The sequence below is a fragment of the Falco peregrinus genome, chromosome W (genome assembly GCF_023634155.1).
Source record: "Falco peregrinus isolate bFalPer1 chromosome W, bFalPer1.pri, whole genome shotgun sequence".
In the NCBI taxonomy this organism is placed as follows: Eukaryota; Metazoa; Chordata; class Aves; order Falconiformes; family Falconidae; genus Falco; species Falco peregrinus.
Genome location: NC_073743.1, coordinates 28,878,485 through 28,949,464, shown reverse-complemented (window position 1 = coordinate 28,949,464; position 70,980 = coordinate 28,878,485). Strand labels below are relative to the sequence as shown.

Sequence of the window (70,980 nt, the reverse complement as noted above, 5' to 3'; positions counted from 1 at the left end):
TGCTCAGAAGGCCCCTGCTGCAGCTGTGACTAAGTCTACCAGTGTCCCTCTCCAGCCCCTACTTGGGCAGGTATTGGAGCATACTGGCTGGAGGGAGGCTGTGGGTGGTTGTTGGGCCGTGGAGCTTGTGCATGCAGCTCACCTGGGCCCTCTGTCCTGCTACAGGAAGTGGAGGAGGATGACCCAGTTCCTGAGATACGCAGGGATCACTTTGAGGAGGCCATGCGCTTTGCTCGACGCTCTGTCAGTGACAATGACATCAGGAAATACGAGATGTTTGCGCAGACTCTACAGCAGAGCCGTGGCTTTGGCAGTTTCAGGTAACTGTGGGGGAGTGGGACAAGGGTGGTGTGGCTCAGCCAGCCCCAGAACAGAGCACTGAGGCAGCTTTCTGCTGGATTCTGGATAAAAAAAATTCCCTCATCCACATTTTTCCATTCTCCCCAGTGTGTACGGTAGCCAGCTGAGTATGTGGCAGGCGTAGGCTGTGCTGCAGCTCAGTTGTAGCTGCTCTGTTTAGTGCTCCTGAAGTCCCATCAACCTTCTTTTCCTTTAACACGAGCAACATCTATCAGCCATATAAGCCTTTTGTGTGACCTGCCGTAAGGCTTCATCCCCTTTCTCCTCCCTGTCGTACTTGGCACCAGGGTATTGGTATGGAGGGAGGAGATCGTGCTGAGCTATGAGGAGTATTTTGAACAGTGTCTCTTCTCTCCCCTTCTGCACCACTGCATGCAGGTTCCCATCAGGTAACCAGGGTGGTGCTGGTCCGAGCCAAGGCACAGGAGGTGGCAGCGGGGGCAACGTGTACAGTGAAGACAATGACGATGATCTCTACGGTTAACTCACTATCCTCTGTGGACCAAAGTCCACATCAGACCGTGTTGTACAGGAAAAAAATCCAGTGTTCAGTGGACTCTGCTTCTTCATTCCTCAATCAGAACAGTGTAGCTGTACGTCAGACTTTTTCTGTGGGGAATCACTTGGGAGGCAGACAGTGAATTAACGAGGAGGGGAACTGACTTAATTTCTGAGAAATCTCTGTTCTAGTTTGTGGCAGAATCAGCAGCTTTAGCAAAGAGTACAATGTTAGCCTGTATTAAAAAAAATATCCCACAGTAATAATAATAATAAAAAAAAATTGCTGTTGTCATTTAACCCCAGCCAGAAACTAAAGTAATGCACGGCTGCTCGCTCACTCCTCCGCTCCTCAGAGGGATGGAGAGGAGAATTGGAAAGGAATGTAAAATTGAGAGTTGAGATAAGAACAATTTAAGAATTGAAATAAAATAAAAAACAGTAACAGTTGTAAAGGAAAAGAGGCAGAAGGGGAGAGGAATGAAAGGCAAAGGGGGAGGGGGGGAAACCATGTGATGCACAATACTGACTGATGCTGAGCCAGTCCCCGAGCAGCGAGTGGCAGGACATGGCTGACTCCCCCAGGTTTATATGCTGAGCAGCCCAACCATGGTGCATGCAGGATGGGGGATAGTAGCAATGAGCCCCCCCCTTCACTGTCCCATCTCCAGCTGTACCACCCCACCATTCACAGACCTTCCTCGGCTGGGCCCCGCTCCTGCTGCCTGTGTCCTGAGAGCCCCATGGGGAGGCAGAGCCCCGATGGAATTCCCCTGGTGCTGGTGAGGGTGAGACCCTTTACTGGTCCTGCTGCCTGCACCCAGGCCAGGGCAAGCACAGCCCCAGCATCTCCCCTTGCAACACACCCCAAGGAGGTATATTCTGCAACCCCAAGTGCTGTTGCAGAAACTTACCCGGCCAGGCAATCCGAGGGCCTTCCCAAAAATACTCCAGTTCACACTTAGAGTCCTCATGATTCCTCTGGTTCGTCAAGATTCCAGAGAGCAAGTCCCATCTGGTTCACAAAATATTGTTACAAGAAACAATAACCAGGAAAACTCTCTGCTGCGGGCATTTCGGGCGAGCGGGAGTCAGATTCAAATACTCACAGAGTTCAAGATCTGATCCGTTTATTGTACAAACCAGGTAGACTTTTATAAGGCATTCTATAAGCGTGCAATAATGTGGTTGGCTATTTTACAAGCGTATAATAATATGATTGGTTAACAATTGTTTACTGGGAAGATTTCTGTTTCTGCTTGTTCTGGCATGTAGGCTCCTTTCTGCGATTTCCCAGCTCCTCTTATCACGTCCCGTTGGCCTTGGTTTTGAGCAAACACCTGCAATTTGCTCCTTTTTCTTCATCCCACTGTTCTGGCCGTAACCTCGTCTTATTTCTTCAGTATTTTTCCACTTGCTTCAGAGTTCAGTATAATCATTCAATACAGCAAGAGCCCCAACACCTCCCCCTTTCTTTTTAAATACAGCATTAATACTGCGTTCCACACAGCTCTGAAAACATTGTAAAAGGCAAGGCACTAAAAGTAACAAAAGAATAACAAACAACAATATAGACAGACCTTGTTTCAATAAATCCCTCAACCACCCTCAATTCTTGTTGAGGTAAATAAATTGATACATTTAAACGGTAAATCAACTGTACATATTTTTAACAAGTGTAGTATTCCACCAGGTACAGTTATCACTAAAGCCAAAATTCGTGTCATTATACTTCTTATCTAACCAACCCCAATATGATTGATTTATAGCCGTATAGTTTACTCCCAAAGGCTCAAAAGCTAGTTCAAAGCAGAAACACATTTCTTGTAGGTGACATCTGAAGCACCTTTTTTTCCTTTTTTTTTTCTTTTTTTTTTTCTTTTTTTTTTCTTTTTTTTCTTTTTTTTTTTTCTTTTTTCTTTTTTTTTCCTTTTTTTTTCTTTCTTTTTTTTTTCTTTCTTTTTTTTTCTTTTTTCTTTTTTTCTTTTTTCTTTTTTTTTCTTTTTTTTCTTTCTTTTTTTTCTTTTTTTTTTTTTACTTTTTTTTTTTCTTTCCTTTTTTTTTTTCTCTCTCTTTTTTTTTTTTTTTTTTTTTTTTTTTTTGGGGGGGGGGGGGGGGGGGGTTTGTAATCAAGTCCGTATTTTTCCTTGAGAAGCTTAAGCTGTTCCTCTAGTTTCAGGAGAGTTTCCAACTCTGATTTGTCGAATAGGTCCGTATTTCCCAAAGATATCATACATTTCCTCCGCTGTGATTTTATACGGCAGGTTCCGAATATAAAGGATCCGATTGACCTCTGGGGGCAACCAGATGTTAGCTCGCTTGGCCGCTTGCATCGCCATGGCGCCGATCGGAGGGGGGGGGGGGTGCCGCCTTGGAGAGAAACCGCGGCCGGGACGGGGCCTGCCGGGCCGCACGCCGCCGCTCGCCGCTTGTTCCTTTTCAGGACACCAGGGTGGTAATTGCGCGACCATACCCCGTACAGCTCGATACGTGCGAGCCAAAGTCTTTACCCCCCTTAGTCCCAACTTGCACAGATTCCCATAAGTCCTCTCCTACTTTCTTCCATGTTTCATTATTATATACATCTTGCGTAGAAGCAAGGTAACCACGGCGGCGACTCCAACATAGCAGATCAACTACTGCCTACCGTGAGACTGGCGTTTCAGTTTTTTCTGCCAGTTTCATCAAACTGTCTACGGTTGCTTTTTCCACCACTGATGCAGTGATTCCCATCCTGCTTAAATTTCCTGACTCACCGGTCAGCCGTGCACGTTCCGCCTTTCTTCGGGCGCCCAGCTCTCTCTCCGCTGGCAGCAGGATCCTCGCCGGCTCCGCAGCTCGTAACACGATCCTTAATGAATCCTCCTGACCTTTTAACCGATCCTGTCGACCCTCATCGGATCACGTCGGGGGTCACCAGATGCTGCGGGCATTTCGGGCGAGCGGGAGTCAGATTCAAATACTCACAGAGTTCAAGATCTGATCCGTTTATTGTACAAACCAGGTAGACTTTTATAAGGCATTCTATAAGCGTGCAATAATGTGGTTGGCTATTTTACAAGCGTATAATAATATGATTGGTTAACAATTGTTTACTGGGAAGATTTCTGTTTCTGCTTGTTCTGGCATGTAGGCTCCTTTCTGCGATTTCCCAGCTCCTCTTATCACGTCCCGTTGGCCTTGGTTTTGAGCAAACACCTGCAATTTGCTCCTTTTTCTTCATCCCACTGTTCTGGCCGTAACCTCGTCTTATTTCTTCAGTATTTTTCCACTTGCTTCAGAGTTCAGTATAATCATTCAATACAGCAAGAGCCCCAACAACTCTCCAAACCCAATGATAGTTTAGAAAGCTGACATTGGTTTATTGCATCACTGGGTGCATGGGGGATTTTTCCTCCTAACATGCACACCAAGTTACTCGAGGGTACACATTATATACAGTAGAGTACCTGCATATTCATAGTACATAATCATTTTCATTCACGCACAGGATTGGTTACAAGTATCTTGCTTCTAATGCAAAGTAGTATGCATCCTCAGATAGTACTACTGAAGTTTTTTTTACCAATTACGCATGCTCCCCAAGCGAGGTTTTACCCCCCTTTCAGGGGGGCTATTTGAGTTAGAGGTCGAGTTCTCCCACTACCACAATTACCTTTGTCCTACTTTCAACTGATTTTCTGAGGATTAAAACACCTTATCAGATTGTCTCCTCTTGAGGCCAGAACTTTGTCACTTGAAGACATCTTTCTGCATAAATTAGATAACGGTGTTCTTATTATTTGTTCTTTGTTTCCGAAGGTTGACTCCCTTGATCAGAAGTCCTTTCATTCATCAGTTTTGACGACTTGAGAGGGTGGGTCATTTAACGACTTGAGAGGGTGAGTCAGCTTGACCTAAACTTTGTGCAGATACTTGTTTAACATATAGTTAAACACTAAATCAGAGGTCAGTAATTTGGGAGTTTAGGCAACAGGTTGACTGTGGCATGTGAAGGCACAGACCCCAAGTCAGTGAATAAGTGAGATTGTTTACTGCATACATGAGTGCTGTTATATACAATCACTTTTCTACCCAAGTTCTGCCCTGGAATGTGCCTACGTGCAGCAGAGCACCTGGGAATTTGTCTATGTGTAGCAAAGCAGTTGCTCATTACAAGCTGCTCACATGCTTGTGGATTCACTGCCAAATTTGGCCGCTTATCTGTACGCTAACAGTTCTGCCAATTCAGCCTTGTTTCTCTACAAGGTCAACTTATTTTCGTCCCTTAGGATTCCCCCTTTTTTGTTTGTTAAATTGGATAAGGTTAAGGCTCTGTGAATTTGAACCGTCATAGCTTGATGGACAGCCCTTTGTATCATGGCTCGCATCAGGTTCATCAAACACGGTAGACATATAACAATGGCCAAAAACCTTAGTAATATAACAAACCCACACATCAATACTTTTTGTATCCAAGGACCTAATCCTAGGGTCCAATCCCAACCTTCAAAAGGATTCCATCTGGAATCTTCCTTCAACTTATATGTCAAGTCATGTAGCTGTTTCAAACTTTGATGAATTGACACTGAATTATCACTCAAATTCATACAGCACATTCCATCAAACTCCTCCCATCCACGCCCATGAGCTTATAACAAAAAATCAATCACAGCTCCATTTTGCAAAGTGGCATGTCGCGCTGATTCTACATCAATCAATAATTTTGCAAGGGCCAAACTAGTCACATTAGTCTGTTTGCATTATTCTGTCTTGTTCTCTGGCTCATCATTGGTAGGAGGTCCGTTATCAGCTGGTCGAAGCTGAGTGGGGATCCACCGAGGCCCTTGATCTGTAGAGCATACAAGCATACCCTTTTCCCCATGTTAATTCTACTGGAATGCTCCATTGGTTAGTTTCTGGGTCTTTGTAGCGGACCCAGGGCAGTTGCCACCAAGCAGGACAAGAGAAATGTTTATGCACAGTGCTATGGTCAGAAGAGCGGTTTAAAAAATTGATCACATATAGAGCTTTCCACAGTTGTTCCTGTGGTGAAGTACCTAGGCTATTCCTCCTTTTTTGTTTCTGCAGCATGTCTTTAAGAGACCGATGAGTTTGTTCAACAATAGCCTGTCCAGTGGGCAAGTGGGGAATGCCCGTCACGTGAGTAATGCCCTAATTTTGCAAAAACAGGCTCATGCGTTGCGCTATATATGCTGGGCCATTGTCGGTTTTAATTTGAGCAGGGACTACCATGGTAGCAAAACAAGCAAGCCAACGATGGCAAGCATCATGGCTTTTCTCCCCGGTGTGACTGGTGGCAAAAACATAGTGTGAAAAAGTGTCAACCAAAGCATGAACATATTTAAGATTCCCAAACAAGGGAATATGTGTGATATCAGTTTGCCAAATTTCTCAGGCTTGGAGGCCACAAGGATTAACACTGGGATAAAGGGGTAAAGGGCTGAAGTTTTGAAAGTTGGGACAGGCCCTCACAATCTCCTGGGCCTGTTCTTGTGTCAGGTGATACAAATGTTGTAGCGCCTCAGCATTTTGGTGAAAAAAGTTGTGTGAAAGCTTAGCCTGTTGATAAGCACTGAGGGTAACAACAGCCTCAGTAAAGAAGTCTGCCACATTATTGCCTTCAACAATGGGACCAGACAATGAGGTGTGTGACCGCACATGCAAAACAAAACAGTCATGACAGCAATGCTCCAATAGGAACAAAAGATGTTTCAACAAAACAACTTTTGGTTAGAAACCATTTTTAAAAATGAACATTCCAATCTATGCACTATCCTTACAACATAAAGAATCTGCAACTAGGTTTAAAGGTTGTTGTCTGAACAATGTGAAGGCACGAACAGCTGCAGCTAACTCCACTATTTGTGTAGAGCCAGTAACAAAGATAACATCTGAGTCCCAGTACCCTTGCTCATTTTTCCATGATACAACAGCCTTTCCCAAAGGTCCCGAGCCATCAATGAAAACAGTCAGGGCATTTGGGATAGGTACATGAGAAATATGCATTTTCAATTGTAAGGACAAATCAGTTAAAGAGTGAAGCAATTTATGTCGAGGAATAGAAAAGGCAATGGTTCCACTAAAGTCGGCCAGAGCAGACTGCAGTGAGAGGCTTTGCTTAACCCAAAAATCAAAGTCCTGTTTGGCCAAAGGTATAAAAATGGTGGCTGGGTCATGGGCCATAAGTTCCTGCAGACGATGTTGACCCTTTTGAATGAGGAGCACCAACATGTCAATAAGAGTTATCAGTGTTTTAGAAAAAGAGTAAGGCAAAAAGATCCACCCCAAAATCCTTAATGAATCCTGGTGTTCAGCTGCCCATTGAAACAAAAGAGCATGAGGCTGAAATTCATTATAAAACAAAACCAACAAACCAGGCAAAGTTAGTGTAATGTGATGACTCTGATCCTCCTGTATGTTATTGGTTATGGTTTGCAAAGTCCTTTTGGCCTTGAAGGTGAGTGTACGCGGCGACAACAAATTAGAGTCTCATTTTAACAGGGTAAACAAAGGTACCAGGTCTTGCGTAGTTATTCCCAGATATGGTCGCACCCAGTTGATGGTACCCAGTAACTTTTGCAGGTCATTGAGGGTCCTGACATTTGTAGCAAGGTGTAAAGGTTGAGGAAGAATATCTGTCTCAATTTTCCATCCAAGATATCTCCATAGCGCTTGAGTTTGGACCTTTTCCTCTGCTATACAGAGGCTGGCGTTGCTTAATGATCGTCTTAGGTCCATCACGGCTTGAGTGACCAATGAGGAGGATGATGCCGATACTAAAATGTCATCCATATAGTGGTAGATGAAAACCTGCGGGTACCTTTTGCGAACAGGACTGATAGCCTGCGCTACAACATTTGACACATGGTGGGGCTGTTTAACATGCCTTGTGGCAACACAGCCCAGTGAAAACGCATGGTGGGTTCCTGATGATTAATTGCTGGTACCCTAAATGCAAACCGAGGTGCATCGTCAGGATGTAATGGTATGGCGAAGAAACTGTCTTTAAGATCAATCACTGTAAGTGACCAGGAGTCTGGCAGCATAGCAGGAGAGGGGATGCTGGGTTGTAAAGCTCCCATAGGCTCAATCACTGCATTGATAGCTTGCAAGTCATGTAGAAGTTGCCACTTGCCACCCTTTTTTTGGTATTACAAAGACAGGAGTATTCCACGGGCTAGTGGAGGGTACAATACAGCCTGCTTTGAGTTGCTCCTGCACCAGTTCATGCAATTTGTGCAGCCTTTCTGTGCGCAAGGGCCACTGTTCCACCCACACTGGTGTATCTGTTTTCCAGGTGAGTTTAATCGTTGGCTGCACCTCAGTGGTCCTTAGGACAAATTTGTCTTCAAGGTAACCCCCCCATTCGCTCAACAAATAACATCCCCACAGGGTGCAGGGGACTTTCATGACATATGGAGTGATATGTCCTCGTTGTCCTTTGGGGCTGAGCACTAAAACTGGTCAGGTGCTTTGTTTAGGCAGCTGTATTCCCCCAACACCTACTGTTGCTGATGTGGGTCTTTCGAAGGCCACTCTTTCGTCCAGTCTGATTGCAAAACTACCAAAACATCAGCGCCAGTGTCCACTAGGCCTGAAAAATGTCTTCCCTCTATATAACATGTTAATAATGGTTGGTCATGAGCAATTTGGTGTGCCCACATAATATGTGGAAGGTTGGTGATGCCAAACCCACCTTGTCTTTTGCCTCTCCCTTTTGGACCCACATTTGAAAATAATACAAGCTGAGCTATTTTTTCTCCCTTTTGAATATGACACGGAGGGGATGGGGTCCAAGCCATAATTTTTATTTCACCAATGTAATTGGCGTCAATCACTCCAGGAAGTATAAACAACCCTGAGCGAGTAACTGAAGAGCATCCCAACAAAAGCGCATTACAGTCATTCCCTAAGGGACCTCAGACTCTGGTTGGGAGCAAATGCACAGCGCTATCAGTGATTAAGATTGACTGAGAGATGGCCAAGTCCAGTCTGGCAGTGGGTTGTGTGGGTCCCAAAATACTGGTAATGCCATTGTCTTTCTGAACCTTCCTTCTGTCTGCAGTGCCTGGCAGCTCTGCTCCCTGGAGCCTGTTTTCTGCCCAGCTCTCTTCCTTTGTTTTTACATTTTGTTTTTACTCGTGAGTGATGCAGGTGACTGTAACCTCTCAAGAACTTCACAGAATCACAGAATGGTCAGGGTTGGAAGGGACCTCTGGAGATCATCTAGTCCAACCCCCCTGTTATCGATTTGTTAATAAGTTAAGATTGATTGACTTTATTTGAAAGATTAATTGATTTTATAAAATCATTTTATAAAATTGAAAAATAGAAGGATAAGAAATATTTTTAATGAAACTTAAGCACAGTAAAAGCTGCTATGAGATCTTCTGTACATCCTGTACCAAGGCTAGAAGAAGGGGCTAGAACCATTGTTAAAACTTAGGTAATAACTTTAGGGTTTGAAAGGTTTCTTTGTATTTGACCAGTCTTCTGTATGTAGAAGTGTATTGAAATGTCAGAATATGAGATTAATGGAAACCGGGGAGAGTCGACTGGAACAGCTTGTAGTTACCTGCCAAGAAATTGTGAACTTTAGTAAAAGGTAATTCCGGCAGGGGGAGATCGCAACCACCGACTCATATACCACCTACCCAAATCGTACCCCAGACCCATTTCTAGACCTTTCTAAGCTCTACTGCGCAGAATCGGATATAGGAGGAGAATATGTTAATGATTTACAGGAAATATCATGGTTATGCATGAATACTTAATGAATATGTATGAATAAGTTCTATATATGGTGTCTGATTTTGAGACCTGGCGTGCGTTGATCGTGAGAGGACTCGCTCACGCACCCAGCCGTCAATAAAGAAGTGTCTGCTTATCTACATCACATTAGTGTTGATAAGTTCTTCATTCCGAGATTTCGGTAACACCCTTGATAAAGCAAGTTCACCTAGATCAGGTTGCACACAGTCATGTCCAGGCAGGCTTTGAATGTTTCCAGAGAAGAACTTGGTCTCACAGAGTTTGAGGTTTGCTTTAAAAAATATTTTCTTTGACTGGGAAGTTTCCTTGCAAATCTTCATCCTCCCTTTTCTCCTCTCTTTTGTAGTCCCACTTGGCCTCGTGAATGTCTAGCTACCATTTAACATGTTTTCCCCCCTGCTTCTGTCAGTGTCCTCAGCTGGTTATGAATCCTGAATGAAGAGCAGCTGAGCTCGCGTGCTCTGCATTTCAGAGAGATTTTTCAGGACTGGACAGTGTTTCATAGTCATACTCTCCTGTGTTGTGGCCTGGACAACTCCCCCAGCTCAGCAGTGTGATGGTAGAACAATACTTGGATTGGAAGCTTCCAAAGGAGTCCTGTGTGCTGCAAAAAGTGCAGTTAGTGGTTCAGCTGGAAGTGCTTTTTAGTAATGAATCCGTGTCCCAGGCCAGGGCTGATGTCAACCCTATGATTCTTGTTGGAAGTGAGCAAAGATGCAAAGTCCTTTATGCAAGAGCTGAGGCGATAATCCAGATCTCCTGGCCTCAGTCCACTTGTGGCAATTGCATTCTTCCTGGGGATTATTTTTAACCTGTCCCTGTTGGATGCATCACTGTCACTTCCTGTGCTGTGGCAGTACTGTTACCGAAATCTCGGAATGAAAAATTTATCAACACCAATGCGATGTAGATAAGCAGACACTTCTTTATTGACGGTGGGGTGCGTGAGTGAGTCCTCTCATGATCAACGTACACCAAGCTTCAAAATCATACAACTCATATAGAAGTTATTCATACATATTCATTAAGTATTCATGCATAAACATAGCATTTCCCGAAAATCATTAACATACTCTCGCTTCATATGTTAATTAGCTTATCAGTCCTTCGCGCTTGTGCAAATTCTTCCAAGAATTGTGGGCAGGGGTCTCCGGGACGTGGGCAGTGGTCTTTGGGAGGAAGGCCGTAGGTCTTCCTCATGGTGTACTTCTCACTCTTTGCCTGGAATGTGATGGTCTTGCAAGTTTGCAGTGTTCTTATCAGTCTGAGCTAATTTATGTCCTTGTCGACCATCTCTTTCTTCTTGTTTCTTTTAGTCGCTCCCTCTAGATAACTTAGAAACAGGCCCCTTGTTAGAGAAAGTTAGAGAAAGAGAAACAGACTCCTCCTTTCATTAGTTATTTCATTAATTATTTCTTTCAAACTACGGTTACATGACCTAATTACTATACCTACATTCTTTGAGTAAATATATTTACACTTAACTTATTGTCCCTATTCCATAAAATTTCTTTGTATCAATTATTAAAGTTCATGATTTCTTGGCAGGTAACTACAAGTTGTTTCATTTGGTTGCTCTCAGTTCTTGGCCTTGGTACAGGGCTGTACAGAGGATTTCATAGCAGCTTTTGTTGTGCAACTACAAGTTTCATTAAAATATATTTCTTATTCCTCTATATTTCTATTAAAATGATTTTATAAAATCAAATAAAGTTAATTAATTCTAACCATTAGCAAATCTGTAACAGTACTTCAGCCATGTCTGAAGCAATTCTTATCACTGCTCAGGCTGAGAGTCTTTTGAGAGCCTCCTCTGAAAGGTAGTGTGGTAGAGCAGGGAATTGGTGGAGGGTTTTAAATATATGTTTATTTACATATATACATGCTACACTTATTGGGGCTTGTTCTGCTTGTAAGTTCTCCAAAAATAGTTCTGGTGACTAGCAGGCACAGCTGGTAGATCTTTCAGGGGGACCTCTCCTGGGATACCAGTGCAGGTTGACCTGCTAGCTGTGTAGGTGCAGGTGACATTAAGCAGAAACATTCTGGATGCCTTCACAGTTGTTTTAAGGACTGGTGTACCAATAAGCTAGTGTGGGGATGCCTCCCCATCATGATGTAAAGGCTGTGCTTCTGGAGGACTGGCCACATGGCTGATCAGTTGCCCACAGCTCGCTCTGTGCTGTTGCTGCAGCTCTGGTCAGAGCTGTCTTGCACTGCTGGTGGTACTGCAGGATGGTAGCCTGTGTGGGAGGGCAAAATGGAGAGTGGGGACTGCCCCTAAGCAGCTTTTGCTGATCATGCCTATGGCTGGGGGAATGTTGGACCTGGTTTTGGGGAGTGATATTGTCCTGGTTTTCAGGACCTGCTGGGCATGAGGACCTAGCCCCCACACAGTGCAATCTCTAGTAGTCTGTAATTACAGCACTAGGAGCCTGGGGAGGAGTCTTAAACAATGTCTTTGTGATGGTTTTGGCAGACCTCCCAGAGATTTCTATTAAGCAGGTGTCATTTTCCTCTTTCACTGTAGCCTGGGAAATGCTACAGATTTGGCTCGGTCTGTTTGGATTGTTCAGAGCAGTGTCTCCTCAGCAGTGGAGTTTGGCCCTTCTTGCCTTGGCTCTGTGTTCCTGTGGGGTGGTTTAGTGGGTGGCCTGTGGAGGCTACAGCCAGAGCCTGTTCTTGCAGCTAAACCATATGCCAGTGCACCCACTCGAGTACTGGTAAAGCCTGTGTGGTGGAGCAATGTATAGCTGCAGTGGGTGGAGAAGAACAAAGCTGAGGGTGCAGAAATTACTTCCCACTGAAATCTAGGGAAGGGGGACAGTGGTAGCAACCATAGCAGCCCTCTCTGGGGAACCAACTGTGTATCCACCTGGAGTCATGTGGGAAACAAGGGTCATAACTGGAACCCTAAGAGGGAGGGTTGTAGTTAGAGGAGTGACCTCAGCACTGGTAAAATACATGGTGGGATCTTTGAGGTTCTGGGGTGCTTGAGGTCCCTCAGTTCTGTCCATATGCCACAAACTTGCTTGGCTTGGATGAGCAATTACTGCCTGCCCAAGGTTTGTAAGGTCATCTTGTGTGGGCATGGTATTTCCTAGCTGAGCTGAACATGTATCTGTGTGCTTGTTTTTCCAGGTGACCCAACATAGCTGAAACAAGCAACCCCAAGACCACGCTGCTTGTGCTGACAGCTGAGAGCTGCATTTCCCATCTGCTTCAGCCTTACACCAAGGTTAGCACCTATTCAATCATTAGTGCTTTCTTGTCCTTCACCAGGGCTGTGTGAAGAAGCTGGGGAACCTCATCCTCTCCTTCCCTTGGCCCATAGGGACAGCTCTGTGGAGTAGGTGTTGCCCAAGCAAGATGTTCCTGCAGGCTCAGACTTGCTGGATGTTCCTGCTTCCCACCTTGCTGGCAATGTGGTGAACGCAGCCTGGGTATGTATGACTGGTGCTGTTAAGACCGTTGAACCCTGCATGCAGTCATCAGGAGCTGCTTGCTGCACTTGTCCTTCTGCGCACTGGCAGTATTGAACAGCATTTCCCAGCTGCTGGTCTCTGCTGCTCGCTGTCCTTCACCTGAACAGAGCTGAGAATTCACCCAGAGCTTGTGGCAGATGCGATCCTGATTTTTATCACAGAATCACAGAATGGTCAGGGTTGGAAGGGACCTCTGGAGATCATCTAGTCCAACCCCCCTGCTAAAGCAGGTTCACCTAGAGCAGGTTGCACAGAATCATGTCCAGGCAGGTTTTGAATGTCTCCAGAGAAGGAGATTTCACAGACTCTCTGGGCAGCCTGTTCCACTGCTCTGTCACCCTCAAAGTAAAGAAGTTCTTTCTCGTATTCAGATGGAATTTCCTGTGTTGCAGTTTGTGCCCATTGCCCCTTATCCTGTTGCTGAGCACCACTGAAAAGAACCTGGCCCTGTCCTCTTGACATTTGCCCTTAAGATATTTGTAGACATTGATAAGATCCCCTCTCAGTCTTCCCCAGGCTAAACAGGCCCAGCTCCCTCAGCCTTACCACATACGGGAGATGCTCCAGTCCCCTCATCATCTTCGTAGCCCTCTGCTGGATCCTCTCCAGTAGTTCCCTGTCTCTCTTGAACTGGGGAGCCCAGAACTGGACACAGATATACTCCAGATGCAGCCTCACCAGGGCAGAGTATCACCTCCCTTGACCTGCTGGCCACACTCCTAATGCACCCCAGGATCCCGTTGGCCTTCTTGGCCACAAGGGCGGACTGGTGGCTCATGGTCAACTTGCTGTCCACCAGAACTCCCAGGTGCTTCTCTGCAGAGCTGCCTTCCAGCAAGTCAGCCCCAGCCTGTACTGGTGTGTGGGGTTGTGATGAGCGAGGGGAAGCACGCGGCCGACTCAATATGAGTGATAGAGCAAGCTTCGATTTATTACGGCGCGATTATGTCTTATATACAGTTCCAGTTAATTATGCCTACTAGTCATCTGCTGATTGGCTAAGCTCTAAAGGGTTACATTTTCATACGTCCTCCTACTTGCGGTTTCTGCGGATAGCTAGCTACATATTTTTTTTTCCTCTCTTGTCTACGCGAATTCCTCAAAGTTATTTACAACATTAGGCACAAGGTCAGTGTTTTTCTCAGCTTCCTTATCAGCATGCCTCAGTATAGCTGCAAGGCCTGCTTCAGCTAACTTACGCTAACTTTGTTTCACAAAGATCTTTAAGGGAGTCATGGCCATGATCACACAGCCATTCTGCAACATTTCCCCCTTTTTCTCTTTGCGCAAGCAAAACTTGTGCAGTTACACGCTCGAGTAATTTCTGAATACAAGAGAGAGCACAGCTTAAACATACGAGTGCAATGATAACAATTATTACTATAAGCAACACACTTTACAACAGCCCTTTTAAACTACCAGGAGACCGCCCTAATAATAGAGCACCATAGCTTTGTCCATTAATTATCAGAGGTCCTCGGACACGAGTTGCGATTTTTTGTGGTCGGTTGTCAATTAATGTTGTATCTACTGCTGTTGTCAGGTCCAGGCCGAGGCTCCTTCGGGTGGCGGGTTGTAACACGGTGTCTGCCGATAAGAGTTGGTCATGTCTTCTGGAGGGGGTGTCGTGAAGGTGACAGGAGTCGCGATTGGGGTCGACGCGCTGCGGCTCCTCGCGCTCGGTTTCTCGTTTCCCATCTGCCGACAGACATTGGTGCTGTGGGTCCCTCGCTGACAATTTTGGCACCACAGTTGACGTTGTCGACATCGGTCACGGGTATGTCCTGGCTTCCCGCATCGATAGCAGGGGAAGTCTCGGCGCGTGGTGGTCGCTGGCTTTGGGGGCGCGGTAGCCCCAGGGGGGCACAGAGGCGCAAGCGCTGCAAAAGCCTGACTTTGGGCTTGCACTAAATCTCTCCCTACTGCTTGGATTGCTTCCACTAGCAAGGCTTGCTGACCTACTGGCACCCAACTCATTCGCTCTAGCATTGTTTCTACAGAAGAATCTTAGGGCAGGGTTACTAAAATGCCTTTGGTGTAACTGTTACTATTCTCCAGAATACACTGGCACAATAACGGCCCTTTCATAAAGTTAGGTATATCTGGTGGGCTCACTGTGGAGGCCTGACTCATTCACTGTACTACGTAACTGACTTAATATTTTCCAATCAAAGCCTCCCAGGTTCCCTGTCTTTGGTTAGCGGCATTCATCTGATACGTTACAGGGAAAGCTTGTGGGGGGTTGACTTGCTCAGCAATATCAAATATTCCCTGAGCAGCTGCTTCTTGTGCTATTTTTTGCCAATTAATGTGCGTAGAACGCACCAGTTTGTTTACTGTATTTTTTTGTTCCTTTTTTTTTTTTTTTTTTTTTTTTTTAGAATTTTGTAATGACTGCCCACTGCTATTTTCTTCCTCAGCAGCACTTTCGTCAGATGTGTCCCCGCCCTCTGGCCCCCCCGAGGCTACTGCACCGGGGGGGGGGGGGGGGGGGGCGAGGCTACTTCACCGGAGGGGGGGGCGGAGGACACGAAGGGTCTGGAGGTGGTGCAGTGGGCTCTATAGGCGGTACAGAGGGCACTGTTTGTGATAAAGGGGGTATTGGAATGTAATTCTCACATGGCATAATTTTTCCTGCATTAGGATCTGCGCTTGCAAGTCGGCTTGTTACTGCTGCAGCAAGGCGCTTTTCTGCTTGATATCTTTTTATACAATTAGTTACTTCATGCCATGATTTCATCAATTTTTTTGCTGCCTTATCATCATCTATTACTAAATCCCATAAACAATCCCCATAATTACGCCATTCTTCTACTTCAAACATATGCTCAGGATCTGCAAAATATCCTTTTGCTTTACCCATAGTAATTAATCCGGCCAGATCTTTTAAAGGGCCTACTCCCCGCTTTTCTAAAAAGCATTGTAAAAGTGCTAGCGCTACCTCTTTTTCCATTGTGCACTCGTTAAAGTCCTCTTTGTTGCAGCCTTTTCCCTTGGGTAGCAGCTCACGGACGGCGAACCCCTTCTTGAATTATCCTGGGCTCAAGCACGGATCGGGTACGATGCCAGCATCAGCCGATCTTCTGCTCTCTGGTCGCTGCTACCAGTGCTTCTCCGTCCTCGCTGTCTGGTGAAGAACAAGGTTAGGGGTCCCTTGTTCGGGCACCACTTACGACGAGCGAGGGAAAGCAAGCAGCCGACTCAATGTGAGTGATAAAGCAAGCTTCGATTTATTACGGCGCGATTATGTCTTATATACAGTTCCAGTTAATTATGCCTACAAGTCATCTGCTGATTGGCTAAGCTCTAAAGGGTTACATTTTCATACGTCCTCCTACTTGCGGTTTCTGCGGATAGCTAGCTACATTTTTTTTTTTTTTCCTCTCTTGTCTACGCGAATTCCTCAAAGTTATTTACAACATTAGGCACAACGTCAGTGTTTTTCTCAGCTTCCTTATCAGCATGCCTCAGCATAGCTGCAAGGCCTGCTTCAGCTAACTTACGCTAACTTTGTTTCACAAAGATCTTTAAGGGAGTCATGGCCATGATCACACAGCCATTCTGCAACAGTTCATTACTAAGCTACAAACACACTGAACTTCTTGCATTTTTCTCTCTCTCTTCCTTCTTATCTCTGTGAGTTTCATGTTCTCAGCCAGCCGCCGACGTGGCATCACGCATCCACTCCAGCCTCGCTTCATATCCCGTTTTTCTTCCGGGTGTTCAGCCAACCTTATCTTACTTACTTTCTTCTTCAGCCTTCAAGGTCCTTCACAGGCATCGTGGCCTCCAGCACTTGCTATAAAGCTGTCTACAGATACTATTTGTCTACGTACTGCTTTAGTAGAAAAAGGTCACTGTGCATCTAAGCTTCGGTTGTGTCAGCAGGAAGTAAAATATTTAGGATTCATATTAAAGGAAGGGCAAGGATTAGTAGACCCAGAATGGGTCTAGGCTATTGTAGAAATACTTTGACCAGTAACAAAGAAAACGATTGAGAGGATTTTTAGGCGCAGTAGAATACTGCAGACACTGGATACTGGGGCTAGGGGAGTTAAGCCAGCCACTGACAAAAGTTACCAAGGCAGAGCAAGTAGAACCTATATGCTGAGGTCCAGAGAGAGAAAAGGCTTTCCAAGCTATAAAAGGAGTTTTAGCTTCTGCTCTGGCATTGGGATTGCCAGATTACTCCAAGTCCTTTGAATTATTTGTGCATGAGAACAAAGGAGTAGCTAGCAGTTCTTACTCAGAAGCTAGGTTCACATTGCTGCCCTGTGGCTTATTACTCAGCTCAACTGGATCCTGTAGTGGCAGGGAATAATTCCTGTGTTAAAGCGATAGCAACAACAGCACCTATCATAGAAAGAAGCAGACCATTAGTTCTGGGTCACCCAACAATCATGAATGTCCCACATGAAGTAGAACTGATTCTTAAGTAACATGCTACACATGCATTGTCCCCACAAAGAGTGCATCGCTATGAATTAACGATTTTAAATGTGGATAACATAACTTTAAAAAGATGTAATGTTTTGAATCCAGCAACTTTATTGCCTGCTCCCTCTGATGGTGAGCTGCATCATGATTGTGCTAAGGAAGTGTTTCATTTCAGCTGCCTACGGGAAGATCTGCAAGACCAACCTCTAGAGAATTCTGATCTAACCCTTTTCACTTCATACTATGTGAATGGAAAACAACACACAGACTATGCAGTGGTGAGAAACTTAAGAGTTACTTGAAGCAGAACTTCTATGACCTTCAGTGAGTGCCCAAGGGGCTGAATTAACTGCATTAGCAAGAGCAGCCTGGTGGGGACATAATCAGCAGGTAACTGTTTATACTGATTCTAAATATGCTTTTGGAGTGTGTCATGCAACAGGTATGATATGGGAAGAACAAGGGTTCCTTACCTTGGCAGGCCAGCAAAATTGAAAGAAATAATGAATTGGCAGATAAAGCAGCTAAAGCTGCTGCCTGCCAACCTATACGAGTATACCACCATAACAACTCCCTCTGCTGATAACTGGCCAGATATCGATAATCCAGACCAAATATATGCAGGGGTTACTCAGGAAGAATGGATTCAATGGGAAAGTTGGGAGGCTATGAAAGATGAAACTGGAATTTGGACTATTGGGGGGAAAACCCATTTTACCAAGAAAAATATTTAATGACTTTGGCTAAGTGGTTTCATGATAAAACACATGGAGGGATAATAGCAGTTGTTAACCAGACTGAGAAAATGCGGGCAGCCCCCAGAATACTTATGGCAAGGATTGTGAGTTCATGCCCCACATGTTGGAAGTTTTCTGATGCAAAACCCAAACAGGAGGTTGGAAAATGATCATGGGCATACTTCCCATTCCAATGACTGCAAATTGATTATGCTGATATGCCTTCTGTGAGTGGACTTAAACACCTGCTGGTAATCATGGATCAACTCTCAGGATGGGTAGAAGCTTTTCCCACCAGGAAAGCTGATGCTGCAGGAGTGGTCAAAACACTCTTGCAGGAAATCATTCCCAGATATGGAATACCTGAAACCATAGAATCTGATAGGGGTTCTCATTTTTCAGTGGGAATGCTAAACAATAACTATAAAAGTTTAGGAATACAATGACAGCTACATGTTCTATATCATCTGCAGTCCTCAGGACAGGTGAAAAGAATTACTAGAACTCTTAAAAATAAAATTGCTTTAATTTGTTGTCAGGCAGGTTTGAAATTACCTGAAGTTTTAGGAATAGTGCTATGGGATATTAGAAATATCCTTCACCAACCTCTACAGTTGTCACCAGCAGAAATAGTGTTTGACAGGTGTGTGAGCCAGCACAGGCAGGACATAGGAACAACCACAAAACCACAGATGAAATGCAAAGACTAAATTTATTTTTAACTCACCAACCAGGGGATCCCTAAAGCAGCACCCAGGCAGAGGCACACAAGTGGGGACACAGGCACTGTGGAGCTCAGTTCTTCCTAAAGGATTGCCAAAGCTGCTGATTCATGCAGGCATAGTTTACCACTGTGCTTTGATCTTCCCTACAGCAGGGCAGGAATCCCAAGTGTGTTTGATAGGGTGCCTCTAAGTCTATCACAGGCCTATGTTATCTAAACACAGATACTCTACTTGTCAAACACACAACAATTAGTATGATATATGTGCTTTTCTACACCTAGCTGCAGGTAACTTGAGTATGTTTACAATCCTCCTCACCAATCTTCCGTTATTTTCCCACAGCAGGCACTTAGCTGTACCTGGGACCTTTGTCCCCACTAGGACCAACCTCTTAGATGGATATGAGTTATCAAATTCGTATTGGGAATTCAAAAACATCTACAAGAAAATAGGGCACAAGCCAGATGTTTTCAACCAATACCAGCTGGAATGAAAGTGCATGATATCTGGTCTGGAGATGCAGTCATGATAAATGTCCACTCTTGCAAAACAAAGTTGGACCCTAAATGGGAGGGTCTGTATACTGTGTTATTAACTTCTTTCTTTGCTGTAAAGGTTGTAGAAAAGGTTAACTGGATTCACCACTCTCATGTTAAACAACTGCCTAAAGAACATCAATTAGATGGACCACCATTGACCCCGCAGGACCCCAACCTTGGAGATTGAAACTGGGACTGTTCAAGCATACAAAGGCTGAAGGAATCCCAGAACCATGTTGGTTTTGTTTTCTTTCTAGAACCACCTGGACCAGAGAGTCACCCGCTGCTTGGCCAAGTGGACCATCAGAGACCATAAATCAAGGACAGTGTCCTATTTGGTGTATTCACCATCCTTATAGAGTGGCAACCACTCCAGGCTCAGTTCCAAGAGGGGAAGGTTTGAGATGGCATCAGCACGGTTGGTTTGGTTATCCTGCAATAATTGTGGCCAATGTCATCCTGGGTGTTGTATTGATAACTGTTATAAAGGTCATTGGGGAAACCATCATTGAGGTTGGGGCTGGGGAAATATAAACAAAAAAAGCGCAACTGGATAGATAAACTGATGCTGTGCATGCAGGTGGCACCAAACACCCAATAAAGAAGTTAGCCATGAGACTCAGTGTTTTATTATTGGGTTATCTTCTATACCTTCTTAAGACAGTAGAGTGGTTTACCCTAGTTTGGTATTAACATTTCTTTGTATAGGTGTTTTGGTTCTTTTTCTTTTATACATTTGATTGAAAACATCAGGCAAACCATCGCCAAAATGGGCTCAATCATATGTCAACAACCCCATTCTGTGAACGTTATTCTCAAAACTGTGTTAGTACAGTACTTTACTGCTTTTTCTAATACCCCCTACTCTTAGTTATAAGGAACACAATTCCTTTGTGTTGGCTCATCATGTAGTCAGCCTAACTACCCACAAAGGAGCCCAAAGTGCATACAACCCCCCCCCAAAAAGCGACTGGTTACAAAACTTGCTCTCTGGGTGGGGATTATCATCATGGTTTAGTAGTTTATTTAGTTCACTGCTAAAAAGTCTTTTACCTGTGGTTATTATGCTTCTGATAGCCTGCTGTGCTTTTACTTGTATTTGGGATTGTTTACAGAATATGCTTATGAAATCTATACAAGGGTATCGAAGAGTCCTCATACAAGGCCAACTACAGATGGGCAGGGATGCCCCAAAAAAATGGAGGTCTGTTACAGAAGGAGTTTGATTAACTGTATTCTCTCTGAATAGTCTCATTTAGCATTAGTAGCTTAGTAACTAAATAGTTGAAGCCTTAGGCTGCAAGAGCTAACTGAGAGTAAACTTTTTGATAAAACTAATGCTGCTAACACAGAACTAGCTGAATCCAGCAGACGTGAGCAGAATGAAGAAGATAAAGTGTGGAGTGGCTGGAAGAAAATGGGCATATTATGAGCAATCCAGACCAAGTAACTTTGTTGTAATAGCAGGCTGAGCAGGCCAAAGCTGTAACAAGCTGCAGCTGTTGTGAAGGACATATGCAAGGCCAAGGAAGACATAGAAACTGTGTACTGGCAGAGAGATAAGAAATTTGGACTATTAAGGAACTGTACGTGGGAAAGAGATGAAGGAGTTGGACTGAAAAATAAGAAAATAGAATGTCGAAACAGAATGTAGGTGAGGAGCATGGATACCACGCTGTGACCAATCATAGAGTGCAGGAGAGTGAATAGACAAGCAGCTTTAGCCTATTAGCAATCTAGAAGCAATGTGTGCGCTTTGTGCTAGTGTATACATTGCTGTGTATCCCTTAATAAAGTGGCACTAACTTGATCACATTGGTCGTATAAGTTGTGTCTGAGCCTTCCGCGTCAACAATAAGGAGCAAGGAAACATTTCCAAGAGAATGAGGTAACTTCAGAAGGCCAGCCCAGCAACAAAGAAAACCAATAAGAAATCAAGAGATCACCGACCAGAATTAAGTGATTGGACTTGGGGATCAAGTGCTGGGTGGTACAGGTATAATTGAGGGGTGTGATCTGGGGTATGGATCCCTCTCCAGAGGCACCCAGCTTGAGCTGTAACCTGAGAACTAATAAAAGAGGAATTGGAAACCTACATTAATCAGTAGGATCCTAGGGTCAGACCCTGTTATGGTGGCTGGTGCACGTAAATCTGTAACAGGAACAGAGAGGATTTCCACAAATTTTTCCTGGGTTACTTTGCTGCCTTCAGCAGAAAGGTCTCATGTTTTAGTCCACGCTTATTTGAATGCCAAGGATTACAGTAGGGCTGCTATCAATGTTACATACTTGAGATGCTCTTCTGGGGCCTGGTCAACCCACTGCTCTGGAGAAGCAGATCAAAACTATTGTGAGAGGGGTATATCAGAATCCTGCCCATAACCCGTGCCTTGAGACAGCTTGGAGGTTTCTCTTCTTCCTGCCCAAACCCAAGCCTGGTATAGCCAGCTTTCTCTTGGAAAGGGTCTGCTTTCCTAGAACAGAGGTGCTAGAGAGATGGAGTCTTGCTTCATCGCAGGAAGCCATGTGTCTGTACCTAGCAGTCCAGAGGCCAAGTATGGAGGCCTGTCAGGGGAGAGGGGAGTGGAGCAGGGAGCTGTCTGTATCCTGAGCACAGCCCAGGCATAGCTAGTGCTGCTCCCAGCGGTGACCCCTGGGCACTTGGGCCAGTCTCCCCTGTTCAGTGCTCCAGCTGTGCTGACACACTGTAGGGGCATGAGCTTCACTAGGAATTGCCAAACCTTCTGGTCCCAGTCCTGACCAAGGATCCCTCCCTTCAGGGGTGCAGACCTGACTGCAAGGAAAACCCCAACCCATGTCCAAACAGAGATGTGGTTGGCTGTGCCACAGAACTGATGCCATCTACCTTAGCTGCCAGCCCCAGAGTTAGAGCCTGTGACACAGCTGGGATGGTCTCCTCCCCATTATGCCACCTCTCCTCATGCTCACCTCCCTCATCTGGCTTCTAAGCTTCTTTTGCAACACTCTGCAATCCACAGCAGCGCTGGGGACCTGCTCTTCCTCTGCTAAGGACTGAATCCCCCTTCGAGTCTTGCAGGTGACCCAGCTGCTGCCTCCTACCTGGTACAGGCCCTGTGGAAACTGAACTGAAAGCTGGAGGCAGCTGCTCACTGGCAGAAGTTCTCCCAGAGCCCTGCTGGGGAGGATGGGCAGCAGGAAGGGCAGGGAAGGTGTGTAGAGGGATGGGTGGGATCTCAGCTGGACACATGAGAGAGCTCCAGCAGCATAGCCCATGTTTCAAACTGTGTGGACAGTTTAGCTCAGCAACTGCTAGACTGCACCCACAGCTCAAATGTGTCTGAGGAGCTTCCCTCCATGTCTGCTCTGAGAGACCACAAGCTGTGGCTATGCAGGACTCCCCCGGGGCTCAAAAGAGCTGACACAGAGCCAAAGCCTGGTTCTGTGATGGCAAATGGGAAGGCAGAAGCTGGGGGCTCTGCGCAGCACATGGAGAGTGAACTTCCTAGTCAGACCATAGCAAGGGAATGCTGCAGTCCTTAATGCTGCAACATTTCCTTCTCCTTCAGGCCCTTCTCTTCGTACCTGGTTTTGTGTCTGAAGCAGGCGACCTTCCCACACAGTGAATCTCTTGCCAGAAGCATACAGAATTACCTTGGGACTACAAGCCTGGACCCCTTGAGCTAACCCAGTCAGTCTCCTCATCCCCACCTGCTGAAGTCTCCCTGCACCAGGCTGGCATGAGGCCTTTAAGGACTCCTCCAAGACTCAAAATTACTCTTGGATAAAGCTGGATTCCCAAAGGACTGAAACAGAATAGTTCTCCTTTTCTAATAGAGCCAAGGCTTTTATTTAGTTTAAGTTTTACTGTGTCCTTTTTCCAGAGTGAACCTTTGCAGTCATGGTCTTGATGCTGCCTGGAGCTGCTGTGAGCTTGTGGGCTGTGCCCTGGGTTTGTGGGAGATCGAGGGCAGAGATATCCTCGTTCCTTTGAAGTTGGCATTGGTTATGCTGCTGTATGCAGTGGGGGCAGCTCTGTGCTCCCTGGAGCACCAGGGAGCTGGTGTCAGAGCCAGATGGTCTCATAAAGCAAAGGGTTTGTCAGATGATCTGTCCTACCTGTGCTTTGTATACTGGCGCTTTACTCGGTCACGGTAGTTTGGAGCCCAGAGAAGTGGTTTTGGCTGAAGCATGCAGCTCTAGGTCTGACTTCTACTGCCCTGCACTAGCCAGGAAAGGTGGCAGTGTTGAGACCCGTGCCTGTGTGTCCCCTGTGTCCCTTGGGGGGGGATGGTGGTGTCTGTGCTAACTGCACTAGGTGTCTCTGGGCTCCTTTGTGTGACACTGAGCAGGGGTGAAGGGGCACCTGCTCCTGCCTGGTGTTTGGTGCAGCTAATTTTGGGTGAGGAAGGTCCCACAAGCACATTAGCCAAGCTTTTGGCAAGCCTTGCCTCCCACAAGAGGGAAGAAATGGTTGGAAACTGCAAGGCAAAGGGTGAGTTGAGGGAGAGGAAACAGGACGTGACAAAGCTCAGAAGCATGAGATAGGAGCTGCTATGGTCTCCTCTGAATGCCAAAGGGGCCTTGGGTGGGCTTTGCCCTGCAGTTCCTTCAGAAAAAATATCTTGGAGAGCAAGGGATGAACAGAGGGGATTGAAAACCCAGATGTTGGGGGACAATGCCTTACTGGAAGAGGTTAAATTCAGCAGAGCCAGACTCCTCTGGGTTGGGAGAGCCCCATGGCTGCTCTTCTTCAGTCCCACCTCACTGCTTGGGCTTTAAAAAAATAGAAGGGCAGGAGAGGAGGCAGGGATCAAGTACTAGTTGACTCCTTGGAACAGAGCACCAGGTAATTAAATTATTAATAGTCACCTATGAGAAAACAAGGGAGTACCTGCCAGCACCAGATGGTTGAGAACAGGCATCTGACACATGATTCCCCCCTGATGTGAGCAGAGCCAGGGCTGCAAGTGCAATGCCACTTGGCTCCAGCAATGTTTCTGGCCCTAAGGAAATATCACTCAGGTGGGGATGTCACCGAAAATTGGGAATAAAACTCCTTAACACCAATGTAGCATTAAGAAGCAGGCATTATTTATTGCAGTGCCAGATGCATGGGGGATTGCTCCACCTAATGTGCATGCCGAACTATTTCACAGGTCCCATTTTATGTCACATAGCTATGCATATTCATTACATTTCCAGGAATTATCTGCATATGTATGAGCCTTCCAGGGACTTTCATTAATATTATAATGTCCTTTTACTCCTTGGCACTTATGCCTCCAGGTGGTCGTCCTGAGGGTCTGGTGGGCATTACTTCCTCTTCATCCCGTTGTTTGCCCCATGACCCCCCAAGTTCTTGCACATATCACTTACTTGGCACTCCTTCACAAACCACAGAACCAGCTCGGCCTGGTTTTTCTGCTGCAGACTCTCTCTCATCACTTCACACATTCCTTGACTAAGATAAACAATTCCTTAGATGGTTAGTGCCTACATACAAGAATTACAAAGCCTAAACAATAGCTGGCCCCAAGGACACAGCTGACCTACAACTAAAAGTGAGGGGGTTTATACACTAGAACAAAGGTTCATGAAGCAACTACAGTATTGTATCAGGGATGTGGGGATGTGAGTGCCCAAACAGACTGGGAAGCAGTGCTTGGCGGGCAGCAGGTCACAGAGGCGTGGCCGGTGGTGGTGAAGAGCTGTGGGGGGGGTATTTCAGGTGGTTCAAGGAGAGCTAGGGCTTCAAACCCCTGATGGGGCAGTGTCTGCGCTGAGATGAGCGGTCGGGAGCATAAGTCCTGCAGCAGGGCCTGGTGGGGTAGTCCAGCCCTTCCAAAAAAAAAAATAAATCAATCAGGGAAAGAAAACTTGCAAAAAAAAAAAAAATCAGAGAAAGGAGGCCCGCAGGTACCTTTGGATGGAGAGGAAGGGCCGGGCCGAACCCCGCCATACACTTTTACCCGGGGGGAAATGAAGCCTCTGGAACGCGTCCTTTCAAAGACTCACCGAGGCTGCCCCAGAGACCGCCCCCAACGGGGCCAATTTGCCCCACTGCTCGTGCGCGGACCCGCCGGCTGAGGCCGGGTATGCTTAGCGCACTCCGGCTGCTCCCCGAGTACCCGCCTCCCATTCCTCCTGATTGACTGCAATCCTCCCCACACGGTTCCCTTTCCTCGGGCGCTAGCCAATCGCGAGGCGAGACTAGCCCGGATGGCCGTCATGGTGAGCGTTTCCGCCTGGATTTTCGCCATTGGCTGCCCGACCCATGTTGCCCTGTATAACAGCCACGGCAGGGGTGGTGCTGTGATTGGCTGATGGGTGTTATGCGAGGAGAAGAAGAGGGGGAAGGAGCAAGAGCGAGCGGAACAAGAGCGCTCGTTCTTTTTTTTCCTCGCTTCCGCCTTCCCGATTGGCTTAGGCGGTGGCTGGGCAGAATTTCCGATTGATCAGCGCATGCTGTTGCTAAGCTGGTGAGGCAACGCGGGGCGGAGCTTTTCCTGCCGATGAGTCGGTTCTGAGGTTCAGTCAGCGCGAAGTGTGTTGACCTGCTGCCATCGTCGCGAGATTGTCTGAGATTCGTTGTCGCACGCCTTGAGGAGTCGTCGCCGGCCGCCTACCCTCGCCCCTTTCCTCCTCAGCGCCATGGCCTCAGGATCCGAGTAAGTGTGGGCCACCCGCTAGCAGGCCGCGGCCTTGGCCCGGCGGTGCTGAGCCCGGCCTACCTCTCCTTACTACTCCTCCGTGCGGTGCGGCACTGCCCTGGCCGGACCCGGCGGCGGGTCCGATCCGGCCCCCGATCCCGCTGTGTCATGCAGGCTCTGAGGAGGTGGAAGTGGAGCTGGGAGGGGGATGGGCCGCTCCTCGCACGCGCCAGACCAGGCGCGTGCCCTCAGGAGGGCCCCGTGCGCCGCCGCTCCTCTTCCCTCCCCGCCCGGATGGGCCTCCCCGGGAAGTGTCGAGTCATAGGGGGCCGAGGCCTGACCAAGCTAGGCTTCCCGCTGGGCCTTGGCCGTGCCCCCGCCCGGGGCCGTCCCGCCTGGGCTAGGCCACAGCCGGGAAGGGCTTTGTCTTCCAGGTCCCGCGAGCGTCGGGGAAAGCGGTGGAGCGGCTGGCGGGGCAGTGAGGGAGGAGAGGCATGTCCCGGCCTCCTCCCCCGCAGGTCCGCAGCGGCCCTCGGATCAAGGCTAGAAGTGACTTGGCATTAGAAGAGGCAGATATGTTGTGCCGGGCTGGCCTCTGTGGCAGCTAAGGCAATCGGCTATATTTTTGTCTCTGGTGTCTTGCCTCAATCTGTTTTCAGTGCCAGGCTGAGGGGCATCTTTTACGCCTCTCAAAAATTAGTTGAGTAATACTGGTCTCCCGGCCCACGTGTGCAAGCCACTTCATTGCCCCTTGAGAGGACTAAAGATAGAACCTAAAGATAATTTCCCAAATCCAAGAATACTTTAAGTGACTTGTTGCCCTTGTCAGAGGCACTTTTTAGTCCCTTTAGCGTCCGTGGTTTATCTTCTCTTTTTCTTTTGCAACTCCTGCAATTTAGACCTATTTACTCCTACTTAGTTCCGGCAAGGTGTGTCAAGAATTTAGTGTCCGTGGTAGAAGTTTGTGATGGAAGTGATGGTCTCAAAGGTATATTTTGAGTCTGAGTGAGGTGAACAGTGTCTTTAAAAAAAGAAATTTCTACTCTTGCAAAGTTCTCGCCACACAGGAATCAATAAAAGTTACTTTGCAACTGGAAAACAGTTACTTTTTAGCTGCAATTTTTGGGTCAATATTGTTAGCAGCCATCTTGCTGAATTGAGCTTTAACACCAAGAGTAGCATTGCAAGAGCTAATAGTGTGGTTTCTGAAGAGAGTCTCATTTCCGTGTCCATATCTGTCTGAATCGGTTTTTGAGAACTTGGCATCTTGAGTGTGGGTATGAACTCACTGCTGTGTCATGTGCTGTTCCAGTGTCGCGACGGAGGGAAGACACAGTCACTCAATATGAGTGATCAGCAGACTTCGTTTATTGTCTCTTACAGTCACCTTTTATGCCTTGTTATAATTAGCTCATACATATTACAAAAGTTAAGCTCATTATTGGTTAGTTGCCTAAATACCAAGCCCACCCCTAGTTTCTCTTCTGTAGTTATCTGTTCCCACCTGCAACATTCTTTTCCCACCAAAATCTTCCTGTTATTGTGTAACAAGGACAGCCAAAGACAGTGTATTTTTGCTTCACTTCAGATAAGCTGAGAGCGATGTGCATTTTTGTTCAGCCAGCTGGACTATGTCTATGAGACCCTTTTCAGCTAGCCAGTTATCCACAATTCCCCCGTTTTTATTTTGGGCGACATAGGCTTGGTTGACCATTTTCAATAACAGCGTTTTAACACAGGAAAATACACAGCCAACTTATAAAATCTCAGTTCAGAAGTATAATTCCAGAAATACTTGAAAAATAAAGTTAGCTTGAAGCTTTAATTTAGATGCTCTTTCTGTTCCAGTGATATAAAAAGTTTAAAAAATTCAAAGGTAATTTTAAAGTTCTGAACATGGACTAATGCAAGCTCAAAACCCAAAAAGAAACCAAACTGATGTTTGACTAGGAATATTTGCAAATATTTTAGTGGAAAATCCCTGACCATTAACAATTTTCTGTCCAAATAACAACTGCCCTTATGCAACCAACCAGTCCATACATTTTCTAAAGAATACCTCATTGATATCAAAGAATTAACAAAGGGGAAAAATTAGTTCCAAGCTATATACATTCATAAGTGGATTTTTCAATAGTTACATACAGATTTACACACTAAGCCATAATGGCTTGTAGGTGATACACACAAGAAGAGTACGTTGCTTATCTGTCTGAATGTCTATGCTAAATTTGACAACTATGCCACAAGCCAAGCCTACATGGGTGCTGTGTGTTATGCACGTTCCTTAACAAACAGAAGTATAATAGACATATTCCCAAGATCTAGTCCCCGACCTAATTATATTATTTTGTAGCCAATTAAGGAAAATAACACAAATGTGCATATCTACATGTGCACACACCTTTTAGTTCAGAACCGATCTGTGATAAAAGGCCTTAGCCTTATGGCATCATCGAATCTTAACGAGTACAGTAATTAAAAATGCAGTCTTACTGTAAGTGCGATTTATGCTGTCATTCCCTCAAATGCTACACGTGGGTATTTCTCACTCAACTGCCTCAAGTTAAAATAGTAGTATTTGTTAATATGTATTAAAAAATCATTAATTCTCTACAATAGCAGTTGACTTCCATAACACCATGTAAGCAAAAGAGGCTTAAGATGGGTTTTCTGAATACTAACAATTTATTTTAGACTGTCTAAACTCAGGTCTTGAAAGATTTCACTCTGCCAGACATAGAAACACTGTTGCACTCCAGTTGTGATATCCCTTTTCCCAAGTTGTCACATGCACATCTCGCTCAAGCAACATTATTGTCAAAGTTTCTCTCTGCTACGTAAAAGCATATTGCACTTGTAGACATAAAAGACAGCACCCTTACTTAGATTATTACCTTATTACCTCATAACTCTTAGTATACCTTGTATCTCTGATTTCATCACTTCAAAAATTCACCAGAAGCAGATAAAACCACAGCCTCAGACTAAACTACACCTTAAGTGCTGATTCAAATAAAGGCATTCTCTTCAGATATGCCTAATGCTTACAAATAATTTTGGCTGGTTTTGATCAAAAAACTATTATTACAATAATGATCAAAAATAATAATCCCGTTTGCAAAATGCCTTTAAGCCAGCCTCCTAGTCCCAACCAATTTCCACATTCAGAATACAGCATAAATACAGAATACAGAATAAATTATCTCCATCAAGGCAAAAAGGCTTCTCTTTAAGCACAGAGATGTTTGCTAGTTCAAGGCAGAAACCCATTTCTTGTAGGGGACATCTGAAGCACCTTTTTTTTTTTTTGGTGGGTTTGTAATCAATTCCGTATTTTTCCTTGAGAAGCTTTAGCTGTTCCTCTTGTTTCAGGAGTGTTTCCAACTCTGATTTGTCGAATAGGTCCGTATTTCCCAAACATATCATACATTTCCTCCGCTGTGATTTTATAGGGCAGGTTCCGAATATAAAGGACCCGATTGACCTCTGGGGGCAGCCGGATGTTAGCTCGCTTGGCCGCTTGCATCGCCATGGCGCCGATCGGAGGGGGGTGGGTTCCGCCTTGGAGAGAAACCGCGGCCGGGACGGGGCCTGCCGGGCTGCGCGCCGCCGCTCGCCGCTGCCGCGGGGGTCCCGGATGCTATCCCATACGCTAATAACCCGGGTAATGCCTTGTTACAATCTATGTCCCGAACGCTCCGCTTTTCTAAAAAGCATTTGAGCGAATCGTACGTCGCTTGTCTCTCCATACCTTCGTCAGCGCTGTTGCAGCCTTTGCGAGACTTCGGCGACGCGTGGCCGGCGGGACCCTCTGTAGGTGCTCCCGGGCGCGGGGACTGTGCCCTTCCGCCTCCTGCGCTGCTTTCAGGACCGGTACCCGAATCTCCGTCGAACCGTGGCTCGCAGGTTCAGCCCTCTCTAGGGTCCCTGTTCGGGCGCCATTTGTCGCGACGGAGGGAAGACACAGTCACTCAATATGAGTGATCAGCAGACTTCGTTTATTGTCCCTTACAGTCACCTTTTATGCCTTGTTATAATTAGCTCATACATATTACAAAAGTTAAGCTCATTATTGGTTAGTTGCCTAAATACCAAGCCCGCCCCTAGTTTCTCTTCTGTAGTTATCTGTTCCCACCTGCAACATTCTTTTCCCACCGAAATCTTCCTGTTATTGTGTAACAAGAACAGCCAAAGACAGTGTATTTTTGCTTTACTTCAGATAAGCTGAGAGCGATGTGCATTTTTGTCCAGCCAGCTGGACTATGTCTATGAGACCTTTTTCAGCTAGCCAGTTATCCACAAGTAAGTGGCTGCAATCATCAGATATTTTGCTCATTAGCTTCAATGGATAAAATGTTGTATGGATTTTTTTTGATGCTTAGCTGGGGAAAGTAGTTCAGTCTGTAACATGGATGCTGAGGTCCAGGGTTGGTAAGAAAGCACTGACAGGTTTTATCTAGGAAGCAAGTTCATGAGGGTATTGATAAAAAAGTACACCACCATACAAAAAGCATGACTGTGTTCGCTTGTTAACGAAGCTGAAATCATTTTGAGTTGGTGACTTTTCATTGTATATTTAGCACAGACTTGCAGGAACAGTTTAGTTCCCTACTTTATGTGGAGCTTCGGAGATTGGTAGTTGTTTTCAGAAGAATTAGTAATTACTTTCTGCGCTCATTCTTCATACTGTCCACTGCGGCGAATGAAGAGACGGGACGCAGCTTGATGCAAGCAAATGTCAATTTATTGTACAGAAGCACGAGTTTTTATACACTTTCAGAAGCTGCGCGTTTTAAACAGATTGGTTCTTGAAGCTAAGCATTGCATACTAGGCAATCCCTGATTGGTGGTTAACTACCAGCAATTAACCACAAGGTGTTACCTTTCCTTGGCGCCATCCGTCTCCCACTCCCCCGTGCTCTGCAAACATGCCTCATCATGTTAATTGTTGTCTAGACAAGCTCGAGCACATTCCCCTCAGCTAACTGATTGCCATGCATGGTCCTAGTTTCCAGCCTACTCCTGCTGTCCACCACAATGCATAGCCTCTAGGCATTATCACCATGCTGAACTAGGGAAGCTCTGACAGAGAAAAATGAAGTGATAAAAGTTGTAAAATGTCCCTCCCAACCTCTTCCCTCTGTCAAATGGAGCTATCGGACTTCTTTACTGAGAGAGAAAAGGGGGCTAAGGATGGAAACTGGGAACCCATTATTGTTGGTCTTTAGGGCATGTTTACTTCAATTTTGCTGATGTTGCGCTTTATATGCAAGTTTGGCCATTAGCTGTGCCATTATGTCCTCGATTCTGGCCTCTGTCTAAGGGCAGGCTTTTGATGCAGGCTTTGTATTTCCTTTTAATTCCAAAACTGCTCTAAAGCTACATTTTTTGTTCAGTTTATCTCTTTGTTGAGGAGTGAGAGGGAAAGTGGGTGAGGGAGCTGATGAAAGGGATGAGTAAGGGAGATGACCTAGAGGATTTGCACCAAGTCCTCCCTGATAGGAAACTCATTGAGGAGCTTTAAAAATTACCTATGTTAGCTCTCTGTCCTGCCCTTCACTGAATTTTGCCAGCACACATAGGAAAGTTGGCAGGAGAGAACCCCAACCTGTGCCTTAGGCTTTCCTGCTTAGTATTTTCAGTTCAGGCTTTCCTTTCCTGATGCATAGATGGCAGGGATTGTTTGAGTGTGGTTGAGGTGCACAGACATATTTTGCTCTGTTATCTTAGTTTCAGCATGAGGAACCCCCAGGAGAGATGCAATGAGGGCAAACAGTGGTCATAATAATCTGAATTGCTACTGGAAAATGGGTAGTGCTTGTCTGTCAAAGTCCTTACCCTTGTCTGTAGGAGAAATAACATCACTCTTCTGTGTAGCTGTCACGTAATTTCTTAACACCTTTGTTTGTTTGCAGAACCCCATGCATTTAGATGTATGCATGCTGTTTCTTGGAGACCTTTATTCCATTTTTAATGCCTCTAAGCTTTTCAATCACTTTAAGTACGATAGTGTACTGACAACATTGATCCAGCTCTTGCTTCTTGGGGAACTGCAGATTCAGTTCTTGAGTACTAAAACTTTTTTTTTCTCACATTCAGCAGAACTAAGTGGACTACTTGCTGTGCTGTTCAGCATTGCTGTGTGTTGGAAGGTATTTGAACTTTCTTTCCAGATTTATACAGCTTTTGGTTTATTGAAAGTTTTGGTCCAAAAGCTTCCACTTGCTGCCCAGTTCCTTTTCCATTTATTTTTATCTCATATCCCAGACTTTTTTTTTAGGCTGCACAGCAATCTCTGCATCCTGAGGGACAGCCACTCAGTTTCAGTAACAGGTTATGTAGCCAAAGTCTGGCAGCAGTTTCTTATCAAAACGCCTTTGGATCCACATCTCGTGTAGAGGAGTATGATTTACATTTACACTTTGAACAGGCTAAATTGTTTCTTTCTGGTGTCCCTTAGCTTAAGTTTTAAAATCTACCTGCTAAATTAATTTCCAGTGTCCAGGAATGACGAGCGAGGGGAAGCAAGCAGCCGACTCAATATGAGTGATAGAGCAAGCTTCGATTTATTACGGCGCGATTATGTCTTATATACAGTTCCAGTTAATTATGCCTACTAGTCATCTGCTGATTGGCTAAGCTCTAAAGGGTTACATTTTCATACGTCCTCCTACTTGCGGTTTCTGCGGATAGCTAGCTACATTTTTTTTTTCCTCTCTTGTCTACGCGAATTCCTCAAAGTTATTTACAACATTAGGCACAAGGTCAGTGTTTTTCTCAGCTTCCTTATCAGCATGCCTCAGTATAGCTGCAAGGCCTGCTTCAGCTAACTTACGCTAACTTTGTTTCACAAAGATCTTTAAGGGAGTCATGGCCGTGATCACACAGCCATTCTGCAACATTTCCCCCTTTTTCTCTTTGTGCAAGCAAAACTTGTGCAGTTACACGCTTGAGTAATTTTTGAATACAAGAGAGAGCACAGCTTAAACATACGAGTGCAATGATAACAATTATTACTATAAGCAACACACTTTACAACAGCCCTTTTAAACTACCAGGAGACCGCCCTAATAATAGAGCACCATAACTTTGTCCATTAATTATCAGAGGTCCTCGGACACGAGTTGCGATGTTTTGTGGTCAGTTGTCAATTAATGTTGTATCTACTGCTGTTGCCAGGTCCAGGCCGAGGCTCCTTCGGGTGGCGGGTTGTAACACGGTGTCTGCCGATAAGAGTTGGTCATGTCTCCTGGAGGGGGTGTCGTGAAGGTGACAGGAGTCGCGATTGGGGTCGACGCGCTGCGGCTCCTCGCGCTCGGTTTCCCGTTTCCCATCTGCCGACAGACATTGGTGCTGTGTGGTCCCTTTTGGCACCACAGTTGACGTTGTCGACATCGGTCACGGGTATGTCCTGGCTTCCCGCATCGATAGCAGGGGAAGTCTCGATAGCAGGGGAAGTCTCGGCGCGTGGTGGTCGCTGGCTTTGGGGGCGCGGTAGCCCCAGGGGGGCGCAGAGGCGCAAGCACTGCAAAAGCCTGACTTTGGGCTTGCACTAAATCTCTCCCTACTGCTTGGATTGCTTCCACTAGCAAGGCTTGCTGACCTACTGGCACCCAACTCATTCGCTCTAGCATTGTTTCTACAGAAGAATCTTAGGGCAGGGTTACTAAAATGCCTTTGGTGTAACTGTTACTATTCTCCAGAATACACTGGCACAATAACGGCCCTTTCATAAAGTTAGGTATATCTGGTGGGCTCACTGTGGAGGCCTGACTCATTCACTGTACTACGTAACTGACAATATTTTCCAATCAAAGCCTCCCAGGTTCCCTGTCTTTGGTTAGCGGCATTCATCTGATACGTTACAGGGAAAGCTTGTGGGGGGTTGACTTGCTCAGCAATATCAAATATTCCCTGAGCAGCTGCTTCTTGTGCTATTTTTTGCCAATTAATGTGCGTAGAACGCACCAGTTTGTTTACTGTATTTTTTTGTTCCTTTTTTTTTTTTTTTTTTTTTTTTTTTTAGAATTTTGTAATGACTGCCCACTGCTATTTTCTTCCTCAGCAGCACTTTAGTCAGATGTGTCCCCGCCCTCTGGCCCCCCCGAGGCTACTGCACTGGGGGGGGGGGGGGGGGGGGGGGGGGCGAGGCTACTTCACCGGAGGGGGGGGCGGAGGACACGAAGGGTCTGGAGGTGGTGCAGTGGGCTCTATAGGCGGTACAGAGGGCACTGTTTGTGATAAAGGGGGTATTGGAATGTAATTCTCACATGGCATAATTTTTCCTGCATTAGGATCTGCGCTTGCAAGTCGGCTTGTTACTGCTGCAGCAAGGCGCTTTTCTGCTTGATATCTTTTTATACAATTAGTTACTTCGTGCCATGATTTCATCAATTTTTTTGCTGCCTTATCATCATCTATTACTAAATCCCATAAACAATCCCCATAATTACGCCATTCTTCTACTTCAAACATATGCTCAGGATCTGCAAAATATCCTTTTGCTTTACCTAATGCAATTAACCGGGCCAGATCTTTTAAAGGGCCTACTCCCCCGCTTTTCTAAAAAGCATTGTAAAAGTGCTAGCGCTACCTCTTTTTCCATTGTGCACTTGTTAAAGTCCTCTTTGTTGCAGCCTTTTCCCTTGGGTAGCAGCTCACGGACGGCGAACCCCTTCTTGAATTATCCTGGGCTCAAGCACGGATCGGGTACGATGCCAGCATCAGCCGATCTTCTGCTCTCTGGTCGCTGCTACCAGTGCTTCTCCATCCTCGCTGTCCGGTGAAGAACAAGGTTAGGGGTCCCTGTTCGGGCGCCACTTTGACGAGCGAGGGGAAGCATGCGGCCGACTCAATATGAGTGATAGAGCAAGCTTCGATTTATTACGGCGCGATTATGTCTTATATACAGTTCCAGTTAATTATGCCTACTAGTCATCTGCTGATTGGCTAAGCTCTAAAGGGTTACATTTTCATACGTCCTCCTACTTGCGGTTTCTGCGGATAGCTAGCTACATTTTTTTTTTCCTCTCTTGTCTACGCGAATTCCTCAAAGTTATTTACAACATTAGGCACAAGGTCAGTGTTTTTCTCAGCTTCCTTATCAGCATGCCTCAGCATAGCTGCAAGGCCTGCTTCAGCTAACTTACGCTAACTTTGTTTCACAAAGATCTTTAAGGGAGTCATGGCCATGATCACACAGCCATTCTGCAATACAGGAACTAATGATGAGGCCAAGTCCTTACAAGTAGGTGGTTGTTTTTATCCACTGTTTTAATCACAAGATCCTGTCTGGTCTGACAATGTATTGCGTTCTCAGTTTTCCTGGAAATACCAGACCTTTTAGGACTTTACCAAGACCACACTTTAGGTTGAAGATGGAATTAATGAGGCTGCTGGATACATCCAAGTAGGAGCTTTCTTGTGTCTTTTTAGGTTTAGAGAATGGATCTGTAACATCTCACATAGTCATTGAAAGGGATTGATGTCAATTTCTTACCTCTTGCACTCTTTAATGAAGTGAGGAAAAAGGTGACTTTCCCAATGCTGGCAGTTCTGGAAAGATATGTTTTTACCACTCCTCCTTTTGTTCACTTAAAATAATATTGCCTTTCATACGAAGCTTAAGAACCTTTTGGAAACAAGCTAGCTGTCCTCATAGGCTTGCTTGGAAGTGTTCCCCCTTTTATGTGTCAGAGAAAGGAGCCAATACTGCATAGTCTGTCTTGGGAAAAATCTTTATCTTGAGGGTTGGGGGCATCTCAGGTAACATCACACTTTAGGTATGTCACCTCTGATGTATTTTTAAAAGTGCATTGAGCATGCCAAGTGACACACTGCTGCCAGTTTGTGTTTGTACTGTGTAGCTGCTTGCTCTGCCGCTTCCACTCAAGGTTTGATTTCTTCTGGTTATTTTGTCCCTAAAATAGTGAAACGGAGCCAAAGTGTATGGCCAACGCTGTTGTCCACAAAGCTTCCTACTCTTTGCTGGTGCTTGCTGCTTGCTCAGGACAAAAGAAGACTTTTTTCTTTTTGGTGTGAATCAAACCAAACTCTGCAGAGTTTTCTGTTCTGACCTTAGTCACTGGCACATCTGGGCTGCTTTGAGAGAGTAGTCGGATGCGCCCACCAAGGGAAGTTAAAACAGTCTACTGCTGTTGTGGCTGGCGAATGTACAACTTCTAAGAGCTCCTTGGGAACTGGTTGGTTCAAGTTCATATTTCTTTCATAATGCGAATTATTTGCTGTATTTGATTTTGAAGGAAATCACTTAATGCTACTTTCTCCCATTTCCTTGCTGTTTGTTGTGCTCAGTTTTGTCAAGGCAAACAAATTATCTGTCATATTTCTTGTGGTGTAGTAGGCTAGAGCTGCAGTGACTCCTGTGTAGGTATTATGGAAAGGTGCTTATATTAAAAAAAACAAACAAAAAAAACCCCCCAAAAACCCAAACCCAACAAAAAACCACCCATCTTTCATGAGCACTTGAATATTTCTACTGGCTTGTTAGGTTTAACTAATGAGCCTTGAAAGGCTAACCCAGGGGTCCTCGAACTACAGCCCGCGGGCCAGATACGGACCCCCCCAGGGTCCTCAATCCGGCCCCCGGTATTTACAGAACCCCCCCACCGGGGGTTGGTGGGGGGAACCAAGCAGCCGCAGATGACTGCCTGCCCCTTCATCAGCGCTGGCCCCCTGGTTAAAAAGTTTGAGGACCCCTGGAACTCTTACAATTCTTCCTGTCAGGGGAGCTGCAGCATTGTCCTTTAATTCCCCTATTTATCTGGGATTTGATGCCAAATAGACTTGAACTTTTGTTTTGGTGGCAGTGGTTACATGTGATTTCAGATGAGTCTGACTAATTCTTTTAGGCAAAACATCTTGCAATTAGCAACATCTCACTGGTCACTTTTTCATATATAGTTCCATAGCTATTTCCATTTGAGGCTAGTAAAGTAATTATATATAGTGACAGAACACATTCTGCATTGAACTCCTGAAACTGGTGCCTCAGAATAATATTCTCCTTTGTCTTAAACAAGTATAGTGTTTAAAAGACAAGACAACAATGAAACTCATAGAAAATGGAGAACAAAACAGAGGTGGCTGGAAAGGTGATAGCAATATCACTTGGACTCATTGACTTATGTTTTTTTTGCCAGTTCCAAAGTAGATGACTTATCAACTGCTATTCTGAAGCAGAAGAACAGGCCCAATCGGTTAATTGTTGATGAAGCCATCAATGAAGACAACAGTGTTGTGTCACTCTCCCAGGTGCGTAATCTATAAAAGCAAAGCATTTAATCTGGTAATACACAAGCGGTTGCTATTAACTTGAAATGTAGCTTTGCAACACGAACCTAAGTATTTTTATCAGAAGCTGCAGCAGTTACAAGTGAGGGAGTGTTGTGGCTTAATCCCAGCCAGCAACTAAGCACCACACAGCCACTTGCTCATTCCCCTCCCCCCAGCGGGATGGGGGAGAGAATCGGAAGGGTAAAAGTGAGAAAATTCATGGGTTGATATAAAGACTGTTTAATAGGGAAAGCAAAAGCTGTGCACATAAGCAAAGCAAAACAAGGAATTCATTCACCGTTTCTCATTGGCAAGCAGGTGTTCAGCCATCTCCAGGAGAGCAGGGCTCCATCAAACATAATGGTTACTTGGGAAGACAAATGCCATCACTCTGAATGCCCTCCCCCCCCTTCCTTCTTCTTCCCCCTTCTTCCCCCAGTTTATATACTCAGCATGATGTTCTATGGTATGGCGTATCCCTTTGGCTGGTTCAGGTCAGCTGTCCTGGCTGTGTCCCCTCCCAATTTCCAGTGCCCCTCCAGCCTTCTTGCTGGCAAGGCCCAAGAAACTGAAAAGTCCTTGACAAAGTATAAACATTACCCAGCAACAACTAAAAACATCAGTGTCCTATCAACATTGTTCTCACACCAAAGCCAAACCACAGCACTGCACCAGCTACTAAGAAGAAAATTAACTCCATCCCAGCTGAAACCAAGATGGGGGAGGTAGGTTGTCTTGTTTTCTAACGCTCTTCCATGATAAAATATATTTTGATTCTCAACTTTTATGATTCAGTTGAGCTTGTGTCCTTAGTCTGGCTTCAGGGTTAGCTCTTGACTGGGTGTTGTGGGAACTTCTGTCTTTGCAGATCTAGTATATTGCTTCCAAGATGTAATTCTTCAAATTCAATAACTCTCCTTCAATTTTTGTTTTGTCGAAAGCTTGTCCTAATGCTGTTATTGTTTACAGGCAAAAATGGATGAATTGCAACTGTTCAGAGGAGACACTGTTCTGCTAAAAGGAAAGAAAAGGAGAGAAGCAGTCTGCATTGTTCTGTCAGACGATACCTGCTCAGATGAGAAGATTCGCATGAATAGAGTTGTTCGCAACAACCTGAGAGTGCGCCTGGGTGATGTGATCAGGTGAGGACTACTTTGCTAACTGTTGTATATCCCTGGGTTGCCTAAATTTGTGTGCTGGCTCTGAATTGATTCAGTCTGTAGCAGAGGCAGGGGGTCTTCAGGAAGTATTCTTATATCTTCCAGAGGAGATCACAAATATTTTCAAGTGTGTGTCATATTAGGGATCTCTGTTTACTTTTGTATGTGTTTCTGGCTGTATGCATATTTGGATTAATACTAAAAAAATTATGCTAAAGATTACTGAAATCGCTTCAGGACTTTCACTAGCCCAGATCCTGTCATTAAGTAGTTCAATTATCCCGCTGTTGTCACAGTCATCTTCCCAAATTCACATTGTCAGACGAATTCACAAGTTTTTCTTGTCTAAATTTTTAATGTCTACAAAGTAAACTGTGGAAAGCAGTAAGCAACATTGTAATTGATCTCATAGTATGGTTAGCTCAAGCACTGAGCTGCCCTATGACAAACAGAAGTTAAAACTTGCTAGAAATGAGTGACAAATGTGAAGCAGTTAAATAGCAAGATTAAAAATCCTTGAAAGTTGTTACATTCCAATTTTTGTTACAAAATAGTTAAAAATTAGGAATGCTTTAACAGTGTTGCAAGAGTTTTGTGCAATGCTTGTAGAAGGTAGTGGGGAAAGTATTGAAGTATACATCTTCACTTACAGGAGGCAGGTTCCATTCTGTGATGGGAGTGGGGAGAAAAAACACGTGAGCATTTCTTAAACATAAAAATGCTGATTTGCAGGCTTAAATATATGAGGGCTGACAGCTCTTCTTCCTGAGCATCTTCCTAATCTGCAATATCATGCATGTTCTGTGAAAATTGGAGCCTGATTTCTGACACTAGACTTCCAGGGGTGATATCTGGAATAATCTTTAAATGCAAAATGTTTCATGTGAACTTTGTAGAGAGGAACAAGTCTGTTCACATCTTTCTACCACTAGAAAATGCAAGTTTTAAATACAACTGTAGTTGGAACAGAACAGTGCTTTGAGCCGGTCTATGGATGTAAAATAAAGGTGAATCCTTACGTTAACTTGATGTGAGGTTACTGTTGGAGTAATTTTTAGTTTGACAGTTCAGATACAGTCCCAGCAGAGATGGGGAGAGCACAGCTGTAGTGGTTCTCAGCCTTTCAGATGTTACCAATTGCCTTACCTTTGTTGCAAGGGTCAGAGACTTTTCACACTTCTTGCCCTCAAAATTTTTCTTGCTGATCTTTAAGTACTTATTGTGTTACTTTCTGTGGCCTGGTTTCTGCCGAAATCCAGATTCATGAGCTAATTGCTTCCTGCTTGTAGTCTGTCAACTGTTTTCCTTCTGGTGTGGTCTGTCTTTTCCTTTACCCTTCTGCTATATCCTCTCTGTAAAGCCTGTGGTAAAAGAATCTATTAAGACTCTTGAACAAAGTAGTGTATTAAGTTGCATGCTCAGCTGCAGTTCCATATAGGCTTTTCTTAGCTGGCAAAGCCAGTTTGAGTTTTCTGCCTCTCTGCTACAGCTTGATGCTCTGAGGTGTCACTACAATAGGCTGTTGGCCTACACTGTAAAATAATAGCCAAAATGTTTATTTAAAAAGGGGAAAGGGGCCTTCAGACATTAACCTAAATGTCAGTCTCCGCAAAGGGGGATTGACAGACACATGGTTACCCTTGGTTGGTACTGTGAGAGCCTTTGCTCAGAATCAGGGTTATCAGCAACAGGAGCTCTATTCTATGTAGTAAGTTATGAGAGAGAGAGGGGAAGGAACAGTGCTCCCCCTAGCTCCCTTTCCCTTACAGTTGGTTCAGCAGTAGCTCCTTGTTGAAACAAAAGTTAGCTCATGACTCTTGCAGGTCTTTAGGCTATATTAGTAACTTTTGAATGTACCTTGGGCATGGCAAGGGGGGGCTACAGAAGAGCAGGGGGTAAGAAGAAAGTATGAAACTCCCCAGCAGTTTTGGATTGGGCTGAGAGGAGTGAAGGAAAGCATGCGTTGTGAAAACTAGTTCTATGATGGGCATTATTTTTGCCTTGTCAGCATTCTTATGCTGGTGGGAAGTCTCGCCAGGGCTTTGGAGGGTCCTTTCTGGCATTTGTACTGGCCTGGGAAGGGACATCACTGCCTTTTCCAGACTTGGGTGTAAGTCTGGGATGATATGACTAACTGGAGTTTTCTTCTGTTGCAGCATTCAGCCTTGCCCAGATGTGAAATATGGCAAACGTATTCATGTGTTGCCAATTGATGACACAGTAGAAGGGATCACAGGGAATCTGTTTGAGGTCTATCTCAAGCCGTACTTCCTGGAAGCATACAGACCCATCAGGAAAGGTAATAGCACCTGTTATTGAAGTCCTGATGGCAGACAGTGTGAGCTACTCCTGAGACTGAATAAAGAGAAGTTCTAGAAACTTGCACAGATCTCCATGAAGCATTAGACCAGGGGTCCTCAAACTACAGCCTGCGGGCCAGATACGGCCCCCCAGGGTCCTCAATCCGGCCCCCGGCATTTACAGAATCCCGCCGCCGGGGGTTGGGGGGGGAAAACCAAGCAGCCGCAGATGACTGCCTGCCTCTTCATCAGCGCTGGTGCTGGTTAAAAAGTTTGAGGACCCCTGCATTAGACTGACATCTGTAGAGTAAGATTTTGCTGGCGATGATTTAATTTCCTAATCTTCAGAAGAAAAGGTGATATCTGTTGCTGGCTGGCAGACCAGCTTGATAATTGTCCTGGGTTTTTTGTTTGGTTGGTTTTTTGTTTTTTTTTTTTTTTTTCTCCCCTCTACATGGGATGGGAGAGCATCAGAAAAGGCTCTCGGGTAAAACTCAGTTTAATGAGATTTCCCCCCCCCCCCAAGTTGCTACCACTTGATGGGATTGGGGAGTTGCCTGCATATTAATGAATTGGTTGGATATACTAACTGGCACCCTGACTATTTCAAAGTAATTTAATTAATAACTGGGAGAGTGCATAAAAAACAAATATACTTTTAGAGTTGTGCTAGTAGCACTTCTGCTGGAACAAATAGGTCCTAATGTAGTATAAACACAAGTTGAAGTTATTCTGCTTCTGGAGACAACTAGTTATAATAACTTTAAAATGAATTGTTCTTAAGTTGGGGCTTCTTGCCTGTTTTAGAAATGTTGAATTGAAACTGAATGGAGAAGAAATGTGATTCCTTGCCTTTGTGTTTTCTATTTAGGCAGAGTATTCTTTTCTGTTGTTTGCTGCGTCTATTGGATGAAATTTGAGTACTTCAACTGCTACAGATCTAAATGGTGCTCGGGTAGTCGCAATACATACAGCTCTTGAGTTTGAAATACAGAGCAGTGTTAAAAATGCCAGCAGTGTATGCCTATGTAACCCACTTTCTTGTCATCTGGGGCTGCTGGTGTAAAAAGGCTGATATTTTGCAGACACCTGTTGCAGCAGACTACTGTAATATGGGGTTTTACAGGTGACATCTTCCTGGTGCGTGGAGGGATGCGTGCAGTGGAGTTCAAAGTGGTGGAGACAGATCCAAGTCCTTACTGCATAGTGGCTCCAGACACAGTGATCCATTGTGAAGGAGAGCCCATCAAACGAGAGGTGAGCAGAATCCTGCCATGTGGTTCTACTGAATCCCCTCTGTCTGAAATCTGTTTCGGTGACAATCCTTGAGAGCAGCAGTGTTTGCAGTTCCTGTTTTTGGCATTTTGTGTATTGGATGTAATGATTAAAATCTCTAATTTCAGGAGATGAGCTGCTGCTGAAGGTAGAGAAATAGGCTTCCAGTATCCTCCTTCAGATGCTGAGATAGCACCAATGCTTAGGTTTGCTGATGAGATGCCATACTTTGGCAGCATCTGGGTTTGCATCTGCTCCCAGATATCTCATGCTGGGCTTAGATGCATCTTTCAATTCCAAAGTTCCCTTGATCCATAGCAGGGAGGGCTTACAATGTTGCTAAATTTCATGCCATGTGAAAATAAAGCAATTGGTGTCTAGCCTTGAGTGTCCCAAGCTTGAGGCAGCCCGAGTGGATTGTCTGTCAGGTCTTGGCCACCTTACTGTTACAGAGTAGGAAATCTCAAGAGAAATGAGCTAAGGTGGTTGTATACTTCACAAAATAAGTGCCTTTTTACTACCTGCAAATCAGGGTGAGTGCTGGTTTGTAGTTAGCTGCCTTCTGAAAAATTCACCTCCTATTTGACATTTGTGAGACTATGTCTGGGCACTGGATGAGTCCAGTTTGGGCTCTTTGGTACACAGCAGAGACAGGTAGGAGCAAGTTCAGCCAAGGCCACCAAAATGATGAAGAACTGGAGGTCGGAATGAATGAGGAGCAGCTGGGAGAGTGGGTTGATGCAGCATGGAGAAGGGAAGGCAAAGAGGCAGGCTTACTGGCAACTGCCTGATGGGAAGGGGTGGATAACCAGGCTCTAAGAGCTGTGTCCAGGGATAGGACTAGAGACAATGGCACAAGCTGGATCAAGGGAAATTCCCAGTAGATAATTAGGAAAAAGGTTTCCCCAAACCCTGGAGCAAGGCCTGGAGATGGCAGGAATCTCCAGAACTGAAGACCTTCACTACTTGATGGGGCCAGACCCTGAGCAATCTGCTTGAAGTAGTAGCTCCTGTTTGTGGGGCTTGGACTGAGCCCCTCTGAGATTCCAGGCTGTGTTATTTTATTATTTTAGTGTGGCCTAATGTTACAGATAACTAAGGCCAGTAGATTTGGACAGCCAAATGAATGGATGCTGTAGAACTATACTGAAAGAGTTGGTTACAGTTGGTCTTATCTGCATATCTGGATCTTAACATTCTCTGTTAGAGTCAATCCCAAGAGAAAACGCTATGTCAGAGAACTGTATGGTAAAGGTATGTCATCCTTAAAAATATCACTTAAGGAATAAGTATATTTTATACTGGGCTTCGTTGTCTGTTATCTTTGTTAGCCACATCAGAGGGTCACACAACTTGTTTTGCACTAGAGTCTGTAGGGGTCCTGGCAGCAGAGACTGTCACTCAGGAGAGTGGGCTTCAGTGAGGTCTAGGTACATGCAGGCATTTCCCTTTGCATGTCTGGGAAGAGACAACTAAGAAACAATTGTAGAAGACAACAGGAAGACTTGAAAGTGAGAATCTCAAGACAGCAAAGAAATGGCAATGAGCAAAAACCTGGATTCCTGGGTTCTGTAGACTCGGGGAGATTGTTGAACTATTGTTTTCACTCAAATGTTTTAATGTATTTCCTTCTATATAGGATGAAGAAGAGTCACTGAATGAAGTGGGCTATGATGACATTGGTGGCTGCCGGAAGCAGCTGGCTCAAATCAAAGAGATGGTGGAACTTCCCCTCCGACACCCCGCGCTCTTCAAGGCCATAGGGGTGAAGGTAAGTCCCCATGTGTACCAGGTGGATGAGTGGGCTTGCCCTTGTGGATGACTTTTAATGTTGGAGGCTTATGAGGTATTGGGAGGGGAATAAGTAATTTGGTTTGTGGTTTTTGTTTTGAATTTTTTTTTAAAGTTGGTGTTAGGAAAGTATTTCCTTACGTGTTTCGGACACAGATTAAAGTACTGGTAACTTGCAAAGCAGAGGAATGCTTTGAATCAGTACTGTCAGTTACTGGCAAGGTTTTTGTTTGTGTGTCATGCAAAGTAGTAAGTGTGTTGATAATGCTGGGATGGCAGCTGTTGCATGATTTGAAGAATCAGTCAGCAATATGCAGGCGAGCGGAGGTTATCTTTATTCGGCAGCGCTGGGTGCATGGGGGATTGCTCCACCAAAGTCATGCACACCGAGGGGAAATAGTTGTGATAGATTATTTGACACTTTTAGGTGTTTGAAGTAATTTGGAAGCTTTTTAGAGAGAAATCCCTTACCTTAAGTGAATGCTATGAGTTCAGTGCAAATACTGTATTATTGTGTCAGATATACATGTGGATGATTGATGGTTCCTTTTGGTCTTGCAAACTGACTTTATGCAGTTGTGATTTTATATAGCTGTCAACTGTTCTACAAGACAAAAATGGAAGGCCAAAGTATGACTGGATGTAAAACTGAAACCTATACTTTTTTCCTAGTCACATATTCTTTTAAACAGCAAGGAATTAGAGATGGGTAGAAATCCTTTTTTTTTTTTTTTTTTATTTACATTGTGTCAATCCTGTTGCCAGCTAAACAGGGATTTGGATAGAGTCTGTTGACAGTGTGGTCCATGCCAGTCTCCTACATATGTCAGTGAAATAGTGTATACAGTGTCTTCTGTATTTTCTAAATCACTCCATGTAAGTTAAGGCTTGGGTCTAGGTAACGTATTCCAAAAAGATTTTGGTTCTGAACAGAATACAAGTCAGGAGGACTGTTTCAAGGCAACTATGTGATTGTCTGCAGCTGTTATGGTGCAGCACTTACATAGACTGAAACAAGTCAGCCTAATATAGCTTTAGAAATCTTGGAAATGTTTATGCCTTTTTAAGGATGTATGTGCTATCAAGAATGTTTATAGGACTCTACCATACAGATAACAGAACTTACTTTTCTGATGATTAATAAATAAAGTTCTGTAGTTGTAGTCTCATGAACTGTAGAAGTAGGCATGAGGTAGTGCTTCTCCAGATACTCCTAATGTAAAAGATTGGCTTGTTAAGATAGAACTGGAATAGTCTTTGGACTTAAAATAAACACTCCTTTTGGGAAAGTGATGTATACAGTATTTTAAATGTGGAATATACCAAGAATAATAGCATGGTTCATTCTGCATAATGAAATTTCATGGTATGTAAATACCCATTTTATCAATCTAAATGAAGGACAGCATTCTTTTTTCTCTACGCTATTCAAATTTCTCTCAGACAGATCTAGTTTATACCTGTCTACACTTCCATATTAGTGTCATATATCATGCATTTTGTTTCCGTTTTGAACAGTTTATTTCATTTCCAGCCCCTATATTTTATTTTAAAAGATATTTTCTGAATTCTTGCTTATAAAATTTGTGAAGAAAAATCCTTCTCAGCTTAAGCCCTTCCTTTCAGTGTCTGCTGAATCCACCAAGATTTTACCTTGCATCACTTTTCTTTGTTGTATTGTATCTGCAGTCCACTACAGAGATGTTGCACCAATCTAGCTAAAAACATTCCTCCTCTGAATGACTTCACTAATACAATTTTTATATAGGCATTTCTATAATGTGTACACTGTGCAGTGTAACATCAGGTTTAAGGAAACTGAACACCTAAGCTAGGTCTGAATGAGCTGGTATCTGTATATGACACTCTCCATAATACACAGAGATATCAGTTCAATTCACCTGCATTTGTTTGGGCTGCCACTTCCAATTAGGGCAGTTGAATTTGTCTTAGATGAAATGTACCAGCCTGTATCACAACCATGTGGCAGTGTGCTCGACCCCCCCACACCCTCCATCCTGCCGTTTTGGGTATAACAATCATGAAATGATAGAGTTTTCGATCCTTGGAGAAGTAAGGAGGGGGGATCAGCAGAACCTCTATTTTGGTCTTCTGGAGGGCAGACTGGCCTGTTTAAGAGCCTGGTCGACAGAGTCCCTTGGGAGGCAGTCCTGAAGGGCCAAGGGCTCCAGGAAGGCTGAACGTTCTTCAGAAAGGTAGTCTTAAAGGCAAAGAAACAGTCAGTCCCCATGTGCTGAAAGACAAGCCGGTGGGGAAGAAGACCAGCCTGGCTGAACAGAGAGCTTTGGCGGGAACTCAGGGGAAAAAAAAGAAAATTTACCACCTTTGGCAGAAGGGGCAGGTAACTCTGGAGGACTCCAAGGATGCCATTATTAGGTTATACAGGGAGAAAATTAGAAAAGCAAAAGTCCAGCGAGAATTTAAGCTGGCCACTGCTGTAAAAGATAACAAAACCTGTTTTTACAAATACATTAGAAGCAAAAGGAGGGTCAAGGATAATCTGCATCCTTTACTGGATGCAGTGGGGAACATTGCCACAAAGGATGAGGAAAAGGCTGAGGGACTTAATGCTTCCTTTGCCTCAGTCTTTAATAGCAAGACCAGTTACCCTCTGGGTACTCAGCCCCCCGAGCTGGAAGACAGTCATGCACACCGAGGGGATTTTTCAGTCCCCTCTTTATACAAGCAACTCATACCTATTCATTAGTTTTCCAAGAAATTGTTTACATATTCATTACAACTCTGAGAATTGATTTAAATATCTCGTGCCTGCGCAATGTCCTTGAGGAGTTGTCTCTACGCAGACTCTATTCCTCAGCGGCCATGTTTAAAGTCTCCATCTTCGCCACGTTGCATGTACAACAGGAATCTAAGACCAAATGTCCCTTTTTAAAGATAACCAACCCAAGGACTTAGCAGTCTGTGCATCCGTCATGTGGCAATAAGGGTCCTTGGACATTTCCCGACTTCTAACTAAACATAGGTGCGTCATCCTTTACATAAGTGGTACAGCATTCACTATTCAGCATGAGTTTGCATCACAATTTCAGACCAGTTTTATCAAATGCTTACAACTTCAGTGTGAAGTTACTTAAGCATTCAGATACTAGCTCACCACTTAAATCCCTTGCATTTGTCCTCAGCCTCCACGTGGGATTCTGCTGTATGGTCCTCCTGGCACTGGTAAAACACTGATTGCCCGAGCAGTGGCCAATGAAACAGGGGCTTTCTTCTTCCTGATCAATGGTAAGTTTTGTGGCTGCTTTGGCCCCAGATCTGCTGTGTGTTCATTGTCCATCTCATGATAATGAATGGTATTAATAGGGCTTATAGAGCCATGTTGTCTCCCTGACATCCTTCCTTACCTCTTTGAAGTGTGCCTCTGGGGACACTTCGAGGCCATTTGTGTGGAAACGTCTGTAATGGCACTTCCCTTAAGCTTGGCTGTTTTGTAGCAGGCTGATTGGAAAGACAGCTTTGTGATGCAGGGACTTGGAGTCTGTCTGGCTGAGTGTTCATTTGTTGGTGAGGGCAGAGCTGGAAGTGAGGTGGTGAGATTATTTTATGTATATGGGTGCAGGACACTTGTTTTTGTTGCTGCCAGTATGTTCCATTCAGAAAATAAGCTGGTCTGCTGTGGATTCCTTTTTTTTTCCCCTCAAGTAAAGCACAAGACCTATTCTGTTTCACATAACATTAATTGGGAAGAACTGTTCTGAAAGCTATAATGAGTACCTTGTCACTTGTAGCTAAGTCCCACAACCTCCTATTGATTACTCTTTACCTGTAGCAGCTGAGATAGATACTGGTTTATGTCCAGTAAGGAGCAGATTCTGAATTTTCCTCACTGTTTTTCTGTCCCATTTTACAGTCGGTGCTGGAATAACTGAACATTTGTACTTAAGGAGTGCTGCTTTTCTGATTTGAATTACTTAGACCCATGAAGGTGAAAGCAAAGGAGTGCATAGCAGTGAGCAGCTGTAGGGAAGTGATTTGCGTTGTATCTCAAGACATCAGATGTAAAAGGACTGTTTAACCACGTCACCCTTGTCATATACTTCCTAAGTGTATGGAAGATGTCACTGTATGCTAATGAGCCAGATATTTCTTTAGACACTTGTACTTTTATTGCATAATAAAAATAACATTGTCAGAATTGGCGATGCATTCTGTCTGCGAGTCCCAAACATGGAGTTACAGGCAGTGTTGTAGATAGACCTGGTATTAATTGGTGAGTTACTTGTAATGAAACACTTAGTACCTGCCTGCACCAGTGGCTCTGCAGCTGATGCACTTCAGTCAGCTAGCAGCTTTGCACTCCTGAGGCTCAGGTTTCTTTTTCTTGGATCTCTTAGAAGCACATTTTTCATTACCACTCCCATCAGCATGATGGAAAAAATCTGTAAAAACAGAATAAATCTGTGAACTGCATTAGCGTTCAGCAATTGTAGGAGATCTCAGGGGAATGCTGTCCTTCCGTCTGGGATTGATGTGCTTAAAGAGGTTTTTTTTCTTTCTTTCTTTCTTTCCTCACTTATTTATTCTTTGAGAGGAAATGGGTTTGGGGTTTTTGGGGTGGTTTTGGTGTTGTTTTTTTGGTGGTGGGTTGTTTTGTGTGTTTGTTTTTTTTTAAACTCATTTATAGGATCTTACAGAGGTAATACCTGTGTAATGCAAGCTGTTCAGTGAGCCAAGTAGGGGAGATGCCATGCTGGATCTCCTGGTTACAAACAGGGAAGGACTGGTGGGTAATGTGGTGGTCAGAGGATATCTTGGGCATAGTGATTGTGAGATGACAGAGTTTTCAATTCTAAGAGAAGGAGAGGGGGTCAGCAGAACTGTTACCTTGGACTTCTGGAGGGCAGAATTTGGCCTGTTTAAGAGCCTGGTTGACAGAATCCCTTAGGAGACAGTCCTGAAGGGCCAAGGGGTCCATGAAGGCTGGACCTTCTTCAAGAAGGTACTCAAATGCACAGGAGCAGTCTGTCCCCATGTGCCAAAAGACAAGCTGGTGGGGGAGAAGACTGGCTTGGCTGAACAGAGAGGGTTTGCTGAAACTCAGGGGAAAAAAGGAGAGTTTACCACCTTTGGAAGAAGGGGCAGGCAACACTGGAGGACTCTAAGGATGTTGCGAGTTTATGCAGGGTGAAGATTAGAGAGGTGAAAGCCCAGCTAGAACTCGGGCTGGCCATTACCATAAAAGATAGCAAAAAATGTTTTTACTAATACATTAGAAACAAAAGGAGGGCCAAGGATCCTTTATTGGATGCAGTGGGGAACATTGCCACAAAGGATGAGGAAAAGGCTGAGGGACTTAATGCTTCCTTTGCCTCAGTCTTTAATAGCAAGACCAGTTACCCTCTGGGTACTCAGCCCCCCGAGCTGGAAGACAGGGAGGAGGAGGAGCAGAATGAAGTCTCCACGGTCCAGGAGGAAACAGTTACTGACCTGCTGCTCCACTTCGACATGCACAAGTCTATGGGGCTGGATGGGATCCACCTGAGGGTACTGAGGGAGCTGGCAGAGGAGCTCACCAAGCCGTTCTCCATCATTTATCGACAGTTCTGGCTAACTGGGGAGGTACCAGCAGACTGGAGGTTAGCCAATGTGACGCCCATCTACAAGAAGGGCCAGAAAGAGGATCTGGGGAACTACAGGCCCATCAGCCTGACCTCAGTGCTGGGGAAGGTTATGGAGCAGATCATCCTGAGTGCCATCACGTGGCACGTGCAGGACAACCGGGGGATCAGGCCCAGTCAGCATGGGTTTATGAAAGGCAGGTCCTGCTTGACAAACCTGATCTCCTTCCACCACAAGATGACCTGCCTAGTGGATGAGGGAAAGGCTGTGGATGTTGTCTACCTGGACCTTAGTAAAGCCTTTGATGCTGTCTTCCATAGCATTCTGCTGGAGAAACTGGCTGCTCATGGCTTGGACAGCTGTACTCTACGCTGGGTTAAAAGCTGGCTGGCTGGCCGAGCCCAAAGAGTGGTAGTAAATGGAGTTACATCCAGCTGGCGTCTGGTCACAAGTGGTGTTCCCCAGGGCTCAGTATTGGGCCAGTTCTGTTTAACATCTTTATCACCGATCTGGACAAGGGGATTGAGTGCACCCTCAGGAAGTTTGCAGACGATACCAAGTTGGGGGGAGAGTGTTGATCTGCTTGAGTGTAGGAAGGCTCTGCAGAGGGATCTGGACTCGCTGGATCAATGCACCAAGGCCAATTGTATGAGGTTTAACAAGGAGAAGTGCTGGGTCCTGCACTGGGGTCACAACAACCCCACGCAATGCTACAGGCTTGGGGAAGGGTGGCTGGAAAGCTGCCTTGTGGAAAAGGACCTGGGGGTGCTGATTGACACCTGGCTGAACATGAGCCAGCAGTGTGCCCAGGTGGACAAGGAGGCCAGTACACACCAGCATGCTATCAGAAACAGTGTGGCCATCAGGACAAGGGAAGTGATTGTCCGCCTGTTCTGGGCACTGGTGAGGCCCCACCTTGAATACTGTGTTCAGTTTTGGGCCCCTCACTTCAAGAGGGATGTAGAGGTGCTGGAGTGTGCCCAGAGAAGGGCAACGAAGCTGGTGAAGGGTCTAGAGAACAAGTCTCATGAGGAGCAGCTGAGGGAACTGGGGTTGTTTAGCCTGGAGAGGAGGAGGCTCAGGGGGGACCTTAATTGTTCTCTACAGCTACCTGAAAGGAGGTTGTAGGCAGGTGGGGGTCAGTCTCTTCTCACAGATAACAAGTGGCAGGACAAGAGGTAACGGCCTCAAGTTATGCCAGGGGAGGTTTAGATTGGGTATTAGGAAAAATGTCTTCACTGAAAGGGTGGTCAAGCATTGGAACAGGCTGCCCGGGGAGGTGGTGGAATCACCGTCCCTGGAGGTGTTTAAAAAACACTTAGGTGTGGTACTTAGGGACATGGTTTAGTGGTGGTCTTGGCAGCCCTGGGTTAACGGTTGGACTTGATCTCTAAAGGTCTTTTCCAACCTAAATGATTCTATGAAAGACAGCTTTGATATCTTACAGCTTTTTCTTTTCCTACCCTGATAATTCATCACCATATAATTTGATTGCTTCTCTTGCAAGCTAGTACTGATATTAACTGTGTGGTGGTACATTACAGAGTAACTTACCATGTGTGAAATAGGGTAAGGAAAGAGGTAGCTAAAGGTAGCTCATTGACTAGCGCTGCATTCTGTTACAGTAAACTGGAAATAAAAAAAAAAGAAAAAAACAGAATAATGATAGAAAGTCATTCTGCATGCTGTTCTTGCCTGAAAATTTAGTGAACTTGGTTGACACTATTTGCTTTGGTTTGAAATATAGATACTCCCATGTGAATGTTGTACTAAAGAAATTCAGCTGCATGCCTTGGGGCTAGCTACCTCTCTTCTGAGTGCTGCAGTGCTGTTACTTTTTTCAGGTCCTGAGATCATGAGCAAGCTGGCTGGCGAGTCTGAGAGCAACCTGAGGAAAGCCTTTGAAGAAGCAGAGAAGAATGCTCCTGCTATCATCTTCATTGATGAACTGGATGCCATTGCTCCCAAGAGAGAGAAGGTAAAGAAAGCCTGTAGAAGGTAAAGAGTACATCTGTTTTGGTAGCAGCTGGTGTGAATCTCTGCATTTGACTACAGGGTAAAGCAGTGGTTAACTTAACACTTGAATGTAATTGGATGTCAGATACGGATATTGGAAGAATCTGATATCGTTAATGATGTTTCTTAACAGCTTGTCTGTTGTATCTGTCTGCTTTGGTGCAGCACTAGCTCCTCTGCTGTATATTAGACCTTTTGGTCTAATCATTACTTTCTCTCTCTCCATAGACACATGGAGAGGTGGAACGTCGCATAGTATCTCAGCTGTTGACTCTTATGGACGGACTGAAACAGAGAGCACATGTGATAGTTATGGCAGCTACCAACAGACCTAACAGCATTGACCCAGCACTCAGGCGATTTGGTAACCATAATTGCCATCTTTTTTGTGTGTGTGTATCAGATACTTTGTTATGGAAAGACTGAGCAGAAATTTAATATTAACACCTGTGTGTTACAAAAGTATTGATTTGTCTCCAGCTACTTGTTTGAAATTAATTTTTAGGCTTCCAACCTTTGGTATCGTTTTCTGTGCTTTATTAGGTTAGAATTTGTAGAAATAATGAAATACTTGAGGGTAGCACGCTTTTTCAGTTCATCAATTAGGTGTGGCTATTTCAGAACTAAACACTTAAGGGGTTGTTCATACTTCAGTTTGCAGAAGGCTCTGAATTGTCCAATTTCTTTTATTGATGAGAAGCCTGGTAGTTTTTGAGACTTAGGTTTTTGAAACTTTGCAGTGTGAATGAATGTCTGTTGTATGACCAGTTGGTAAAGTTAAGTTTGCAGCCTCTTAAATGTGGAGTGAGGCATATGAATGCGCAGCTATGGCTAGAGGAAAATGATAAGTATATGTACCTTTGTTAATATTGCAGAAATACATAGGTTTCCTGCCCCCCTCCCCCAGATATTGGGGCACTTCATGTTTTTCACCACTTGGGTACTGCTATGAAAGTTCTGAAAAATTAAATCTCTCAGTATTTGTAGACTCCTGTGCTGAGGACACAAAGATAGGAATAAATAAAAACATCTCATGATGTGTTGGTTAGGGGAAGGATGTTTTCCTATAAATGAGGATCAGAAAAAACAGAAAACCTCTGTGTTTAGTCTTGAACTCTAGTTAATATAGTAGTCTCACTTGCCCTAAATGGCTAAAGCTTTTCTTCCTCCTCTGATCTGACTCTGCTACTGCGCTGGTAGATGCTGCAGAGAAACCCAAAGCTCTGGCATTTTCTGAAATCATATGTGTTTGTGGCTCGTCATCATATTCCTCTGTCAGAGGAAGGCAGCGACTGCAGCTCCTTTAGTTTGCAGAATCAGCAGCTCAATATATGTTTTGTACTTCCCAGGTCGTTTTGACAGAGAGGTAGATATTGGTATCCCAGATGCCACCGGACGCCTGGAGATCCTGCAGATCCACACAAAAAATATGAAACTGGCGGATGATGTGGATCTGGAACAGGTGAGTAGCATGCTATTAGGAAAGCTTGTCTCTGCTTGTTTAGGACAGTGTGAAACTGGGTGAATGTGTGATCTCTGAGCTTCCTTCTAACCAGTTTACCAGTGACCAAAAATCCTCACTTGCTAGTGAAGCATGGTATAGCTAAGTAAAGCAAATGTGTATCATCAGTCCAGTCTGAAATTGCCTTGTCACTGTCGTCCTGGGTTTGCTTGCTGTGGCATTCTCTCTAAAAATAAAACAAGCCTGAAACAGTACTCACAGAGCTGGGTGAACATTGTGGTGATACTGGATGGTTACTGTAATCTCTGTCCTGAATGAAGAACTGTAGTCCTTGGGGTTATCTTTCTGTACATAATCTGAATTCCAGTTGCAGCTTTGATCTCAAGTAGGAGGTGGAACAGCAGTGTCTTTGCCTATTAAATATATGATAGCACTTGTCTTGAATTTGCAGCAGAGCAGTGATGTTCCTGTCCTCCAGAGTCTTGTTGTACCTCTGAGTGACCAGAGCATGCATTGCCCTTGCAGAGTGCTTGCTTGTATCACTGTGAGTCATACTCAGTACTCTGCTTTCAGGTGGCAAATGAGACCCATGGCCATGTTGGTGCTGACTTGGCTGCTCTTTGCTCAGAAGCTGCTCTTCAGGCTATCAGAAAGAAGATGGATCTCATAGACCTAGAAGATGAAACCATCGATGCTGAAGTGATGAACTCACTGGCTGTGACCATGGATGACTTCAGGGTAATGCAGGAGTGCCCCTCTTTCTTCTGGGTGCAATGTCTAATTGCTTATCTGAAGCATGAAAGCATAACATGTTCGGATTTGCATAATGCTGTTTCTTCTAACAATAGTGGGCTCTGAGCCAGAGCAACCCGTCTGCTCTTCGGGAGACTGTAGTGGAGGTGCCACAAGTTACCTGGGAAGATATTGGTGGTCTAGAAGATGTAAAGAGAGAACTCCAGGAACTTGTACAGGTAAGAGTTTCCAATGGATTTTTGCCTAGTCAGCTTGAAAAATAATTGTAATAAAATCCAGAACCTCTTCACATGCCTGTTTAGGCTGTGAACAGTGTAAATGCAGAGTTTTTGTGGTATTTTATTGTAATGGACTGAAAATACCATGCTGTTCCATCTTGGTAAACTTAGGGAGAGGAAGGTTCTGGGAAGCAGCATCAGGCTTTCCTTAGCTGAGTCTACAGTGACATCTTAGGTGGGTGTTGGGCTACATGTGGAAACAGCAGCAGTTCTGCTTCTCTTAAGTGGAGACCAGCAGTGTGGACCACTTCTGAGAATCCTGTTACGTGGAAAGCCTCTGAAGGGCTTTTCATCAGTGTTAGTACAGGGACAGGTGAGAAGTAGTTGTGAAGCCTTCAATGAAGGGAGAGGCTGGAACAAAGTCATGAATGGTCTGTGGAAACTTCTGGTGCCTGCCTGCATTGGGGTGGTTTGGGTTTGATATGTCCTTGTTTTCAGTTGGCACTGTAGAAACACCCCGTCTGTTTTAATGCCAAAAAAATTAAGATTGAAAAGTAGATTCATTCACAATCACTGACCTTGTTGTGGAGGATAAATACATCAGACATCTTGCCTGTCTCTGGAGGGTGGGGCAAACAGGTTAGATAATGAGCAGTTCCCTTTTGCTTCTGCAGGGCAGAGTGAAGCTGGGGTTAAGTGTGCTGGAAAACTATCTGAACTGGTACTTAGTTCATAAGTGGAAATAGTCTGTTTAAGGCATCTTTACAACTTAGCTGTGGTGCTTTTCAAACCAGTGCCCATTTAAAAACTCCAGTGGCACTGAGCAGGCAGAACCTTGTGTTTAACCCACCAGAAATAGAGGTAGTGTTTCTGGTAGGAGCAGAAACAAAACTGATCTAGTGAAAGATGTCCCTGCCTATAGCAGGGAGGTTGGCCTAGATGATATTTGAAGGTCCCTTCCAACCCAAACCATTCTGTGATTCTAAGGTACAGACCTGTTCTGGCTCATCACGAGAAATTTTTGTTTGTTTGCTTTATTCTTCTTCAGTATCCTGTGGAGCACCCAGACAAGTTCCTAAAATTTGGCATGACCCCATCAAAAGGGGTTCTGTTCTATGGGCCACCCGGTTGTGGTAAGACACTGCTTGCCAAAGCCATTGCCAACGAATGCCAGGCAAACTTCATTTCCATCAAGGGGCCAGAATTGCTCACCATGTGGTTTGGTGAGTCTGAAGCCAATGTGCGTGAGATCTTTGATAAGGTAAGCGTATCTTCTATTCCTCATGCTATGTTTGTGCTGAGATAGCCCTAAAACATTCTCTACTGCACCTGTCTTACTGGCCTGGTTCTTGTTTGTTTTGTGTTTTCCGCACTTGCACTGAATGCAGAGGCTGCTTTCCTGATATTGAGGAATTAATTCTCTTTGGCAGCATAGCTATTTAAATGGCTTTCTGTTATAGCATGATAAATGCCCCAGTGTCTTAGTGAGGCTAGTATTAGCATGGCATAGATATTCTTTGCATCCCTGAAAGCTAATGAGGTGTCAAAGTAAGTTGTCACCTACAGATTTTCAAAACATGCTATGGGTGGTTCTTTTTCTGCAGTTGGACTAGATGATCATTGTAGGTCCTTTCCAACTGAAATACTCTATTCTATTTTTGTCCTGTGATACATATGGCTTAGAAAGAAACTCACTCCTCCTGCCCAGTTGCCCCATAGATAGTGTGACCTCTTGTCCCAGGAGGTATCTGCATGGATCATCTTAGGAATCATCACCCCTGTGGTCAGGGAAGGTGCTGAAAGGGCAAAGTTGGAAGGAGAGAGAGAGAGAAAAATTTAGGTTGAGAGGGAACCTCAGACCATCTGGTCTGACCATTTGTCCAGAGCAGGGAGATAACTTGGAAATTCAATCAGGTTGCTCAGGGCCTCATGTTTTGAACATATGCTAAGGATGGAGAATCCCTGACCTCTCTGGGCCTTGTGCTAGTGCTTGAGCACTCTCATTGTGAAGAAAATTTATTCTTTTTCTAACTGGAATTTTCTTTGCAGCCATTTGTGCTTGTGGTCTCTTATCCTTTCGCTCTGCATCTTGAAGAAGGATCTGGCTCCCTTTTCCTTATAATTACCCTTTAGGTAGCTGAACCATTTGATGTATCTCGCCTACTGATAATTGAGTGCCTAAACCAATTGACATCCCCAGATCTTGCAGGGAGAATTCTGGTCCAGGAAAATTGACTCCAGCTTTCCCTCTAGGCATTGGAGTTACCACCCTTCTGCTTGGTTCACAATGCTCCTAGCTTTGGGGAAATATAGCTTGTTGTTCAGGAGAATTTAATTGAGGGTTTGCGTGGCAAGAGTCTGTTCTGGAGCAGCTCCTCCAAGGTTTTTGTTGTGGCAGCAGTGCTCTGGCACTCCTCTAAGCTGCTTTAATTGTAGGGTAGGCTTAGTGTGAAATCGGTGTGCTTCTCATGATATCAAAAATTGGAGTTTCTGAGCCCCCTTGCTTTCTAACACTCCTTGCTGAGGCAGGAGGCTAGGTGAGGCTGGGCCAGGATTCCAAGATAAAACTCAATAATGACAGAGTCGTTAAGCAGGTATTTCTTTATTTGCGGTGCCGGGTGCATAGGGGATCGCTCCTCCTAGTATGTACCCCCAGCTCCAGTTCTCACTATTTTTATGCTACAATCTAATATGCATATATATATATGCATTAACATTTCCTGGAAAACTAATACATATTCAAACTGTTTCCCCGAAATGTTTTACATATTTTTCCACCTCCTCATGCACACGTACTGCCACCTTGAGGGTCTTCTCAGAGGGCCTTCTGATGAAGGCTCAAAGTCTTTGTCCACATAAACTTTCAACCTGGGGTCTCTTGTACATGCGCAGTTCATTTCTACTGATTTTAAAACTTCTTATCCTAGTGTTCTGGAACACACCATCCTGTTCTCTAGCTAAAGGAAACTTTTATCTTCCTTTGCAGTGCTTGTTTACCATTGTCCAAGGTTATTTATGACTACCCTTATGGTTTTACATCCCCTAGTCTAAACTTCCAGACCACAATTATGTAGCAACTAGGTATTACCCTACCTTTTACATATGTTAGCACATTGTACAAAGGTTAGTGAACCCCTGTCAGCTCACAAAGTTGACCAGTCTTTTATTCTTTTAACCCTTACATATCGCTCACCTGGTGGTATTAACATGGAGTAATTGTTCCCATTTACTTTTTGCAGGCCCGCCAAGCAGCCCCTTGTGTGCTCTTTTTTGATGAGCTAGACTCCATTGCAAAGGCTCGAGGTGGGAATATCGGAGATGGTGGTGGTGCTGCAGATCGTGTCATCAACCAGATCCTGACAGAGATGGATGGCATGTCCACCAAGAAAAACGTCTTCATCATTGGTGCCACCAACAGGCCAGACATCATTGACCCAGCCATCTTGCGCCCTGGCCGCCTGGATCAACTCATCTACATCCCCCTGCCTGATGAGAAGTCCCGGGTTGCTATTCTTAAGGCCAACCTGAGGAAATCACCAGTTGCCAAGGTAGGATCCGCACCCTGACTGTGTCTGACTTGGGTTTGCTGTGTGCTGCACATGTTCCTCGCAAGCTGGTAATAGAGCAGAGGGCTGGTAACTGCTCCACACAGTACAGAGCTGGGAAGCCTTCAGTTCCTGAAGGATGGAAATGAAGAGGTAGGGGGAGGCTTGAGCTCTGAGACTAGGTATCAAGAAAGCTAGGTGTTGGTGTGTAAGCACAGCAGGTCTTTATCGCATAGTAGAGTTCTGCCCACAGTGTGGGAATAGGAAGGCATGTTATGGCAAGGTGGAAAAAATTCTTGTACTCTGAAAGAAAAGTAAATGTAGAAAACAGGGGTGGGAAATGGAAATTGAAGAGGAACTATTGCAGTTAATTGTTGCTGAACTCTCATAGGCAAGAGCGATGTCCCTTGCCTGAGGAGCAGGCAATAATGCAACTGATAGCTAATCAGAGAAAAGCAGATGTGAAGTGAGAGCTCAAGCTATTTTATGCCAAGCTTACCTTTTTAGGTGCTGTTGGGAAGGAAAGCTTCAAAGGAGGTTGCAGTACTACTCCCTCAGTTGAGGGGGAGGAGGAGGTTGGTTGTCTTGGTCTGCCTGTGCCCCATCTCCATTTCCAGTCTGACTGTTTCATTTGACTCCTCATGTTGAGACCTGAACAAATCATATCCTAAATCCACAAGTCAACCTTCCTCTTCTTGAGGGTGAACAGTGCAGAGGTACTCTCCCCCTCTACTCTGCTCTTGTGAGACCCCACCTGGAGTACTGTGTTCAGCTCTGGGGCCCCCAAAGTAAGAAGGATATGGACCTGTTGGAGCAAGTCCAGAGGAGGGCCGTGAAGATGATCAGAGGGCTGGAGCACCTCCCACATGAGGACAGGCTGAGAGAGCTGGGGTTATTTAGCCTGGAGAAGAGAAGGTTCCAAGGAGGACTTGAAGTACTGGAAGGCCACTATAAGGGGGCCTACAGGAAAGATGGGGAGAGACTCCTTACAAGGGCATGTAGTGATAGGACCAAGGGGTAATGGCTTTAAACTGAAAGAGGGTAGATTTAGATGAGATATTAGGAAGAAATTCTTTACTGTGAGGGTGGTGAGACACTGGCACAGGTTGCCCAGAGAAGTTGTGGATGCCCCCTCCCTGGACTTGAACACACAAGGCCAGGTTGGATGTGGCTTTGAGCAATCTGGTCTAATGGAAGATGTTGCTGCCCATGGCAGGGGGGTTGGAACTAGATGAGCTTTAAGGTCCCTTCCAACCCAAACTATTCTGTGATTAACAGCTGCTTCGCAGGGTCTTGCTGGTTGTGTGGGGAGTGTGGCCTGCCTTTATATGTGGTTAACTTTTCCCAAAAACGAGAACCTTAAAGGCTCATCTCTTCAAAAATTGGCCCAAGTTTTAAGGCAGTACCTTGATACCATGGGATCTAAAGACACCTCTTTGTCACCTGAGGGTGTAAAGGACAGGCCTCTCTTGGTTGGTTGGTTTGTTTGTTTTCACTAGGATGTCGACCTGGATTTCCTAGCTAAGATGACCAATGGCTTTTCGGGGGCTGACCTGACAGAAATTTGCCAGCGTGCCTGCAAACTGGCCATCCGTGAGTCTATTGAGAGTGAGATCAGGCGAGAACGAGAGAGGCAGACCAATCCTTCCGCCATGGTGAGTAGGGCACTCCTGAGCTTTCCCCACTCGTGAGACAGGCAGCCCACCTCATCCCGTGGGTGAGGCAGGATGCATTCCTCTCCATAATCCTTGGATGGGGATGATTGGGCTCTCATCACAGAGTATGGAGCTTGGAGCAATTTGTTCTCATTTTGTGGGAGAACAAGGCCCTCCTGGGGTGCCTTATTGTCAGCATTGCTCAGAAGGCCCCTGCTGCAGCTGTGACTAAGTCTACCAGTGTCCCTCTCCAGCCCCTACTTGGGCAGGTATTGGAGCATACTGGCTGGAGGGAGGCTGTGGGTGGTTGTTGGGCCGTGGAGCTTGTGCATGCAGCTCACCTGGGCCCTCTGTCCTGCTACAGGAAGTGGAGGAGGATGACCCAGTTCCTGAGATACGCAGGGATCACTTTGAGGAGGCCATGCGCTTTGCTCGACGCTCTGTCAGTGACAATGACATCAGGAAATACGAGATGTTTGCGCAGACTCTACAGCAGAGCCGTGGCTTTGGCAGTTTCAGGTAACTGTGGGGGAGTGGGACAAGGGTGGTGTGGCTCAGCCAGCCCCAGAACAGAGCACTGAGGCAGCTTTCTGCTGGATTCTGGATAAAAAAAATTCCCTCATCCACATTTTTCCATTCTCCCCAGTGTGTACGGTAGCCAGCTGAGTATGTGGCAGGCGTAGGCTGTGCTGCAGCTCAGTTGTAGCTGCTCTGTTTAGTGCTCCTGAAGTCCCATCAACCTTCTTTTCCTTTAACACGAGCAACATCTATCAGCCATATAAGCCTTTTGTGTGACCTGCCGTAAGGCTTCATCCCCTTTCTCCTCCCTGTCGTACTTGGCACCAGGGTATTGGTATGGAGGGAGGAGATCGTGCTGAGCTATGAGGAGTATTTTGAACAGTGTCTCTTCTCTCCCCTTCTGCACCACTGCATGCAGGTTCCCATCAGGTAACCAGGGTGGTGCTGGTCCGAGCCAAGGCACAGGAGGTGGCAGCGGGGGCAACGTGTACAGTGAAGACAATGACGATGATCTCTACGGTTAACTCACTATCCTCTGTGGACCAAAGTCCACATCAGACCGTGTTGTACAGGAAAAAAATCCAGTGTTCAGTGGACTCTGCTTCTTCATTCCTCAATCAGAACAGTGTAGCTGTACGTCAGACTTTTTCTGTGGGGAATCACTTGGGAGGCAGACAGTGAATTAACGAGGAGGGGAACTGACTTAATTTCTGAGAAATCTCTGTTCTAGTTTGTGGCAGAATCAGCAGCTTTAGCAAAGAGTACAATGTTAGCCTGTATTAAAAAAAATATCCCACAGTAATAATAATAATAAAAAAAAATTGCTGTTGTCATTTAACCCCAGCCAGAAACTAAAGTAATGCACGGCTGCTCGCTCACTCCTCCGCTCCTCAGAGGGATGGAGAGGAGAATTGGAAAGGAATGTAAAATTGAGAGTTGAGATAAGAACAATTTAAGAATTGAAATAAAATAAAAAACAGTAACAGTTGTAAAGGAAAAGAGGCAGAAGGGGAGAGGAATGAAAGGCAAAGGGGGAGGGGGGGAAACCATGTGATGCACAATACTGACTGATGCTGAGCCAGTCCCCGAGCAGCGAGTGGCAGGACATGGCTGACTCCCCCAGGTTTATATGCTGAGCAGCCCAACCATGGTGCATGCAGGATGGGGGATAGTAGCAATGAGCCCCCCCTTCACTGTCCCATCTCCAGCTGTACCACCCCACCATTCACAGACCTTCCTCGGCTGGGCCCCGCTCCTGCTGCCTGTGTCCTGAGAGCCCCATGGGGAGGCAGAGCCCCGATGGAATTCCCCTGGTGCTGGTGAGGGTGAGACCCTTTACTGGTCCTGCTGCCTGCACCCAGGCCAGGGCAAGCACAGCCCCAGCATCTCCCCTTGCAACACACCCCAAGGAGGTATATTTTTAAAAATTATTTATTTTTTCTCTTAATACTGACATAAAAAAGATACAAAAAAACCACTATAAAGCATTCAGGCCTCACTGAAACTGAGAAAAACAGCCGCTTGCATCTGCATGCTGACCTGTCCTCTCACTCCAGCAGTGTCCGCCAGGTTTCTCTATATTGAACACCACAGGGACCAGCAAAGGGAATCGGTGACATACCTGTCAAACTGGGCAATAAATTAAGCAGTGCCTAACAGGTCTCCTCCCCTGGTGTCAGAGCCATGGCACTGGCTGGCCTCTCCACCACGTATGATACAATCTACAGCTGTACACCTAGCCCCAATGGATGCCCCATATTTGCCCCCTCACTCTAAAGGACCCCCTGTTTCAAGTCAGTGATTCCTCTTTAAAAAAAAAAGGGTTTTGGAGAGGGGGTGGTGGGTGGTATTTTGACAGAGGTTTTTCTCAGCAGGGCTGTAGTGGAAGAGAAGCTGTACAAGTTAAATATGCCTCCCATGCCGTAGGAGCCCTTGCTGGGAAAAAAAATTGGCATGAGGCAGAGTGGACAATGAAAGGCAAGAAGTATAAAAATCCTCCTGATGGAAATCCAAAGGTTTTAAAAAAATACAGCATTTAAAAACAAACCCAGATTGTCTCATGCACCTCCCAGTTTCATCCTAACGCCCAGAAATACCTCCTGAATGAATTGTCCATGCAGAAAAATATATACATGTGCATTTCTCTTCCTAGTAAAATCCTGAAACTTGAACACAAATGCTAGTGAGAAAACAGCTCTGCTCATGCTTGGCTCTGCTTTTGCATTCAGGCTTGTGGTACATAAACATACGGTGCACCACTCCAGGAACTTCAAAACAGAGAAAAACCCTTATGGAGTTTATCTAATGAGCTCTCTCTATATATATATGAAAATAATAATAGAAAAAAGCAGCAATGCAAACTCAAAACATCTGAACAAGAAAGCTCCACCCTGGGCTTTCCCCCCTCCTGCTGGCTGGGGCTGTGCAGGTGCCAGCAGGTGCTGCCCAGCTGCCCGTGGGCACCAGCCCTGGGCAGGGGCAGGACTGCCCAAGTGCTTTGCACTCCATCATTTGGCACAGCTGAGGCTTGGCTGTAGGCTTGGCACAGGAGAGTGGACTGTGGTTGGACTCAGGTTAGAAACAGTCTGGTTCCAGGGGTGGGGCCACTGTGGCCAGGAGCAATCCCTCTGCCCTATGTACATGGGACAGTCTCCTCAGCACTGCAGTACAGCTGGGATCCCAAACAGCAGCAAGTATCGGAGAGGGGAAGAGAAAACTAACAGTGGGGATGCGAGATCCTGCAGAGTCCTATTTACATTGCGCTGAACCCTGACAAGTCCAGCTTCTCATGGGAAAAGTGGCCTGAAAAGCAGGTTGCATAAAAAGCCTTAATGTGCTACACCCCCTCAGGCAAAGGGCCCATGCTGCTTGTGCAAGGCAGAAAAGCTGGACCTCTGGGGAAAACCAAAAATTTTGGCAGCCAGGAAAGCCGTGGTGGGCAGGGCAGGAGCCTCCCTACTGCCAGAGTAGTAAATGGGCCAAGAGGCATGGGGGTGGGGGGTGGGGAGGGTATTGGATGGGAATTTTGGGAAAGTGTGTGTGGGTTGTTTGCATTTGAAAGTGCTCTAGCACCTCTGCTCCATGCAGGCTAGATGCTGTGGTATGTGCATTTGGAGTATTGCTGCTTAGAGGAGAGTTCCCGGGTTCTAGGAGCATGGGAGGTGCTGCTTGAGGATCTGTCTCATCTGGGGAGCTATTCTGTCTGGGAAGCGGATTTTGAACTCCACGATCAAGTCTCCTCGTTGTCTGGGGGCTTGGGGAAGGGCAGCCCCTCCCCGCCCAGTCTCTTCACTGTCCCCGGCTTGATGATGTCATTGCAGGGCAATGGGATCACCTGCCCCTCGATGGTGGGAATGTTCACGGTGCGGTCACATAAGGCCTGTGGGGAGAAGAGAGAGGACACTGTCAGATGGGGCTGCCACCCAAAAGCATCCCTGCCAGCCACACGCCACTGCACCCTGTCCCCCCAACGGCTGCTTCCCAGGTTAAACTGCCTGGCTCTGTTTGGATGATGCCCATGAACAGCGTGATTGATACCAGTGCAAGCCCAGGTCTGTACCGGTGCTGGCCAAATTGGGCTGCAGGAGCCGTGCAGGAGAGGGGTGCTCCAGTCTCATGGGGGGAAGGACTCCCCTCCCCATCTCCTGGGCGCCCCAGGAGGCACCATCAGCAAGCGTCCGGCCACTCGCAGCAATGGGACAGGCTAAATTTAGCCCCATCCCTTCTCCAGCCTCCAGCCTCACTGTCCAACCTCGGGAAGCCGAAAATCCAGGTGAGAGCATCGGCTGCCAGTGCATCAACTGTCGCCCTCCAGAGCCTGGCAGCTCTATCCAGTCCTGGGGGTTCTCTATAGCACAGCTGGTGCCCCGCGCCCCCCCCAACAGCCCCCAAAAAGTGACGTGTCACAGCACCGAGCTTTCCTGGAAGCCGAGGTCCCGGTGGGGCTGGTCCCCATCGCCGGTCCCCATTGCAAAGCCAAGAGCCAGTTTCATGGGTGTCACCCCATTGTACCCCAGCCCCTGGCAGCAGCCAGGATGGTGGGTGCCACAGCAGCCCCAAGCCGGCCTTCATTAGCGAGCTACATGACATTGGGAATGCAGCGAGAAAATCCTTGTGTCCTTAAATAACTCAGACAGCTGTGGTATACATGTGTGCAGGATCGCCTCCAGGCTTTCGGCAAGGGAGAAAACTGCTGAGCAATGCTTCGGGGGAGGGAGGGGTTGTCAGGGGTATAGCCTCGAGCTTCCCAGTCGGGGGGGGGCTGGCACAGGCTTGTCCCTACCCAGCATGCAAAGAGCTCGCAAGCCGGGTCCTGGAGGGTCCCAGCCCTCCCGTTCTCCCCCTCCCCCCAAACACCCTGCAAAGGAAGGGGAAGAGGATGCGATTTGCTGTTTTGGGGGTAGATGGGAGGATGTTCCATCCCCCTCCCCAGAAAAGCCTCTGGTGGCAGAGCAGTAGCAGGCACCAGGAGAAGCATCTCTTCTCATGCTGGCCACTGGCTCAGGGCTGATGGCTGCAGCTTCTGTGGCTGAGCCAGGGCTTTGCACCTGAGCAATCGCAGCAGGACCCATGCCAGAGCCAGCTCTTGGGCCCTGGTAAATGAACAGGAGAGCTGGGAACATCTCCTTGCACAGCTCCTCTGCATGGGGTCTCCTTCCAGGAGGAGCTTTTTTGGCTGCAGGAGGATGCCCATTGCCAGCTCTGTGTGAGTAGCAAGTGCTTGGCTTGATCTCTAACAGGTTGAGGGGGAAGTGAAGGACAATCTTCCCACGTCAATGCATTTCTGCCCAACACTCACCCAAGGATGCTGGAGCTCTCCTGCTTGTTGGTGCCTACCATTATGCACCACAGAGGACTGCATAGGTCCACATGTGTCAGGGAAAGGACATCTCCAGCCATAAAATGGGAAGGAGAGTGGGAACTCCCTATGGGAGCACACGGACAGGGCAAGCAGAGGGATGTGAACAAGAGCAGATGGTAACAGTGAAGGCAGACAGGATCTTAATGATTCCTTCCTAAAGCCAAGATGCAATAACCAGAGGCAATTGCTCCTCTGCCATATGTTCCTGATTTTCATTATTCTTGCCCAACTTCATTGGCATTTGGGAAACTGGTTGCTGAAGTAACACCAGTAACCACAGGAGCTGCCCTTCATCCTAGAAAAAGGCTCAGTTTATCCCTAGATATTAAATCACCATGGGTTTGATAGCTGAGCTCTGAACTGTGTTGTGAAAGCTGAGCTTTATCTAGGTCAGCGGTGGGTCCTCTTCATTTCACAGCAAAGCTCTGTGTGTGTGTGTGGGGGGGTGTCACCACCAGTCACATCTCAGCCGGGTGCTGACATGTGGATGCTTCAAGGAAGGTGATGCCAGGTAAATGATGCAAAGCGGGCAGCTGCCAAGGGCAGGAGTTAGGTAGGCAGCTGGGCAGGCACAAGCCCCTGCTGGCAGGGCCTGAAGATTTGCCTCCCAGGAGAGGCAGCTGCTGGTAGAGCAGTATCACTCCTCTCTCTCTCAACCTCCCACTGAGACCTGTAATTTTAAGAAGGGACACTTCCCCACAGCCCACGAGTCTCTGGGGAAGCCCTCTTACACCTCTGACTTCTACAGCAGCACCTACTGGGCAGTAACCATCCTGTGCTGCCCCAGCTGGGGGGACATGGCACCCAGCAGGGCCTGGATGCAAGCACTGGGAGGATATTACGTGTTCGGGTTGCTCTGCAGAGGGGTCTGTAGGATGGAGGAGGAATAGGAGGAATAGGAGGATGCAGATGCTCTCCTGACCGCCCTCAGCCTGAGTACTGGGTGTGTTGCTCCCTGTGACAGCAGGGTGCTGGCAAGGGGTCTCCAGCATGGTCACAAGTCAGGTCACAGCAACCACCACCTGCCAGCTCTGCCTGCTGACACCATGCTGTGCTGCTCTTGTGGCAGTGAAAAAGACCAAAGCTCAGGCTAAAAAAGGCAGGCTTGCAAGGAAGAAGGGTGCAAGGAGAGTGCCCAAGGATACAGCCATAGGCTCAGGTGATGAAGAGGCTGTACTGTGAAGTGCTCTGTCATGTACTGTGATGGTGGCATATGGAGTTGGGGAGCTCCCGGCATCTGCTTGCGCTCCAGAGCACTTAAGTTACTTCTCATGGAAGATAAAAGCAGCAAAGTATCACCCTGCCCTGGCAAGCAGCAGGCTGGTGATGGCAGCCAGGCCAGCAGCTCCCTGAGGACACCTAGCATGTTGGGTTTGCAGTGAGGGAGGACAGAGACCAGACAGTCCTGCTTAAAAAGTCGAGGAATTTGCCCAGATTAGCAATTTCCACCAGTCTCTCTTTGTGACTGCATCATGCAAACCAAATGCTAGCATGCACGCCTTGCACATGGTCAGCTGGATAGAGATCACAGGTGCCCTGTGGGTGTGAGGCAGCTGGGGAACTGCTCAGCATGGCAGATCCAGTGCTCCTCCAGGCCCAGCACCAGCACTTCTGGTGTAATAGTGCATGGTTTCTCTGCTTGCTGCTCAAAGGGCAACTCTGGGCAAGAGTCAGTCACTCCAGCCTGAGCAGTGCATGAACCTGGGCTAAAGTGGTCTGGACATCAGGACAGCCAGCTTGGGGTTAATTTTACAGATGGGAGAATGCACAGAAGGAAATATCTGAAATATGGTATGCATGACTCCATAAATAAGGCAGCTTCTCCCGAGTATTTCTGGAGTGGCCAGGGGATCTAGCCACCACAGGAATAAGCCTCTGCACTTTGCATTGTGAAGGAGATCTGAGTCTGCAGGTTGAGATGTGTTTGCTCCAGGAGCACCCAGATCTGCCTTACCCGTGTGGCTGCCCCTTGCCTGCAGTATACATGGTCACAGCCCCAGCTGGGATGCAGAGCCATCACAAAGCTCTCCCAACTCGCTGGCACGCTAACGAGCTCATGTTTCCCTACCCCAGGTTTGGCCCATTGAGCTTATTTCTATTAAATGCATTTGAGAACATAAATCTATCTTCAGAAAAAAAAAATCAGCTCATTAAGACAGACAGTGTCTACAGTCTGAAAGGAACAGCAAATGGCAGCTGCCAAAAACATCAATGTTAAATGCAGCTACCAGCTGGGATTTATTAAAAGGTAGTTATACAGCAGTGGTGGTGAATGGCACATCTTGTGCTTGGGTAATCTCCCCTTCCTCTCCCACCTTTGTGCAGCTTGCTGCCTGTCTTGGTTTCGGTTGGGATGGAGTTAATTTTCTTAGTAGCTGGTGCAGTGCTGTGTTTTGGCTATGATGTGAGAACAATGTTGATAGGACACTGATGTTTTTAGTTGTTGCTGGGTAATGTTTATACTAAATCAAGGACTTTTCAGTTTCTTAGGCCCTGCCAGCAAGAAGGCTGGAGGGGCACAAGGAATTGGGAGGGGACACAGCCAGGTCTCTGCTAAGGATGCACAAAGCCTCTGGGCCAGTCACAATGGGATGTTTCTGCCACTCATTCCCGGACAAGCTTATTTCAGCCTCCAGTACAGTTAGCTGCTGGAATCCCCTGTCACTCCAGAAAAACTAATTGGTTCTGCCCCCTCATAGCTTGATGGCATTAAAGTACACTGTGCACCTGTATCTACTAGAGCTTTATATTCCTGTGGGTCTGATGTGCCAGGCCAATGCATCCACACAGTCCAGCAAACCCTGTTATCCCTTTCTTCCACCTGGCTGGAGGCAGGGTCCCTCTAATCCTGGTCATGGGACTCCCCACTAGGACAGTAAGCGGTGCAAAACGGATGTAGCGTGGAGTGGTTCCGTTCACTTATGTGTTGCCAGAATGGGTTAGAATTCCTTTTCACAGGATCAAGAGTAAAGTCAGCCCTATCACTCTGTCTGGGAAACTGCCCACTGGAGACTGGAGCAGCAACCTTCCTGGAAGACTCCTTATTTGCGATTGGGTTTACTTGTAGTTCACGCACTCGTGCCTCCAGGGCTGAGGTAGATTTTCTATCCCACCTCTTCATGTCCTCTGTGGATAACTGGCTAGCTGAAAAGGGTCACATAGACATAGTCCAGCTGGCTGGACAAAAATGCACATTGCTCTCAGCTTATCTGAAGTAAAGCAAAATACACTGTCTTTGGCTGTCCTTGTTACACAATAACAGGAAGATTTTGGTGGGAAAAGAATGTTGCAGGTGGGAACAGAAAACTACAGAAGAGAAACTAGGGGTGGGCTTGGTATTTAGGCAACTAACCAATAATGAGCTTAACTTTTATAATATGTATGAGCTAATTATAACAAGGCATAAAAGGTGACTGTAAGGGACAATAAACGAAGTCTGCTGATCACTCATATTGAGCGACTGTGTCTTCCCTCCGTCGCGACAAATGGCGCCCGAACAGGGACCCTAGAGAGGGCTGAACCTGCGAGCCACGGTTCGACGGAGATTCGGGTACCGGTCCTGAAAGCAGCGCAGGAGGCGGAAGGGCACAGTCCCCGCACCCGGGAGCACCTACAGAGGGTCCCGCCGGCCACGCGTCGCCGAAGTCTCGCAAAGGCTGCAACAGCGCTGACGAAGGTATGGAGAGACAAGCGACGTACGATTCGCTCAAATGCTTTTTAGAAAAGCGGAGCGTTCGGGACATAGATTGTAAAAAGGAATTACCCGGGTTATTAGCGTATGGGATAGCATCCGGGACCCCCGCGGCAGCGGCGAGCGGCGGCGCGCAGCCCGGCAGGCCCCTTCCCGGCCGCGGTTTCTCTCCGAGGCTGCACCCCCCCCCTCCACCCCCCCCCCCTCCACCCCCCCCCCCGCTCCGATCGGCGCCATGGCGATGCAAGCGGCCAAGCGAGCTGACATCCGGCTGCCCCCAGAGGTCAATCGGGTCCTTTATATTCGGAACCTGCCCTATAAAATCACAGCGGAGGAAATGTATGATATCTTTGGGAAATACGGACCTATTCGACAACTCAGAGTTGGAAACACTCCTGAAACAAGAGGAACAGCTTAAGCTTCTCAAGGAAAAATACGGACTTGATTACAAACCCACCAAAAAAAAAAAAAAAAAAAAAAAAAAGGTGCTTCAGATGTCACCTACAAGAAATGGGTTTCTGCCTTGACCTAGCAAACATCTCTGTGCTTAAAGAGAAGCCTTTTTGCCTTGATGGAGATAATTTATTCTGTATTCTGTATTTATGCTGTATTCTGAATGTGGAAATTGGTTGGGACTAGGAGGCTGGCTTAAAGGCATTTTGCAAACGGGATTATTATTTTTGATCATTATTATAATAATAGTTTTTTGATCAAAACCAGCCAAAATTATTTGTAAGCATTAGGCATATGTGGAAGAGAATGCCTTTATTTGAATCAGCAGTTAAGGTGTAGTTTAGTCTGATGCTGTGGTTTTATCTGCTTCTGGTGAATTTTTGAAGTGATGAAATCAGAGATACAAGGTATACTAAGAGTTATGAGGTAATAAGGTAATAATCTAAGTAAGGGTGCTGTCTTTTATATCTACAAGTGCAATATGCTTTTATGTAGCAGAGAGAAACTTTAACAATACTGTTGCTTGAGCAAGATGTGCATGTGACAACTTGGGAAAAGGGATATCATAACTGGAGTGCAACAGTGTTTCTATGTCTGGCAGAGTGAAATCTTTCAAGACCTGAGTTTAGATAGTCTAAAATAAATTGTTAGCATTCAGAAAACCCATCTTAAGCCTCTTTTGCTTACATAGTGTTATGGAAGTCAACTACTATTGTAGAGAATTAATGATTTTTTAATACATATTAACAAATACTACTATTTTAACTTGAGGCAGTTGAGTGAGAAATACGTGTAGCATTTGAGGGAATGTCAGCATAAATCGCACTTACAGTAAGACTGCATTTTTAATTACTGTACTCGTTAAGATTCGATGATGCCATAAGGCTAAGACCTTATATCACAGATTGGTTCTGAACTAAAAGGTGTGTGCACATGTAGATATGCACATTTGTGTTATTTTCCTTAATTGGCTACAAAATAATATAATTAGGTTGGGGACTAGATCTTGGGAATTTACCTATTATACTTCTGTTTGTTAAGGAACGTGCATAACATACAGCACCCATGTAGGCTTGGCTTGTGGCATAGTTGTCAAATTTAGCATAGACATTCAGACAGATAAGCAACGTACTCTTCTTGTGTGTATCACCTACAAGCCATTATGGCTTAGTGTGTAAATCTGTATGTAACTATTGAAAAATCCCCTTATGAATGTATATAGCTTAGAACTAATTTTTTCCCTTTGTTAATTCTTTGATATCAATGAGGTATTCTTCAGAAAATGTATGGACTGGTTGGTTGCATAAGGGCAGTTGTTATTTGGACAGAAAATTGTTAATGGTCAGGGATTTTCCACTAAAATATTTGCAAATAGTCCTAGTCAAACATCAGTTTGGTTTCTTTTGGGGTTTTGAGCTTGCATTAGTCCATGTTCAGAACTTTAAAATTACCTTTGAATTTTTTAAACTTTTTATATTACTGGAACAGAAAGAACATCTAAATTAAAGCTTCAAGCTAACTTTATTTTTCAAGTATTTCAGGAATTATACTTCTGAACTGAGATTTTATAAGTTGGCTGTGTATTTTCCTGTGTTAAAACGCTGTTATTGAAAATGGTCAACCAAGCCTATGTCGCCCAAAATAAAAACGGGGGAATTGTGGATAACTGGCTAGCTGAAAAGGGTCACATAGACATAGTCCAGCTGGCTGGACAAAAATGCACATCGCTCTCAGCTTATCTGAAGTAAAGCAAAATACACTGTCTTTGGCTGTCCTTGTTACACAATAACAGGAAGATTTTGGTGGGAAAAGAATGTTGCAGGTGGGAACAGATAACTACAGAAGAGAAACTAGGGGTGGGCTTGGTATTTAGGCAACTAACCAATAATGAGCTTAACTTTTGTAATATGTATGAGCTAATTATAACAAGGCATAAAAGGTGACTGTAAGGGACAATAAACGAAGTCTGCTGATCACTCATATTGAGCGACTGTGTCTTCCCTCCGTCGCAACAGTCCTCTCCGTGGTATCGCAGGTAAAACCACAGAGTACCCTGTAGTGTGTATTTTCTATATTCTCCCCTACAAATAGAAGGGCATCTATGGTTGATAGCTGAGGTGCGAGTCTGTATTGGTGGAGAGCAGGACATATTCCTGTCAAACTGCTGGACCAGTCTCTCTACAGCTGAGATGAT

General features: G+C 45.6%; 2 protein-coding genes and 1 long non-coding RNA gene across 3 annotated transcripts in view; all 3 read left to right on the top strand.

Moving 5' to 3' along the window:
- Positions 1 to 916, top strand: part of LOC129783078 (transitional endoplasmic reticulum ATPase-like) — a gene marked incomplete at its 5' end in the record, with an annotated part of 3,109 nt that extends 2,193 nt beyond the window's left edge. Inside the window, 2 exons of the mRNA XM_055792736.1 lie at positions 166 to 320; positions 739 to 916. Coding sequence (XP_055648711.1) covers positions 166 to 320; positions 739 to 844 — 261 coding nt within the window. The remainder of the gene's footprint in view (positions 1 to 165; positions 321 to 738) is intronic.
- Positions 917 to 16,256: 15,340 nt separating this feature from the next.
- On the top strand, positions 16,257 to 20,167 carry LOC129783040 (uncharacterized). The gene is made up of 3 exons (XR_008745060.1): positions 16,257 to 16,324; positions 17,731 to 17,945; positions 19,814 to 20,167. It is a non-coding gene; the product is annotated as an uncharacterized LOC129783040 (long non-coding RNA).
- Positions 20,168 to 26,006: 5,839 nt separating this feature from the next.
- On the top strand, positions 26,007 to 60,377 carry LOC129783028 (transitional endoplasmic reticulum ATPase). Its single transcript, XM_055792684.1, has 17 exons — positions 26,007 to 26,206; positions 37,354 to 37,465; positions 38,456 to 38,628; positions 40,803 to 40,945; positions 42,073 to 42,203; positions 43,861 to 43,992; positions 47,177 to 47,279; positions 51,458 to 51,591; positions 51,858 to 51,993; positions 52,979 to 53,091; positions 53,665 to 53,829; positions 53,940 to 54,062; positions 55,111 to 55,323; positions 57,302 to 57,610; positions 59,107 to 59,262; positions 59,627 to 59,781; positions 60,200 to 60,377. Exons 1-17 carry the CDS (start codon positions 26,190 to 26,192, stop codon positions 60,303 to 60,305), a joined length of 2,421 nt encoding a protein of 806 aa, XP_055648659.1. The 5' UTR covers positions 26,007 to 26,189; the 3' UTR covers positions 60,306 to 60,377.
- The last annotated feature ends 10,603 nt before the right edge of the window (positions 60,378 to 70,980 follow it).

Coding starts and splice junctions, on each gene's coding strand:
- LOC129783028 (XM_055792684.1), top strand. Junction 51,592..51,857: donor TTGCTCCCAAGAGAGAGAAG/GTAAAGAAAGCC, acceptor CTCTCTCCATAG/ACACATGGAGAGGTGGAACG. Junction 57,611..59,106: donor GGAAATCACCAGTTGCCAAG/GTAGGATCCGCA, acceptor TGTTTTCACTAG/GATGTCGACCTGGATTTCCT.